The 72,089-nt window shown below is 35.5% G+C and overlaps 3 pseudogenes; all 3 read left to right on the top strand.

Moving 5' to 3' along the window:
- The first annotated feature begins 12,999 nt into the window (after nt 1-12,999).
- On the top strand, nt 13,000-15,442 carry LOC143387544 (tRNA (adenine(58)-N(1))-methyltransferase, mitochondrial pseudogene; annotated as a pseudogene).
- Nucleotides 15,443-22,449: 7,007 nt separating this feature from the next.
- On the top strand, nt 22,450-23,326 carry LOC143387543 (chromatin modification-related protein MEAF6 pseudogene; annotated as a pseudogene).
- A 21,222-nt stretch (nt 23,327-44,548) lies between these two features.
- LOC143387540 (arginine-glutamic acid dipeptide repeats protein pseudogene) lies at nt 44,549-47,343 on the top strand (annotated as a pseudogene).
- The last annotated feature ends 24,746 nt before the right edge of the window (nt 47,344-72,089 follow it).

Genomic DNA, 72,089 nt, shown 5'->3' with positions numbered 1-72,089 from the left:
AGAGGGCAACCATAAGAGCATTTACAGACTTCTGACAGTGCAGAAATTCACAGGTAGAGCAATGAACATAAGGCCTCTTTACATATGTTTATCATAGTTAATAGGAAAAATCGCCATTTGGTCAACAAATTCTAGAATTGATCCTCCAGGCAAAGGAGACAGATACAAAATCTGGCAGTTTTTAGGCAAACACTTATTTTAAATGTCAAAAAGGAATCTGTCTTATGGAAGTAAAACCAGCACACCTCTGGCAAACAAGTTTTATACCACAGGCAGGTGTCATACAGAAACACTTAAAAGAGTCATTTGCTATTTGCATACATTGCATCTACTATAAAAATTATTCATCAAACCCTGATCCTTCTAGAATAACAAACTGATGGCAGAAAATCCATGAGACCCTAAGGGGTAGAATTATTGGTTAAGAAGTGATCCAGTTTCCAGGTCAGAAAAAATTGTTTCTTAGAATTCTTGGACTAACACTCTGGTCCAAAAGAAGATTATAACACAAAATCAATAATTAAAGTACATAAACACACACTATCAGCTAATGACTTTCCCCAGGATATTGTGCACCTACTTGCCTTCATCTGACTTTTTTAAGGGTACCTGCTTTTCAGATATACCATCCAATACTGATTTATGACCCATCTGAAGTTTTTTTTTTTAACTATTATACATGTTGAGTTACAGTATGGACTCAGCACCTGCCCCATATAACCTTCAGGATGCTCTGAGGCTTCTGTGCACCCACACAGGATCCATCCATTTTATTTCTTATATGTGGCAATTTATGACTTTTCATTGGAGAGAGAGAGAGAGAGAGAGAGAGAGAGAGAGAGAGAGAGAGATTGAGTTACACTAAGCATCAAGGTTTATTATAACATCACATTTTCTTCCTGCTATATGTGAATTTCTTGCAACTTTGTGATTGTTTATAAAATACATTATTTTTTTTCCTCTCTGAGAATCCATGGGAAATAATTTTATAGATGGAAAGTCATGCCTTAGCTGGGGAGGTTTATTTTATATAACATTTCTCCTTTATCAGATGAACCTACAAATTCTTCAAATAATAAGAGTAGAAAAATGAACATGTATGAAAAAAAAAGCCAGGAATCTAACAGTACTGACTTCATAGACTATGGAAGAAAATTCAAGGCAATATTTCTGCTTGAGATCTAAAGACAACCACACTCTAGCCATATGATCTCGGAAGAATTTGTAAATAGGGAAATTGAGTAGGTATTTATAAAATTTGGTTTGGAATATGTTTAAAAACTAGGCATATTTCCTATTTTTATATTACTTAATAAATTGGGAAGATGGATAGATAGATGGATGAATGAATGAACAGATGGATAAATTAGATAGATAGATAAATTCACTTTAAGTTGTTTGCCTGAGTTAACCAGTTTGTACTACTTTTTTGGCATTAAGTAAGTAGAGTACATGCCAGAATTTAAGGATTTTTGCATGAAATCTTTGAACAATATTTGAAATTGAACTCTTCAAAAAAACAGAAATCATTTTCTGAGGATTTGGTCTTCCACAAATATGATTTTTAATGTAGAGAAAAAGTTTTTATTGTAGCCAAGTGTATTTGAACATGCAAATTTAGAATTAACATTTAGTTTTGTGAAACACGACTTCATAATGTAACTTTTCACTTATATGAGGAAGATAAAGAGCAATAAGCTGACAGATGTCCAGTGTGGGAAGGAGCAGGAAGAAACCTGGGCAGCTGTAGCAACATTGGGACTACAGGAGGAAGAATGTAGAAGAAGCAAAGAAAAGTAAGGGGATGTGAAGAGCTTTATTTCAATAACAAAGTGCAAGTCGCTTTATTATGTAAAACTTTTGGGTAGTTTTTCTCTCATTATAGTATCATCTTCTTACTTCCTTCTATTTTTTAACAACTCAATATTTATATTTTTTTGATCTTTGGGACTATGTCTAGTCTTATAATTAATTTTGTTAAATATATGAAAATAAACACATCCACCTAATATTTTAGTGTAATGCTTTGGAGAATTTTTGAAGGCTAAAGATATAATATTAAGTTCTGAAGAAAAACAGGAAAAAATGAAATGTATAATAACAGCAGGCTTAGTCTAATTTTAAGTCAGGAAAAAAATTGACATGTGCTTTATGGAATATAAAGAATAATATATCAATAGGTAGCTAAGTTGCCTAAGGTAGAAATTAATCATTAAAAGATGGTGATATTTCAGGAACGCTTTAAACTTTAAATGATCCTTTTAACATAAGTGTCACTTCTCATGATAAAGCATTGTGTTCCAAGCATGTCCTTCACTGAGTTTTAGAGGGATCTAATTCCAGAAGTGGATAAGGCTATTGTGCTTCTTGCTATGAGTCTGAATATTGGTTTTAAATAACAAATCCTTTGCTAAACAAAGGACAGCAGCTGTTTTTGTCAGAAAGATATTTCTCATCCCTAGCAGATTCTATGCCCAATGACAAGTTTTTTCAGAAAAAAACTCCCGATTTCCATTTCTCCAGATCAGTCCTAACTGAGGAGAGAGACAAAATGGAAATCACACTATATTTTTTTCATTTATCCTCCAACATATTCAAATGAGCAAAACATACTTAACATCTTACAAACATCAACAGCACTCCAGTCTCTAGAAAGCAAAGGAAGCAGCAAGAAGAACCTGTTGGCCTTCTGTGCAATATGGAGGGGGTGCAGAAGGAGGCAGCTGATGCACCTTAGGAGAGGGCACCAACACAGGCTGTCCTCACATGTCAGTAATCACAGGACAACCTGGACTATCTTGCACCCTGTCTGCTCTACTTCCTGTGCTCTTGCACCATCTCCCACTGGCCTGTCACACAACAGCAGAGCCTTAGGGATCACACGAGTTGGCTACCATGTGGGAACGTTCTGTCTCTCTACTGGAGTCAAAAGATGAGAGATTTACCCACCAATGATCAATGTGTTCCCTCCTCTTCCCACTATTTCTCATTTCCCACCCAGTCATCTCAAATGCTTACCAACACTTTCTGGATGCCAAAGGAATTTGGATTGCAAAACAGATATGGTAAAGGTATATTAGAAATATCATTTTATTTGTTTCAGATTAGCATAGCTTTATTACCTAAACCATCCCTGTATATTCATCATCTGTTTTTCCTTTATGGATTTTTGGGGCCCATAAATTGGCTGCTTTTTAACAAACTGCATCATTTCCTGTTTTAGTCAGCTTTATTTTCACTGTAACCAAAAGATCAGAAAAGAACAATTATCACAGAAAAGTTGATTTGCGGCTCAGGGTTTCAGGGGTCAAAGTCCATAGATGGCCAACTCCATTACTCTGGGCCCAAAGTAAGCAGAACATCATGGTGGAAGAGAATCAAAGATGAATGCATCTATTCACAATAATCAGGAAGCAGAGAGTTCCACTCATAAGAACAAAGTATAAACCTCAAAAGTCATGCAACCAGTGATCTGCCTTCTATAGTCACACCCTACCTGCATACTTACTGTCCAATTAATCCTGGTTAGTGCATTAATGCACTGATTAGATTAAGGTCCTCATAACCCAATCATTTCACCTACAAACTTTCTTGCATTGTCTCACATATGAGCTCTTGGGAGACACCTCACATCTAAACCATGACTTCTTTTTACTTTGCAAAATTTGCCAAAATAATTAACAGGTTTTCTGGGTTTGCCTACTCTATGACATAATGCACATAGATTACAAAACAAGTTAGTAAAAAACTAATTTAAAATAATCTTATAGAGATGGGTAGGAGAAACTATGGAATGCATTTGTTACTATTCATTTTATCTCTTTGTTTTATATATTTATATTTTTAAAGGTTAACTTGGATCACCTGGACTTTATTGCTTGTCTTCTCTGCCTATGACAAATAAATGGGTTTTATTTACTTTTCTTTTGATAAAGTATTTTGATAAATACTTCCTAAAATTTAATTGGTAGGCATTCAAATCAAATCCCTTCTCTTAAAGTTGGGAGTAGAGTGGGGCACATCTTCTCTAGGGTCTATTACACAGTCAGTGAAAAGAGAAAGTAGATGCTCATGGGCACACAGTATTGTATAAGAAGGAGCTGACCTTCTAAAGCCCACAGACATATCTCCATTGTAAGAATGTCCTCGAATCCTTTTAACTCACTTTCTAGGTTTCTTTATGGCTGAGTAATATTCCACTCTGTAACTATAATTTCCACAAGATTTTGGACAGAGAATGATGGTACTGCTTTAATGATGGTACTGCTATAATAATAATAACTTAAGAACCAGAATATGGGGTCCATATTAAACAAGTTTTTTTTTCTGTATTCTAACTGGGAAGTTATAATAATCTAAAGATTATGTTAATGAGGAAACAGCAAAAGCTTAAAAACAAACAACATTATTCTTGTCCTACTTTTTTTACATCAATTTCATAACCAATCCATGTGCATTATAGTTATGAAGAACAAATAGAGAGGTATCCCCAAAAATCATTTAACTTAAATCAAAAATCTATTTGTAACAGGTGTAAGTGTCTTTCCCATGACTTGAATTGATAGACTTTTTTTCCCCTCTACTTCAGGTATGGTGACATGGTGCCAAAAACCATAGCAGGGAATAATTTTTGTTCCATCTGTTCACTGAGTGGTGTCTTGGTCATTGCTCTACCTGTTCCGGTGATTGTTTCCAACTTCAATCATATCTACCACCAGAATCAATAAGCAGACAAATGAAGGGCACAAAAGGTGTGTATTCAGCTCTGAGAAACCATGAACTGGCATCTCTTGCTATTTCTAATGAGCTTCAGAATTTCCTATTTGCTATTCAGTGCCAAATTGTTCTATGCTAAAGAGAAATTGAACATCAGTGACTCAAAGCAAGGAATATTTCTGAAATGAATATGCTACAGGTTCATTACTGGTTTAGAGATGAAACTTCATCTTGACAATGTACTTCCAGTCGTTCAAGCCTGGTAAAGACTATCATGATCAACCACTGCCTCCCCAAGCCTTTCCTGGAAGTGGCCCATGACTATTGAATTATCCAAAACAAGTCACATAACCATGTCTAACTTCAAAATCAGCAGGAAACAAACCTACTATGGGGCTGGATGCAGAAAGTAAGTAATAATTGATGGAGAGCACCAATTACAGCAGTAAATTCAAAGAAAGATTTTTGGCAAATTTTATTAAAATCGAGTTTCTAGATCTGATTTATTTAATCTCTATGAGGGATAAAGCTGGTTCCACTAGCTTGAATAAAGTGTGTCACAGACATTTTGTTTATTTGACAACACAGAAAGTAGGATATATATTATGATTTGTAACTGATTTTTACTTCGGACCCAGCAGTTTCCTGTTTCTCTGATCTTTTTGCCAGTTACTTAATTCTCCTAAGTACACACCACATACCTATTTGTAAAATGGGAAAACAATAATATTAAGATTATTCCAGGCATTGGACTAACATTTTTAGAAATATAACTAATAGAATCTTCACAGCATCTCTAGAAGTTGGTTACTTTATTCTTTCAACTTTATGGATGGGAATCCTAAGGTATTCAGGAATTGAGCAATTCTAAGGTCACATACCTGATGAGTTGGAGAGCCACCATTCAACCCAAGCCAGGCTGGCTCTCAGTTTCACACAACTTAAACATTACCATCAGTTGTGTCTCAGAAACACTGATTGATTATTAGCATACTCCTCTTCCCCATTCTGTGTAAAAATAGTAACCTGGAAAGGCAGGGCCCTTTCAGCTTGAAAATAATTCTAGGTTTGGGCACAGTGACTCAGGAGGCTGAGGGAGGAGGATCACAAGTTCAAATCCAGCCTCACCAGTTTAGCAAGGCCCTAGATAACTTAGCAATACCCTATCTCAAAATAAAAAAAATAAAAAGAGCTAAGGATGAGACTCAGCAGATAAGCACCCCTGGGTTCAATCCTCAGTACCAAAAATTAAAATAAAGATAGAAGTCTCTTCTGTAGTTTTCTCAATACCAACACTGCTCTATTTCCAGTATCCTTCATGATCACTGTATCTTTGTCCTTCAAAAATATCTTTTAGAAACCGTTTATAAACATTTTCTAAAGCAGATGCACAATTTGGATAATGTGGTATAACTATAAAATATCATGAGTGATTTGGTGCAGTTCATAACTGGCTTTATAGGTAATTACAGAATGAATTTTAAATCTACTTTTGAGCAATTTTTTGTCTCTTTAGTAAAGTATAAAATCTCATATAGTGTGAACTCTTTGTAAAGTTCAGGTTAATCACTATGGTCATACAGTGTGTTGTCCAGAGAATTCGTTTTATGTCTATTGTCAGTGGTCCTCTTCCTTCAGCAAAGATCACTGTTTCAACTTTGGAGTTGATTACTTAATAGATAAATCTCCCACTCTATCCCATTTTTGGACTAATAACTAGTTTTAACTCCTAATGATAAGAATAATAAATATCCCAGATAACATGAATGCAGAGAACTGATCATCCAATAAACAGGGAGAAATTTAAAAGGCACCCTCTGGACGATGGTGACCTTATGCAGGATTCAGGACACACCTTCAGAGCAGCATTAGGAGGACTTAAGGCCACTCTTCCAGGGCACTTTGTGTAGGATTCTTGGTCCTGCCATACTTTGATCCCCTACTGGGAATACATCCTCTGAAATATCACATGTCTCTGAAATATCACATGTCTCCCATGAAAGCTACCTTGCACCACCCACCAATCTCCATTCTAGGAATGTTTTCTTTAAATGTAAGAACCACTGTATGAAAACTATAAGAAGCACAAATGTGATTATCAAATATCCAATTCCCAAAATATCTGTTTTTTTTTTTGTAATTTGTCATGTACAACAATAAAGAAAGTCTTAGAATATTTTAGAAGCCTTTTGGTTAACTAAATTTTAAGAGCCAAAGTAAAAGTGATGTTATAAAGTATACAAATTAAAAGGTGTGTTTTAAGAATGACTTTGGCATTTAAAAAGTATCATCTGTATTTTAAATTTCTGTAACAATACATTGAATTTTACATATGAGCACTAGAAAAATTGGCCTAATAAGCCAAATATAATAACCTAATATAATATATTCAGTTAATAGTCTATGCCCAATAAGCTAAGCATAATCCTCTAAGAACTTAGGTATTCAACAAAATAATTTAACAAGGGACATTTCCTACTTTCCTTCCCAGAAGATAAAAAAAAAGAAAAGAAAAGAAATGAATTCATTAGGTTAAGAAAGTTTGCATTTATCTGGGCTGGAGTGATTTGACAGATATTAAGATTAGGCAAAACTAACCAGTTGATTCAGTCAAGCAAGCAGTCTGCTCAATAGAAACATTATTCAAGCTGACCAATTAACTTAATATGGTAAGATGGTTTCTTAGATCAAATTTTTTGGCATTTAGTCCAATTGCCAGCTCCAAACTCTAGAAAAATCTTGAATGTGCATAATATCAAGCCTTTGAGAAAATTCCACCTTCACTGTCAGGAATACTTTCTTTCTATGCTCTTTCCCCCCAGCATATATTTTCTCTGATTTCACTACACACTGCTGCCTTTTAAAGGGAATGTATTGTTTACCCCCATTTTTATCAATCCTTCATAATCTGAACTGCACATGGACATGTGCATAAATGTAGGTTTTTAATGAGACATCTCCCATGCCCCCACTCTGTGCAATTGTATTTTAATAGATTTATTTTTCCACTCAGCTATTCAATACGTGTTTATTGAATACCTTCCAATAGGTGGTAGGGTTGATATTTTAAAGCAAGTGGTACACCTTACTTTGAAATATGAATGAGGTAATACATAATTTGCAGATTCACCAGGTAACCTTTGTTCATCATGTAATAGAAACAATGGTGATTATAACTGTAATTTACAAATACTAGTAACAACAACAAACTCTTTCTAGGCTGTCTAGTATGTCCCAGGTACTTTATAATATTCACAATCAACTTACAAAGAGGGTGATATTGTTATTTCCATTTTACAGCTAACTTGCACACAAGCACACATTTGTTGATTAAAGTCCAAGACCAGAAAATTCTACATTGTTCATACTGTGAAGTCTCTGTTACCTAAGGGATTTTCCTGTAAGGAACTCAAAATACAGTGAGAAACTTAGAATCAATGAGCTACTGTGCAATATATATGAATATCTTATTCTCACATGGAAAAGATTTTTTACATTCATACAGATAGATGTTACTGATACTCTGTCTTTTATCACATCCTGCTATGGTACTTCTCAGACTTTAAATTAATTTGAATCATCTGGAGAGCATGTTAAAACACAAATTGGATCCTGTTGCTAAAACACAAATTGGATCCTATTGTTAAAAAGCAAATTGAACCCTGTTCCCAAAGCTTCTGATTCTGTAGTTTTCAGTTGCAGCCTAAAAATTTGCATTTCCAACAAGTTCTCAGTGATACGGCTACTGCTATCACACTCTAAGAACCATTGCCAAGTGTACTCAGCAAGGTCCAAATCAGAAAATTTTTTAAACATAATTCTAGATAACACATAGACAAGAAATGAATCCTTGTTGGAGCCTGAGAAAGATCTCATTTATATTATCCACTACTAAAAACAAATTTATTCAATTTCTACCCAAGTTTCTGTGGATAATCTAAGTTTTGTTATTTGTCTATATTTTAATGATCACTCATATAGGAATTTTGGATTACATACTTCTCCCTACCTACTCTAGGTTTAGCCTTGTTGAATCACCTCTGCTCTTAGCTCTTCACTCCTGTCCACACTACCTAATGTAGCCACCTGGCAAATTCCCATTCAGGGTACAACACTTAGGTCACATATCACTGCTTCCATCAGAATTGTTCTGGCTATTGTAGGCAACCTTAATTTCTCCCTTTTTTCTCCCACAATAGTGTGTATAATCTATTATCATGTATTAAACTGTATTGTCCCTCTCTTCCACCATAAAAAGTATAGTGCAGTAAATGTGTGGCACAAAATAGCACTGGTATCTGTGAGAGGTCCTGAGTTCAATACTTGGCACAAAACATAAATAAATAGGAAGCATTATTTTGCTTCTGATGCCTTTCTACATCTTCTTTCAATTCTTACCTTTCCCTACCCAGAGTCCTCTTACCATCCTGTCATTTCTTCAGCTGACCCAATTCCCTGACTGTTTCTGCCCAGCACTGCCATCCCAGGATTCACCAGGCAAAGAATATTCTACTGACTTCCACTGACTTCCTTCCACTCTCACTTTTTTATTATTGTTTGGTACTAAAAATTTGTCTCATTTTTAGGGCAGCTACTTTCCTTAGCAAATGGAAAGATTCCAATAAACTCTTTAAATTTTTAAAAGCTGAGAAAGCTTAATGTGTTAAATTCACATGAAGCGTTTTACTAAACCATAAATGAAAGAAACAACCAAACATTAAATTTCCAGAACACATGTTATGGGAAGTATGGTGGGCTGATATCTGAGGAATAAGTAATTGGCTGAGATTACCAAGTGAAGAGATTTTCTGTTTTTTCTCCCTTAAGCTGCCTGGGATACGTTAATTCTTCAAAATTAATTAAATAGACTAGTTTGTGATTTGATGACAAAATGGTCCAGGAACATCCCTAAATCTGCAGCACATCTTATATAGAAAGTAGCTATTCATTTAAGTGAATTGCTAACTCAAAGGTATTTTTTAGGGATCTTTCTCTGATTGGTGCTTAGCCTCTGTTCCAGAAAATACATTATAAATTTAAATAATATTATTTATCATAACTAGGAATCATCTACTTACTAAAAGCTATTGTGTTACCCTGCATACTAGTTTCTGAATGCTTTGTCTGCATAGAAGTCTGTTCCATGTCAAATTAATTTAAGAAAAATTATACACTGTATCCTCCTTTTACCCTTACATATGTCATGAAGAACCCAGCTTTGAGGAAAACCTGCCTGACATCTCAACATTCCCAAAACTTGTCTTGTCCACAGAACCAGTGATTTGCTTTATTTGTTTCATTTGGATTTTATGCATTACACTTATCATTCCTTGAAACTGACTGAGAAATCCTGCTGAGATTAGAGGATTAGGCAAAACTGAATTTCTGAGAAATTGGGATGAATAGGAGAAATGTGCTTAGGAGATGAACAGCTTTTACCAAACACCATCAGTATTTCTTAAAGCAGATAAATAGTTCAAAAATAACTACTTAGCTTTTATTCTAAAACTGACAATACGAACTCTATTTTTAATTAACACTTTGGAAACCTTCTACTTTCCAATCGACCACAGTTAATTATTTACTGAAACTTCACCCTGATTTCCATTTTTGTTGCTGGCAATTTGCCATGACATGAAGTTCTCATTTCCTTCCAGGGTAGAGAAGAGGATTGGAAGAATTTTTTTTAACCTCTCAATTATACAAACTGGACTTGCCAAGATGGTTGTACTGAAAAGGTCATAAGTAAAATCATTTTCTAAAGTATTTTTATAAAAGAATTTTTCTCAATTACCTGCTGGAACCAAAGTAATTAAGGACCTCAAAGGGGTCTTGAAAACATTCAACAGATATTTGGCATGTACCACCAATGAAACAATATCGTGTCAAAGTAAGACAAAAGAGGCTGAACAAAGATGAGAGATTCTTTTGCTAATGCACTGTATGAATCTGGCAAAAATGACCATGCTGTCTCTAAAACAACTTATTTTTCTCTAAGGTTAGAACCACTTTTATAGTAGTATTGGCTACTGTATGTAGATTTGCAATTATATGAAGAGAACTATATGTCATCTTTTTTTGCTGGGTAACATTTTTGGTTAATGTACATGTCTCATTAATGAAAGAATGAAATAGGTGACTATGATAAAAGTGATATTATATATATATATATATATATATATATATATATATATATATATATATAGTAGTTGCAAAAGGAAGAAAGGGAAGGAAGGAAGGAAGGAAGGAAGGAAGGACGGAAGATGGAGAGGTAGGCAGGAAGGCTGGTAGTCAAAGAAACCAAGGGAATGAAGAAAGAGGAACTTGGCCTGAGGGAAGGCAAAAGAATTTGAGGGTGACTCAAAGAAGCAAGTGTAGCATGGCCCAAGTGGAAGCAGAGACAGTGGCTGGATAATGTCAGTCTTTGGAGTCAAGTGAGCAATTTTGATTTTTGTGTCCTGATAGATGGAAATCAGTTAAGTGTTTTAACAGGGTAATACAAAATTATATTTGAATTTTTAAACAAAGATATGGACAAGTCTATAACCTATTAGTACTTTCTTAGTACTTACTTAGTATTAAGTTTTAAAGACTGATACTTTGTAGCTTATATGATATTAGATGAACTTAAATGATAATGGTAGAATTCATTTTGTCATTTTCCTCTTGTTTCCTTTTTTCAATTACTTTACCAATGAAAACTATTTTTTTAAATCAAAAATTACTTTCAACACCACCTATAAAAATATAGGGTAACCAATAACAGAATGACTTCTTCAATTCTAATTGCTAGGAGATAAATTAAAATCTCATTCAGGATAACTTGCATTATGTGTGTGAAGTGTACATTGTAAAAGAAGAAATCAGATAATGAATCTTTTGTGCACTTTTTTCCTCTAAAATGTAATATTTAACATGAAATTTTGCCTTATCTAATCAAATTATTCTCTGGACTCTAAACAGTAGAATGTTAAATTTCATGTGTTTCAAATGCTTTTCTCAGCAAAGAGATGACCAATGAGTAACTGAAACAATCTATTTCCTATTAGCCAGTGAATTGCTTCAATTGTTTTACTAATATTTTAGGATGAGAGATGGTTAAGTGAAATTCGGTATGTGCAAAGTATTCCATTAGAAGGCCATTTCTGTGCACACAAAGGAAAAACAGTAATTGAAGTTATTCTCTAGCAATCAGACCAAAATGTTTCCCTTCTATTTCTAAGGTAAAATTCTTGCATAGGCATTTTAGGAAGCAATTCTTTGCTAAACATTTTAAAAGTAAAATTGACACTGTGCATCTATAAAATAGGGTGTGTGAAATGATGCCCATTACTGATTGCCTATGGGCTAGAAGGTAGTGGATGGAGAACAGCTGGAGTAGTGTGGTGGAAGCCTGCAATCTCAGCTTATCCCAAAGCTGATGCAGGAGGATTGCAAGTTGGAGGCCAGCAAGGGCAATTTAGCAAGACTCTGTCTCAAAATAAAAAAAATAAGAAGGCTGGAATGTAGCTGAGTGGTAGAGCAGTGCTCTCTACCAAGGTTCAATCCCCAGCACTATGCACATCCATGTGCGCGCGCGCACACACACACATACACACACACACACACACACCCTGAACAAAGACTGAGGTCATGAGTTCTCCCTGTAATATATCACAAAGAAAAGAGGCCATGAAAGTTCAGTGCTCATTCATTCTGAGTCAAGCACAGTGACCCATTTAACAGATAAACATTTTATTTTCTTAGCTAATAAGTTATATTTTCTTATATACCAGAAATTATATAAAGAAATCAGAAGTGTCTTCAATATCTTATTTTCAGATTAAAATTTTTTTCAATCCCAAGTGAAGGTATTTGCTACTATTTAACAGTATTACTGTGGTGTTCTATAAAATAACCTCTTTATGATTTCAATTTGTTTAAAAAATAAAGTCAATGTAAATTTTTAAATTTCCTGTAGATATTATCTATATTCATTTCCAGGGTTTTTCCCTTCTAATTTCTGACTTTCTATTTTATCCTTAAATTTATAAATTATATTCTAAGATAAAGTTAATTTGTCAATGAACACTGGATCCACTGGCACGCATCAATCCCTCAGTCTAACTAGAGAGATTTTATTTCCACACAAGCGTCAAAGAAAAGTGGTTCTAATATTCTAATCTGTTGGAAAATGGTGTTAGTAAAAGAAAGCTATACATTTTGTTTATTTTAATTTCAAATGTGCTTCTCTGCTTTCTTCATGTTTTCTTCCAACTCTGAAATAGAATCATGAATTCGTGGATGAACAAGTCTTTGAAGAAAGCTGCATGGAAGTTACCACCGTTAACCGTCCTTCAAGTCACAGCCCATCTCTCTCTTCACAACAAGGAGTCACCAGCACTTGCTGTTCACGTCAACACACAAAAAAACTTTCTGCATCCCAAATGCCAACGTATCTGGGAGTCATCGAGGCAGCGTGCAGGAGCTCAGCACGATTCTAATCCGGTGTGTGGACAGAACTCCTCTATCTAACAGGTACCTGGATGAACCTACTGGTTCACAGGCTCTGTCCCTGCTGTCACATTGCCACCTATTAGCAGGGAAGTCCCAGCTCCTAGGGCTGAGAAAGGGACAAAACTGTGCAGCAAGTAGGAGAAGGAGTCCACTGGCATATCCCTTGGGGTCAAAAATAGTAATTATGTCAGTATTCACAACAGGAAGAAGAAAAGATGACTAACAATGCTTTTATTGCTTCAACTCTACAATTTTTTGTTTGTTTGAGCAAGGACCTCTATACCCAGGAGCCCCATATGTAAACTCAAAGAGCCTGAAATGACAGTCAAAACTACTAAACAGACAAGTGAAACTGACATTGATATGATTGAAAGTTATTCAATAGTACCTAAAATATACTAACATATTCAATGTAACAGTAAAAATTAAAACTATGCCTACACAAATCTTTTATTAACCTATACTTTTGATCCAAAAGATATTTTTTGGCCACATCAAATACAAAAGTCAATCTGATATCAAAAAGATAAGTTAAATTCTAAAAGATAAGTTAAATTCTAAAATTGTTTACCAGTTAATTTATGGAAAATTTATGTGAAACTTTTACACTGACATTTTCCCTTTACTTTTCATTATTTACTATTTTTTTACCATAAATGTTAATAAAAAGTAATACATTTAAATTATACATTAGAAAGATCAACTTCTGCCAAAATGTTTTTTACTTCATTCTTTTATTTGAAGAGCATATATTCTTAGAGTGACCCTCTATAAGTTCAGTCTTGCTTCTTTGTTGGCATTTAAGAAGCTATGTTGAGTTCTTCGCAGTCAGGGCTTGCTGGAGCTGCGGCGCCTGGGTAGGTTTCTGTGGTTGGGGTCGATTGGACCCTGTGCGGCCTTGGCCAACCGCCTTTCCAAGAAGCGCGGTTACTGTGTTGCGAGTTCTCGCCTAGAGAAGTGCGAGATCAAGACAGAGAGCCAGAGGCGACACGAAGAAAATCCCCTGACGCAGACTCGTCTCCACCTCTCCCTCTCCGCGTCCCGGGCACTGGGAACACATGTCTTTCGTCACTGGAGACACCGAGGGACGAGTCACCCCCTCGAGATCAAGCGAAGAGCGGGCTCAATTTGGTCCCTCATATTCGGAATCCGGGAATCTTCCGCTGACCCCAGTGCTTCAGTCCACTTTTGAGACCGCAGAGCTTCACGACTCCTCTTCCTGCTCAACTTCCAGAGAGGGACCCTTTTGGGCTGGGGAGCTGATTTTAGCTGCGACTGGGAAAAGAGAAACACAATATAGAAAATTATTTAGGTTGAGCAATGTCCGGCACTTAAATAGTAGCTGGGGGTCAGTACCATACAGCGAGATCCTGGGGAAGTTCCCAGGCCAGGTACTGACGAGTTCCTGTGGTAAGAGTTTCATGCTGATGAGGCTGGCATTGGAAGATTATGTATTAATGATGAAAAGAGGGCCTGCCATCACATATCCAAAGGATATGAATATGATACTATCAATGATGGACATCAGCCCAGGTGATACTGTTTTGGAAGCTGGTTCGGGTTCTGGTGGAATGAGCTTGTTTTATCAAAAGCAGTTGGATTACAAGGACAAGTCATAAGTTTTGAGATACGGAAAGACCACCATTATCTAGCCAAGAAGAATTACAAGTACTGGCGTGATTCATGGAAATTAAGTCACATTGAAGAATGGCCAGACAATGTGAATTTTATTCATAAGGATATATCTGGAGCAACTGAAGATATCAAATCTTTAACATTTGATGCCGTAGCTTTGGATATGTTAAACCCTCAAGTTGCTTTGCCTGTTTTATATCCAAATATTAAACAGGGTGGTATATGTGCTGTATATCTAGCAAACATCACACAGGTTATTGAACTTTTAGATGGAATTCGCATCTGTGAACTTTCTCTCTCATGTGAAAAGATAAGTGAAGTCATTGTCAGAGATTGGTTGGTTTGCCTTGCAAAACAGAAAAAATGGAATTTTAGTTAAAAAAGTAGAACCTAAAATCAACAAAGATTTACAATTACATATCCAAAAGGAAACTGGAGTTGAAAGTGAGATTTGTTTTCAAGAGAATGACCATGAAGGATCACATTCTGATTTTCCATATGGATCATTTCCCTATATTGCCAGACCTATACATTGGCAAGCTGGTCATACAGTTTTCTTGTCAAGTTGAGGAAGTTCCAACCACAACTTAACTGAGTATCCCAAACGATGTCAACCTATTTGAAGATGGGAAAATATCAAACTAGAACTTTAAGCTATAAATCACTACTTTCATAGATTAGTATTTTTAGCTGTTACTATGATTTGTATAACTTTTACATATAACTCTGAAAAATAACAAAAGCTAAAAAAAGATGTTAAAGTTTGCAAAACTGCTTAAATGTCCCATTTTGACATATGTCTTGCATTTAGTTTTTGTAGCTAATGATTCCAAGTTGCTTTAGATGAGCCATCTCATTCTTCACTTCCTGTAAACCACTCCATGGATTTGTCTGTCTTCATGAAGTTAGTGTTCTTTCCTTTCTTTGATTGATGGCCTTTGGCTACTGAAATAAAATGCATTTTAAGATAAAAAAAGAAGCTATGTTGAAAACCAAGATGAGATTCTGAATTCAGACTATGTTGATTTATAAAAATTGGACCACAATGTTAAAATTTAGGACAATGAAGAATTTTTGTCTTTAAGATATTTTACATCCATCATAAAACAAAGTAGAAAACGGTGACAGTTTTAAGAAGAAAATATTATGACATAAACATTTTAGCCATTTTCCATGAAAATAGTTTTAATTCCTGTTTATACTCTTCTTGATCCTTCTCCTTCCTCCTTCTCCCAAAGAGTATAACATACTGGTAAAGAATATCTTTTGAGAAAACCTTCAATTACTAAATGGGAACAGCTAACTTTTTTGGCTTCTTAAGATATGATCATCAATAAATTGAGGGCTAATTTGCATTATATACTTCAAAAAGACATAATAATGAAAGGAGATTGTGGACAAAGGAATTGAGAAATCACATGGCCTATCAAACTCTGAGTCTCTATCTTAAAGTTATTTTACTTTGCTCAGTTCAGGTTGTCCAGATCTTACCTGGTCCTTTTTCTTCCTTACATTTATAATGCAGTTTGTATGAGAAAGAGTTGATCTGGCTTTAAGAATTGTCTTTAATGTTAATGAACTGGTTAATGTTCAAGATAATATATATTAAGTTTTGATGTTTCATATTACGTTTTGATGTTTCATTTTTACATGATAATTTTCCTGAACATTTAAAATGCTACTTACAATCATTAAAATGTACATTTTTCAGCTTTATGATAAAAATTAAATAAATATCTTCTTTTCTTAAATCTATTTTTTTTCCTCATCAGCCGATCCAGCTTAAATGTCAAAATGGAAGACTGTGTTAAACTAAACTGTGAACAACCTTACGTGACTACAGCAATAATAAGCATCCCAACACCTCCAGTAACCACACCAGAAGCAGATGACAGGCCAGAGTCTCCCGAGTACTCAGGAGGAAATATTGTCAGGGTGTCTGCCTTATAAGACAATTGTATTCGGTTTAAGAGAATTTGAGCCCTGGCTGTGGAAAGAATCTCAATGTAGATGAAAGAAGAAAAATAAATAAATAAACGTTTTGCAGATTAAGACAGCAAAACAAGAAGGCTGATAGTGAAACAAAAATAATTCTTCCAAACTCGAGGATGTGAATAAAACCACCAATGACATTTCTAGACAGAGTTTGACCTGTTATATAGAGGAATATTCTGTGGCCCTTTGACTTTATGAATGAGCACAAAACAAATAAAATAAATATTTGAACAAAATGTTCCAGTAGAATGCAAAACAAAACAAAAAAAAAACACGGAAAACATTTTGATAAAAATGTTTCCTGTTAAAACCATGAACATTGGCTATAATGAAGATTATTACATATGGGAAAAAACTCATACAACACATTTGTATTGACTGAAGAAAACCATCATAATGCATGCTAGAATTCTTTGGAGCAGTGATCTCTGTTTCCTTATATTGTCTTCAGAATAGGCATGATAAATCATAATTGTATAAAGGGGAATTTCTGTGCACTTACAACAAGCGGATTTTTCCATGGTGGGCTGTGCAAATAAACTCCTTTTAGAACTGCAGCATTTCTCATTGGGATGCTCACTAGTAAATCTGAAGTGTTCAGATAGTTCAGTATTATCATTTAATCTTGCACCGCGTGACTGTTACAACTGCAATAATTCACTGCACACATGTTGTATCAGGAATCAGGTTTTTTTGGTGGTTGTACTTTCCAGATTATAGGTACAGTAAGAGCCACATCCATAGAAAAACTTCTGGTGTTGAAAGGTTTAGGTGACTTTTTAATCCCAAACTACCATGTCATCCATGTTTTTCAGTAGTATTCTTTGGTCCACTGTATTGCTGTGACCCAGTGCATTCTCTATTTCTAGGGTACCTTTGTATTGGGTTCATTATCATCAGAGAAACTAGCATTCACTGTAGTTCAAGTGACTTTCCTACTTTTGTATTCCCCAATAAATTATCTTCTAAGTAGATTGTCATCAATCCCCTTGTCAAAAGCTAGAGAAAAGGAGTTGACTTCTATGAATTATCTCTAATGTCTTTGCTGTTTATGGAAAAGCCCAGATACTAGATATATTGGGATGTGTTTCCTGAAGAGTTGACTGGGACTAATATTACAGGATCGACGATCTCAGAATCTTACTTGATGTATTATTTATTTTGCTTTAGATCTTGAATACATGTTGAGAATATCTAATATGAATTGGAATGCAGAGATAAACGGGAGTGCTTCATGTTGCAGTATTTGATGAAAACATTCGGCCAATGCCATTCATGAAGGTGGCACCAATTTATCTCAGAAAGGTCCTGGCAAGGTGCTGCATTCTCCACGAAATTGGGAGGACAGGAGCTTGATGATGCAAGACTGATTTCTGTGTACATTTAAGTGAAAAGTCTTTATAACTTTACACCCTTAAAATACATCAGCAGACGTGAATGTAAAAAAAGTTTTATGTCAAATAATGTTTTGTTCATTCCAAGCCACCCACCACTGTAAGGAATAAAGCTTAGTTTCTATACATGGAAAGAGTTAATAATTATCCCTCTATTATAGAGATATTCAAATGCTTATCATAACTTATAAAAATTAATTAATCCAATCATTTTTGAGTGAAGTCAGAAATTTTTACTTCCCATTTCTAGAATAGCTTCTAGAACCGTGCTGTGCACACAGTAGCTCTTAATAAACATTTGCTGAGTGAAAGTAAGATAAACTACTGTCTCATGGGAAGAATTGGCCTTATTCCTAGTGTCTTTTAAAAAGCTACTAATCTTCCAGCAGTGTGAATATTAACAATTATATTGACACCTGCCTCTTGTCACTTCATGCTTCTAGAGCAAATATATAGTGAAACTTCTTTGATGGCATTTATTGAGAACCTTTTTAAAAACTAGACAAAGGAATTACAATCAGGAATACTTAATGTCTTTTGATTCCCAACAAGAAGTTCTATTTTCAAGTTCTTGGTGATATATCAAGGAAAATGCAGTTAGGTTATTTTAGTTGACAATTCTGCCTCCTCTTTTCATTTATCACTTATCCAAAATATTAATTTCTTTATATATTTGGAAAAGAAAAAACTTTTTGATGTTTTAGGTGATTTAAAAAATATACTGTGTTGGTGGTGAGTGACTATTGATGGCTGTGTTAAGTGCATCTGTATTGTAAGTGAAATGTAATTATTTCTGTGTACCATATGGAGTAACTAAGGTCATTGTTTTGACAATTTTGTTTGAAGTTCATATATCTTATTTCAAAGGATAGCATAATACCTGCATTATGCTGGAAAAAAATAGACCTTTGGAGCATACTTAAATAAAACATGTGCATGCTTGAACAGGACAATGTGGTTGACTGTTGCCCTTTTTTCTTAGACTTTATTCCTTTACAAAATCTAAGATGCACAGCACTCATACCTGGGGGAAGCCTGTGACACGTATGGACTAGAACTCAACACTTAAACCTAGTCTGAACTGGTGGACACAGCAGCCTTACATCAACAATGGGAATGTAGGAAGAAACTTCAACAGAAAAATTAGGATCATTTAAGTAAGGCCAGTTCCTGAATCTTATAAACTTCTTCATTACTACCACTTGGATTGGGCAAAATAAACTCTGAGATGGGCATGGTGGCACATGCCTGTTATCCCAGTTGCTGAGACATGAGGATCTCAAGTTCAATGCCAGCCTCAGGTAATTTATTGAGGCCCTAAGCAACTTACAGAGACCCTGTCTCAAAATAAAAAATAAAAAAGGGCCTGGGACTGCTAAGTAGTTAAGCACCCCTAGGTTTAATTCCTGCTACCAAAAAAATAATGAAAGAAAATAAGTAAAAATATATGTATATATATAAGCTATGAGATAGTAGTTTTGATCAGAATTCCATTAAGTTTTCAAAAGATTTTTTTCCTATATATGAAAACAGAGATTTGTCTAGCTATATGTGTGAATATTTAATGTATATATATATATATATATATATATATATATATATATATATATATTCTAAAAAAAGAATATAAGCTTATGAATATGTATGAATAATATATATTTATAGGCTTACATTCATTTTAATAATGTGCACATATTATTGATGGTTTCTTTTTAATACCCTGAGGAGAAAAAGAGCAAGAAAATGTTAAGTGTTTATTAGTAAAAGAAGGAAAAATACAAAGTAAATCTAAATCAGTTTAATAGGAACTGATTTAGCTAGTGCTGTGTATGATTTTTTGAGTGAATAGTTTCTGTATTTTCTTCTAAATTATTTTCCTTTATTGCCTTTGATTTATTGAGGTGTCAATCCTGCATTAAAAAGGTCCAACACACCTGCCTGCTCCTTTAACTTAGTTACAACATTGGCTTGGAAATAGCCTCCAGGAGTGATATTAATCAATGCCAGCAACATTTCTCAAAAGAATATAAAGGGTTCTTGATGTCAGAGAGATGATCTGCAGAGTCTTGTTAACAAAAAAAAGCATGTTCTCTTGAATAGGATGTTATTAGGGTATTTGTTTTATTAACACACAAGTACAACATTGTTTATTGCATTGTATAAATATCATCAGAATTTTCAACACAATTTTGTAGGCACACCTAGTTATTTTTAAAATGAGGGTTTAAACTGATTTTACCTCACCTAATTGTGTTTGAGACAGTAAAACTTTATCCAAAGAGTTAATTTTTGAACAAGTTAGCCTAAGACAATTATAAAACTTATTTTGTTGTCAAAGGTTTTCTGTTTGAAATACTGTGGGATCCATGGCTTCTAATGGTTGGTTTGTCACGTGGCCTTTACCCTCTTTTCTCCTCAACACTAATAATTTCTTTGGCAGGCGCCTCTTGTCCCTCATGATTTGTAACTGTGGTTTCTCTGTGGAAGTCCATTAGGTACCCACTGTGTATTCTACATGAAACTCCATTCATTGAATACTTGGGAGGGGCTAGATGTTGTGCTGATGCTAGAGAAACAGAGATTAAGAAACCAGACCAGGCCAGGCACGGTGGCACAAGTCTGTAATCCCAGAGGCTCAGGAGGCCAAGGCAGGGGGATCGAGAGTTCAAAGCCAGCATCAGCAAAAGCGAGGTGCTAAGCAACTCAGTGAAACCTTGTCTCTAAATAAAATACAAAATATTGCTGGGGATGTGCCTCAGTAGTCGAGTGCCCCTGAGTTTAATTCCTGGCACCAAAAAAAGAAAAAAGAAACCAGACCAAACCTCCTCAAGGGATTACATGGAAGAATAGCTCAAAGTCCTCTCTGCTTCACCCTGCTACTCACACTCTTAGAAGGCAGTGTCCTTTCAGCCATAGTGACAGGCAGTCTTCTGCCTCAGTCTCCTGAAGACATCTCTTCAACAGGTGTTATAGGAGGACAGTGTTCTTCAAAGTGTTTTCTCAACTTTTTCCATCGTGCTATTCAAATCCTCTTTCTGGTAGCAATAGTTCTATTATTATGGGGGTGAGGAGACACCAAATGAATCTTGGAGGAAAAATAAGAAAGGAAAAACAAAATAAAACAAAAGATAAGAGAGGCAAAGCTTTACATGTAAGAGTCGAACATGTTTTTAAAAAATGAAAACAAAAACTAACCTTTACCAAGTATGCACTCCACAATTCCTACTGCAATGTGAGAGAAAGTGAAGAAAGCTGTTAAAATAGTTTTGCAGGAGTAACAATGCATCTGTGAATCCTAACATCATAAGCTCTATTGAAATATCTGAAAGAATGAGGCAACAAAATAGTACATCTGAGAAGAAAGGTAAGTTTCTTTCTTATCAGGAGCACTCACCACAAAGTAGGCTTTAGGGGTTTATGTCAATTCCAAAACATGGGAATGGTTGAAGGAGGGTATTGAATGAATGTGCTAAAGATCTACAGAGAGATTTGGAGCAACCCTGGGTGACAATGATAAACCTCTTGACAAGGGATACAAAGTAGGAGATTCTCATTGACAGGTAACCATTTTAAAATATGGTTTAAATCCTTTTAATTGCTTTCTTAGAGCTGTGAATAGCAACTCCAAAAGTAGATTAACCTATTATCAATTTTTAATAATCATTCACTATTAGATTGCTCAGATATCTCTCAGACTCCCTGTACAACAGAGAACAGGACCCTAACACAGCAGAATAAGAAACTAGGGCTAAGAATCGATAAAAAGAAATACAAAGAATTGATGTTGAATGGACTGTGAATTGAATAAATGAACCTGTTTAATTTCCCAATCAGAAATACCTGCTTGGAGAGACAGAAGACTTTATAGACTTTGTATAAGAAGATATAAACAGGGATGGGGTTGTAGCTCAGTGGCAGAGCGCTTGCCTCACATTCGTGAGGCCCTGCGTTTGATCCTTAGCACCACATAAGAATAAATAAATAAAAGTAAAGATATTGTGTCCATCTACAATCAAAAAGGTATTAAGAATTTTTTAAAAAGAAGAAGATATAAACCTTTTAAAAGTAAAAATATCATGTACATCACAATTTTACATAGGACTCAATCTAAATTTATAATAGTGTCATCCTCAGTTAACCTGATAAGAAACCAATGTACAAACCATAGAATTAAAATCCTATTGCAGGCGGCGGCGGCGCGCCTCAGCCCAACATGGCGATGCAAAACATGGCGGCGCCACCACAGATCCCCGACACCCGGCGGGAGCTGGCAGAGCTTGTGAAGTGGAAGCAGGAGCTGGCGGAAACACTGGCAAACTTGGAGAGACAGATCTATGCTTTTGAAGGAAGCTACCTGGAAGAAACTCAGATGTATGCCAATATTATTCGTGGCTGGGATCGGTATCTGACCAACCAAAAAAACTCCAATGGCAAAAATGATAGAAGGAATCGGAAGTTTAAGGAAGCTGAGCGGCTCTTCAGTAAATCCTCAGTTACGTCGTCAGCTGCAGTAAGTGCACTGGCAGGAGTTCAGGACCAGCTCATTGAAAAGAGGGAGCCAGGAAGTGGGACAGAAAGTGATACTTCTCCAGACTTCCACAATCAGGAAAATGAGCCCAGCCAGGAGGACCCTGAGGATCTGGATGGATCTGTGCAGGGAGTGAAACCTCAGAAGGCTGCTTCTTCTACTTCCTCAGGGAGTCATCACAGCAGCCATAAAAAACGGAAGAATAAAAACCGGCACAGGACTATTAGATTCATTAGTGCAGAAGCCTCCAGGCTGTAGAGCTCTGCTTCCCTTCTCCGACTTCATACAGATAAAGATAAACATCCCTCACCTGAGTGCGTGGCCATCCACCTCTGCTCTCCCAGACCCAGTGCCTGTGACTCTGAGTAGTTTGTTCTAAATGTTGTGACAAACATGTCATTTCTGTAAGACATCGCATCATTTGCTTTGTGTCATTTTTAGTAACAGAGCTGCAGGAAGGCCAAGACATGGTTATAATCGCAGCAAGTTGTTAACTGTGCATTTCTCCCTTCTTAGAATGAACATTTTTTCCCAAACTGGCTACTGCCAGCCACATCCGTGATCCCTGATGAGAAATATTCTCTGGTTTTCTTTTATGCTAAGTAGAACACAAATCACAATGATGTAGGCTGTAAATATCTGGCATTCTCTTAATTTGTTGTGTTTTATTTTCTGTTGTTATTTTACCATCTCATTTTCTTTGGGGATTTTTTGTAATGCCTTTGTACAGCTCATACCTTCCTGCCAACATATCTGGTAATCTATTTCATGCAGTTGCCAATATTCCAACTGAAAATAATGTGGCTTACCATAGTAAAATGGGAAACTTGGCTCTTTGTTTTCTTGCAGGAGGAAGGTAAAGAGTGTTTATTTTAAAATTACCTATCTCAAATCTTTGAGTTGAAAGCAGTTTCATGTTCAAGGAACAGGAAAAGCGGAAAAACACAAGTTAAAATCAGTTCTTTTAAAATAGATATTTTTATTCTTTTGTATAAATAAAATTTCACAGGCTTTGACTTCTCATGAAAAAAAAATCCTATTGCATCCTTTTCAGTATGCAGTTTCTTCAATACATTCACAGTGAGCACAAAATAATGATGATTAAAATAACCATGAAAAGGTAAAAACAATAATAATTCCTGCTAACTTTATTGGGTCTTAAATATATGCCAGACACCGTGATAATCACTTTACATGTACCATTCCATTTGTTAATTGTATTTCACATTTTCTTTGGAGAAAACTTGAACACTGAAATATAATGAGTCTGGATTTTCCTAATTTAGATAATAAAACATTTTAAATAAAATCCTGTATTTAGGTGATAGAATTCTATTGTATAAAAATGTTGATGCTATTGCTTCTTGGAGACTAGAACAGAAACTAAAGGAAATGTTGGGAGACCCAGAGGGAGGCTGGTTATAGTCGTAATCTAGTGGTTGCAAAGTTATTACAAAAGACAATCAGTTTGTCTTCCCATCGTGTCCATAATTTCTTTCTTACCTTGAAAAATGTACTAATAATTTCATGGTTAACTATTGGTAAGTTAAAATAAAATGGAAAACAACTAGGAAATATATTGCTGGGCTAATTGACAAAGATTTTTCCAACAACTCCATCTTGGTACAGCATACACATTGAGTTTTTTTTTTTTTTTTACAGCAACAGACAGAATTGTGTGTTAGAGTATCCACCCTGTCTCACTCCCCTATCTAAACAAAGCCTGCCAAAACCTTTCAAAGTTGATGGCCAGGGCTATAGTTTAAGCTTGTATATCTAATTGACTCACAGTTCAACTCCTAGAGGCTAATGATAACAGAACAGAAATGCTTTGGAATTAATGTCAGTAACCATAATTCCCGTCCTTCATTATCTTTTGTATCTATCTAAATTGTTGTAGGCAAACATTTCAGAAAGTGACAGCAAAATGTCTATTGGCATTTAATACCACATGCAAAATAAGGTTCAGAGAGATTCAAATTGGCAAAATAACTGCATAATTCAGTATTTCAAATTAATATGGTACAATTAAAGATATTCCTGGATTTTTTCATCCTCATAAAGAATTCCAAATTTTTTTCTGTCTGTCATTGATATTTTTTATTTGTACCCCCCAAAATAAAAAGCTTCAATAAAGGTGTAAATACCGACATTTGATTTATATGGAACTGTAGAAAATTTAATGTACCATTTAAAATGGTACTTGGGATATAACTACTTGCCATAAAACTTCTTCTTTGGGTTTCATAGTTTGCTTGTTTTATGCTCCAAAATAACTCTGCTTTATTAATAATATCTCTTTACCTTCCACTTCAGTCTTCCCCTTTCTAGGACTTGAATACTATATGTGTTATTCACTGAATTAATGTTATATACAAAAATTCTTTTACATGAAAAATTAAAGTGTAAAACACAAATGTATTACATACAGCTCATTATTGTCAAATCCTGATAATAAATTACAGAAGTTTTATAGTTTATTTAATTTTATATGATAAGTTCTAATTTTTAAGAATTATTATAAAATAATACAACTTCTCCAAATTGCCTCATGGAAGGATTAAAATCTGTTTTTCTGGGTGTTTTTATTCCCTCCCAAGCTAGGACTATATAGCTTGTAAATTAATTTAAAAATCACACCACACTATGAACAAGGAGCATGTTTTTATATAACAGACTGCTCCACTATCTAAAATGAAGTGCGCTTATTCATCCAAATGGGCAAGAGCTAACTAATGAGAGTGAGAAAGCCATGAGTGAGTGGAAGAACTGGAAACCAGATATCATTTGGGAGACATGAAGTTTGGAAGACCAGAAGAATTCAACATCATGTCAGTTTCTATAACTAGTTTACCTAGAATTCACTTTATTCATAAAGACTATGAGAATATAATTATATTTTAATGCAATTATTTTCTGTTAGATATAAACTTGTGAGTTTTGAAGGGTTAACCAAAATTAATTCAGGGCATTCTCCCTATCATATACATCCCCAAATTATAAGTATTTCAACTTAAAATTATCCTGAATGCTAAAATGAGTATAATGAACTAAATTAGAAGAGTAAGAATAAGACCACAATTTTAAAAGTGAGGATATCTTCAGTTTCTGTGGAGTACTCCCCATTCTAATAAAATATTTTTATAATTATTCCTGACTGTAGTAAAAATTTAAACTCAAATGAGCTTTAGAATCACTAGCATTTGTGTTTAATTTGCCACATTTCTCTGTGTCTTCTCATAAATAAGAGGAAAATATATGCAATGCGCAAATGTATCCTAAAATCTCAGCCCTAACAAATGCTTTTTCTTAATATAAGAGAAAACCAAACAAACTAACTTAAACACACAGTGCATTTACAGGTAAAGCAATACAATAAAAACACAGTTCTTGGGTAATTTCTTCTATGTCCATTTGTGTTTGTAATCATAAATTGTCATACAACTTATGTAGATGTTTTGCAATTAAATATCTTTATCATATCTCTGTTATGGTGTGGTTATGTGTTGTCCCCCAAAATCTCATGTATGAGACAACTCAAGGATGGTCCAAGGTGAAATGTTTAGATGATGAGAATTGTGACGTGATGAGGGCATTAATCCACTGATATGAATTAACTGGTAGGCAGGTAGGGTGTGACTAGAGAAGACAGGTCTCAGGGATGTGACTTGGCAGTTTACACTTTGTCCCTGGCAAGCAAAGCACTCTGCTTCTTCATTGCTATGTCCTGAGCTGCTGTCCTCTGCCACAGCCTTCTGCCATAATATCCTGCCTCATCTTGGGCTCAGAGCTATGGAACTGGCTGACCATGGACTTAACTTCTGAAACTATGAGCCCCAAATAAACTTGTCCTTCTCTACCTTGATTTTCTCTGGCTTTTTGGTCATGGTGATGCCAGATCTGACTAAAACCTCTCAAATCAAACTTAGGAGAGAAATTTTGAGATAAGATTGTCCACATGGATGTGCTCATATACACACACCACACACAGGTTTGAAGATAGGCAGAATGTGAAGTTCTATCTATCTTACCCCCTGTTGAAAACAAAGTTTGAAAGAAATCCAGAACAAAAATTTTTCTTTCCCAGTGATCACTAGAATTTCAAGTTGTTTTTTTTCTTTTTGTTGATTGTAGAAAATTATAATGTAGAAATATATAGGTTTTTAAATAAATCTTCCTAAAGAAAATCATCAGAAGTAGCATTCTTGGCATTTCCATACAGCATTATCTGTTTCTAAAGCTTAAATACTATAGAATAACTGAACTCACACTAGCACAAGGAAGAAAAAGGTAAACTATGAGTTGGTGATTTGGGGCACTCACATGGGAAAGAGAAACTCATTGTTAATTCACTTACAAATTTATTGAAAACCTATGCTTCTTTAAGATACCTTAAGAAAAGCAACAGAGGGACTGGCATTGTGGTTCAGTGGCAGAGTGCTTGCCTAGCACATGCAGGTTGCTGGGTTTGATCCTCAGCGTCACATATAAATAGGTAAGTAAAATAAAGTTATTGCATCCAACTACAACTGAAAAAAAACAACAGATAGATTTTTTCTCAAAATGCAATTTGTTTCTTAGGTAAATTTGTTTTAGACCTTAACATAACTGTGTCTGATGGGGATGTTGTGAAAAAACTATCTTCTTTTTTGATCATGACCTTAAAGGGGATACCAAGAATTTTAAATTCTTGTTTTCAATCTATATGTTTGAGCTTCTAATCTATTTTTCTGTTTCTCCAAAGGACTAAGCTGCTGACTTTGGCTTTGTAATTTATAGAGATCTCAGATGTATACAAACCCACATCTTCTGGTTCATACTAATCATTATACCTACCACATGAAGAACTGGGACACTCCAAGAAAAAGGAGGCAAAACTTTCTCACATGATGGCAATGCTCGGTGTACACTGTATATTTAACAGTGAGGTGCAACACAAGAACATTGCACAGCTTCCCCTAAGGGACAGCATAATGCCTGAAGCTTAAAATTACACAAATTCCAAGAGATTTTCTAAAAGCAAAGAGATCCTTTTTAAGGAATGACAATTGCATGGTACTTTGACTATGGTAAAAACAGTACACCAAAAGGTCACAATGAAATGCAAGCTGTGAAATAGGTGTATTCATTCATTTTTTTTTTTTTGTGAGTACATTGTACATTTCTGGCACTGAGCTAAGTGAATGATAGCAAGATCCAGTCTTCTGTGGTATTTGCAGTTCACTTGTTGACATAGACTCTAAACAGGCAGAAATATAATTAAACAACCCAAGTTTAGAGCAAGATGCATTGTTTAGAGCAAGATGCAATTGACAAGAGACCCCTTAAACTTAATGAATCTCCAGAGAAATATTAATATTGAGAAAGAGGATGTCTGTGGTCTCTGAGTATTCTCCAGGGTGCTCTCTATTCTATTCCATGTAAACTGCCAATCAATCAGGATGGCTTGTGTAGACAAGAGCATGCCAGATACACCCCCTGGTGCACACACACACAAACACAATTTACACAGACACATTCCCAGACATACACACTAATACAGTAATACACGCAGCATGCACATAACACACGTATACATGCAAACACCCACCAACACACACACATACACACACACACACACACACACACACAGTATATACTAATGGTGAAGATCAATGTGGGTGGAAAGTTGGCAAAGACAAGGGACAGGTAAAAGATTGTAAGTCTGCCCAAAGAGTTGAGACTTATTGCTCTAAGTGAAATAAAAAGCCACACGGAATTTTAAATGGCAGAGTAACATGAACTGACAACATTTTCACAATACCACCACTGCTGTAATGAAAAATAGTTACAGGAACTAGGAAGAAAGAAGAAAGAAATGGAGGAATAAAGAAGGAAAGGAGGGAGGAAGGGAGAAGAGGAAGGAGAGAAGCAGGAAGAAGGCTCTCTTTAGGCTATTACAGTAGTCCAGGTGAGAAAGAAAGGTAGGTTGGGCCAGAGTGGTGGCAGTGGAGGTGGAGAAAGTTTGGTAGATTTGAGCAAAATATTTATAAAGAAGTGCTGACAAGACTTGCTCAGGGATTAGATACGTAATAAGAAGAGTTTAAACATGTGGGTAGATTTACTAAAAATGAGAAGGCTGGGAAAGAAGTGGAAGGAACTGAGGGTTCTCTGTTAGCCATGGTACATTTTAAATTGATGCAGACTGTGTGGAGATGTCAAGGAGTAGCTGGATATATAAAATGGAAATTGAAAGGAGAGATCAGGGATGAAGATAGAAATATGAGAGTGATGGAGTAGAGATGGTATATAAAGCACAGTTTGGGATGAAGTTGTAAGGTAAGAGTGTCCATAAAGTTGAGGCTGAGCAGCTGGAAACATCCAGCCTTCCAAGGCCCGCAGAGGAGGGGGAGCTGCAAAGAAAATAGAAGGAAGTATCAATGAAATAGCAAGAGAGCTTTTATCTGTTTTTATCAGTTTTACCAGCGTGTGAACCCTCTGAAAAGAAATAAATTCACTTTATGTGCTTTCTCTTGCAAACGCTGAGCATTTGGTCAAAGCAAGGTTGTAAAGCCATGTCCACAAATTCTTGGATATGCTTTCATCCAAGAAATGCAGCCCAATTTCCTTTCCATTGTATGTGGGTTACATTTAATGACTCACTTATAACTCACTGGATATGGCAGTAGAATGAAGCATTACTCTAGATTCCATTATAAAAAGACTGCATCTTTCATCTCAGAAGATCTTCCTTGCTCTGTCTTGCTCTCCAGTATCATTTGCTCTGAGGGGAGCAAGGTACTCTACAGAGAAATATTCTGTGTAGAGAAGAGTTGAGTGTTCTAACAGCCAAGATCAACTTTCTCACCATGTGAGTGAACTAACCCTGAAGGGGATCTGTTAGGCTCTCGATGACCACAGCCCCATTCAAAATGTTCCCTACACCTTCCTTACAATCCTGAGTCAGAGCCTTCCAGTCAAATGGCTGTCAGAAAGTTTGAGATAATGTGTGTTGTTTGATGCTTTTAAGTTTTGGGGGTGATATGTTAGGAAGCAGTAGATGATGAATTTATCAATATAACAAAAACAGAAAATGTCATGTAACTTTGTATGAAAAGCCTTCCCCACTCTACTTATTGCTTTATTCCTAAAAGAAAAAAATCTGGCTATATATTAAGAGAGACTGGTATTGATATGACTATTTTCTATACAAAATGAGAGCTTTTGGTATGGATACATATGTGGTTAATATCTTCCACAATCAGCTACTTTAGTCAAAGCAGACAACCTTTGTTAGTTTTATGGTAATGAAACAACCACCACTAGAAGTCATTTCTAATGATTTATTAAATTGATAAAAAAATTACAAGAGAGGATTACCTTAGATTTTCCCCCTTGCTCCCTGGAATTATAAGGTTAAGACCAAGGGAACATGTAGAGAAAAAGAATAAAGAATCTATGAAGTGTCAAGGAGAGGTACTGGAGGCCAGGCTCTATTACCTGGCTGTGAGACCCTGGAACTGTATCCATCCTGTTAAGCCTTGGCATCTGCACCCGATGATGAAGTTCTACATTGCATGTGAATTAGAGGGTTAAATAAAAACAGGCCTCGTTGAAGCCCTTTGAACTTCCAAAGCTTTAGGACCATCACCCAGGTTGTCTTGGTCCATTTCTTCCCTTATGGAACCTGGAAGGGAAAAGTGGGTGGAGCCCAATAGTTCAGTTTGAGGAGAGAATGCATTTACTCAGGCATTCCTAAATGTCCCCTTTTCAAATTACTGTCATACTGTATGAACTCAGCGCATCTGATTCCAAACCACACAATACTACTTAGGTATCTCCATCTAGCTGATTTGCCTGATCAGTTATTCTTCTATTATTATTAATAATATAAGTGATTATTAAGAGCTGCACCTTTCTCCTCTTTGATGATTCTTGGTTTAAACTCTTTCTGAAGTAAAGATACAGAAAATCCCATAGAATATATGAACCCGAATCAGGATAGCTAGCATTTTTAACTTTAGTAGCTCCTCCTCTCATTTCACTCTATTGCAACCACTGAAAAGGACAATACTAATCACAGCTGCCAGTGTAAGATGATCAAGGTAGAGGTGACTTTTTGACATAGAACTCATGCTTTGAGAAACCCTTTGCAAGTGAAAACTGTTAAACAAAACATATGTGCTTAATATTAGTTATTGAGATAACTTTAATGGTAGACTGTAGTTTTTCCATTCTTGTGCTTCTTCCCCTCCCTACTTTTAGTATATGTTAGGAAGAAGGAAACTCAGGAATCTGCAGGTTTCCAGAAAGAGCTGATTAAAATTATCAGGCTGGCCTACTAGTCATCAAAAAACCCACATAATAAGGATCTATTAATAAATAATTAATTGAGAAACAAATTTTATTTATTTGTTTTCATTTCCCTTTGTTTTTGTCTTCCTAGAAATTTGTGTTTCTGTGTGTGTGTGTGTGTGTGTGTGTGTGTGTGTTTGTGTGTGTGTTTGTTTGTTTTGGTGGAAATCAAACTCAGGGTCTCACTCATTTTACTCAAATGGTGTATCACTGAGCTACACTCAGTGGTAAATCACCTTTTTTAAAAAACAATCTTTGCAAGGGTATTTATTTTTAAAATGACTTTTTCAAATTTCAGCAAATTTTGTAATATGATCCATATTATGAGCATATTTACTTACAACTGTTAGATTCATCAATTGTTTAAGATCATAAAATATTTTAATATGAAATATTTTGAAAACATAGAAAAGTCAAAGAATAAACAAACATTTGTGTTCACACCATCAAGATCCAACAAATGTTACTGCCTTTGTTTCAGATGTCTATTATTTTCAGAAATGAAGAATCATAATTATAACCAAAGCTTTTCTGATCCCAGTTTCCCATTCTCCCTTTTGCACACTTTGTCCTGAAATTTCTATGTTATAATTTTCATGTATGTCTTATTATTTTTTCTATGCACGTATGTATACAAATTGAATAAAGTTGAATTTCAGAACATCTTTGGTATATTATAGATGAAGGGATTTAAAGACTTGGGGAAATAGAAATCTGGAGTGAGATAATCATGTAGACTGAAGAAAAAATATACACTTAAAAATTAAATTCTCACTCCCTGTGGAAGACCTTATCTCTGGGCACTAAATTTGGGGCTTTCAATCCCCACACTTTTTCAAACTACAGAAAATTTGAGAAACCAAACAATTCTTAGTGGGCACTGTCAGGGTACCCTACACTTTACCTCAATGTGGTTGAAGTAAGCATTAGTCTTACAAGTGAGGGCCTCGGTACCACACACCACCCTATTTCAGATGCCAGTCACCAGGCCCAGGATGTGTCACATGCTTATAAATCAGGGTTACCCACAATGCCCTCCTATGGCTTATAGAATTCAGGTAAACACTTTCCTTCTGTTTAATTGTTTATTATAAAGGGTCTCACAAATGACATAGATGTTCAGCTGGATGGAAGACTCGGAGGGCAAGATATGGGAGAAGGGCAGAGCTCCCATGCCTTGTCTCAGTGCACACCCTCCAGGCACCTTAAATATTCAGCAATCCAGAGACTCCCGCAACTCAATACTTGGGCATTTCTATGGAGGCTTTCTTATGTAGGAATAATTGATTAAGTCATCAAGTGATGTTGATGAACTCAGCTTTCAGCCTTGTGCCCTCCCCTGGAGGATACAGAGAGGTAAGACAGAAACTGCCAATTCTGATCACATGGTTACGTTCCCTGACAACCAGCCTCCCATCTAGGTATCCAGGAGCCCTTGGCTCTTAGTCATCTCAATAGCATACAAAAAGAAAACACTCCGACGATGTCAAGGATTTGAGGAGTTATATGCCCGGAACCAGGGCCAAGACCAACTATTAGAACAAAAGATTCTTCTAGTGTCTCTATCTACGAGGGTATTAGGAGCTCTGTCTCAGGAACTAGGGGCCAAGACTAATATATATTTCTTATCAAAGTTACCCACTTACCCACCCTTGTGTATGCCCAGAGAACACTCTTTTCAGCAGTACATTGAGAAATTTACTTGAGAGGAAAGAGCCAACATCTTAGAAAAGCTCAATGTATTTCAGGGCAGTAATGATACTTAGAGATCATTCCTTCAAAATGGGCTCAGTGATTTCCCAATTATCAGGTAGAGCTAGAGGTGATTATCAGAATAGGCAGCATGACTAGAGCACTAACCAAAATAGCTCTATCCACAGATATAACTACTAGCAGTTAATTAATTATGGTATTTCTAGATATTTGGACTATCATATTTTTTAAAAAAGCAAGAAACTTTCTTGTGAGCAGTCTTAACTTATCAATACAGTAGAGAATCACAACTTACTCAGTTCCATGAATTGAGCCACTTCACATACAAGAGATCCTCAATGAAAGGTAGACCAGATAGCCTCAAGAATATCTCCAACACACTACCAAAATAAGGACATTTAAGTCTTATTCTTTGAATTCCAGTGAAAGTCATTATCTCGTGTAGCTGTGTACAGAATATGGAAAATGGATTCTTCACAGATGATTAGACTAACTTGGAGCTTAACACAACTTTCCATAGTTCCCATGGCAGGATGGTTTCAGTATGGTCCTGAGAGTGGGTGTGTGGTCCTGAGAAAGTAATAGCTCTATGTTATAAGGCAGAGGGAGTAAGAGTCACTCTTGCAGTAGACTTAGGGGGTTTATAAACACACCTATGATTAGCTAAGAGGTCTGTGGATGCAAACACTACATTCAACAATGGGAAGCAAACCCACTTTATCTCTTAGATCTATGGAGTAAGGGCAGTTAGGTATGAACTTCCAAGTGAAAGTTTCTATATCAGCCCCTTCATTTAAAAATTACAAAATCAAAATAATACTTCAGAGATCAAATTTGAAAAAGTAGAAATATGTCATCTCTCCATTTAACTATGTAACTATGCCACAAAAGATAAATCTTGACCTGGGGATGTGGCTCAAGTGGTAGTGCGCTCGCCTGGCATGCGTGCGGCCTGGGTTCAATCCTCATCACCACATACAAACAGAGATGTTGTGTCTGCCAAAAATAAATACTAAAAATTTCTCTCTCTCTCTCTCTCTCTCTCTCTCTCTCTCTCTCTCTCTCTTTAAAAAAAGAGATCTTACAGAATTATGCAGATTAATATAAATTTAATCACCTATAAGTAAGTGATGTTGCCTTGCACATTTATTCAAGATATTATCTCCTGCTAAAAGCCTGGTATGCCCACTAGTAAATTTGGCAAATGCCTTTTCTCAAGACCACATAAAAATTTGCTTTATATGTCAGAGAATGTTTTGGGGGTTCCCTCTATCAACTCAGGGATTTTGCCAAGTCTGGTTCTTTGTCATAACCAAATTCCAGGAATGTGGATCATCTAACCAGCCCACAACTGGGATGTTAGGCCACTGTTCTGGTAACATCATTGTAGTTGCATCTGGAGTTAAATGTGTAGGAATATCAGTACACTACAACTGAACCCCTGCAAGTTGTCATTCACCATGATAAATATTATACCTTTCATTCAATGTACATTCTCCTTTTCTCTATTTTGTCCCTTTACTTGAAAAAAATTATCTCTGGCCTCACAGTTTGACTCATTTGCCTTGCTTTACAGGATCTGCTCCTTTTTCCCCTTAAGTTTCTGGTCATTTCTCTTCTATGTCTTTTACTGGTTTAACTTACTCTCCAACACTCTCTCTCTCTCTCTCTCTCTCTCTCTCTCTCTCTCACACACACACACACACACACACACACACACACACACACACTGTCTCAGTCATTATTCATATCATGTTCACATGGAAGATGCTTTAGTCTCAGTATTCAAGAACATTGCACATTAGGAATTTTTTGTAGAATGGGGTTCAGTACAAGAAATTATAAGAGTACATGCCTATAGGACGTCTGGAAGCAAAAGTTAGTCTAGAAGATAGAGTGTAAAAATTAGAGCTCCCAGCAGGGAAGACAGCAGTGAGAACTCAAGACTGTAGCTGCCCAGGGAGAAGTAAGTACTTAGCCTTCTGAACTCCATGAAAGGGCCTCCTGTTAGAACAATATATCCTGAAATCACACAAGGAAAAAATCTGAAAAATTGGATTCCAGCTTTCTTTCCTATGAAACATAACAGAATGAGGTGATAGACAGGAACACTGGTGAGATAACAAAAGACAAACCAATTGTCCCTGAGGATATAAACCCACTACCATAGAAACCTAAGCCTCTATCTTCAAAAACTGAATTATCCTGTCTCGGTCAAAATGTTATCCAATGTTAACCCAAACCAAAATATCCCCTCCCAACTTTTCTTCTGTCAATAGGGCTGTGTTGCCTGAATCTTCATCATACATTTATTCATTTGTTTGTTTGTTTAGGCATAGAAGCAAGAACTTAGAGGGCTTTTCCCCTGAGCTACATCCCTAGCCCTTTTTATTTACTTTTTATTTTGAGACAGCATCTGGCTAAGTTGCTCAGGCTAGCCACAAATTTGTAATACTTCTTCATCGGCCTTTTGAGTCACTGAGATTACAGGGGTGTACCACCAGAGCTGTTGTCTTTGACTTTTAAATCACTGAGTCAAACTTGATTCTTTCTTCTTCATAAACTGCAAGCCTCTGGGTGTCCTACTTTGTTGTTTGGCTTCTTCCTTCTCAATAATACTGCCTCCATAACAGGTCAAGTTATGATTATCAAATTTGGGTTTTCTATATTTAGATGAATAGCTGGGTATGGTGGTACACACCTATAATCTCAGTGACTTAGGAGGCTGAGGAAGGAAAGTTTCAAGTTCAGGGACAGCCTCAGCAAATTAATGAGGCCCTAATCAACTTAGTGAGAAAGTATCCCAAAATACAAAAGGACAGGGTATGTAGCTCATGGTAAAGTGCCACTGGGTTCAATCCCCAGGAACCTCCTTCCCCAACAAAATCTATCCAAAATGTTGAAGTAACTTATACAATGTTATAGAACTGGGTGAGTGGCAGATTAATTGCAGAAGTTAACAGATTCCTCGATCTCGTTCTGAAAATTTTCTTCCCATGTCATATATTTTTTTTGTTTATTTTTCTTCATAGTACTAGGAATTGAAACATAAAGACCTCTACGAGCCCTTTATGTTTTTATTTTGAGAGAGTGTCACTAAATTGTTGAGGCTAGACTCCAACTTGAATCCTCTTGCCTCAGCCTCTGAGTAGCTGAAATTACAGGCATGAAAATTGTGCCTGGCTTCTTCTTACTTTTAACCTCTCTCTATATATATATTTAGGATAAAATCTAGACTAAAAATGATTTTGTGTTTTGGAAAATGATGTCTAGTATGGATGGATAAGGAATTTAGGAATATGATAATTTCACTAAAACAAAAAATAGATTGCTACAGAAAGTTCACTACAGAATGCCTGGTAGATACTTCTCTCATGAACACAAATGGTAATGGTGATCACAATGGTGCTGGGAGATCTCCCATCATGTCCACCATACTCACCTTGGGACCACTCATTCTTCAATTATTGACAAGTCCCATATCCCCAACTTTTTTTTTCTAAAAGTGATTTTATTCCAGGGAACCATTTAAATTCTACTAAGTTGGAATATTTGTCACTGAAGCCTGTATATAAAAACTTTATTTATTTCTTTTATTGATTGTTCAAAACATTACAGAGCTTTTGACATATCATATTTCATATATTAGATTCAAGTGGGTTATGAACTCCCACTTTTATCCCAAATACAGATTGCAGAATTACATCGGTTACACATCCACATTTTACATAATGCCATATTAGTGACTGTTGTATTCTGCTACCTTTCCTATCCTCAACTATCCCCACTCCCCTCCCCTCCCATCTTCTCTCTCTACCCCATCTACTGTAATTTATTTCTCTCCTTCTTTATTTTCCCATTCCCCTCACAACCTCTTATATGTAATTTTGTATAATAATGAGGGTCTCCTTCCATTTCCATGCAATTTCCCTTCTCTCTCCCTTTCCCTCCCACCTCATGTCTCTGTTTAATGTTAATCTTTTCTTCCTGCTCTTCCTCCCTGCTCTGTTCTTAGTTGCTCTCATTATATCAAAGAAGACATTTGGCATTTGTTTTTTAGAGATTGGCTAGCTTCACTTAGCATAATCTGCTCTAGTGTCATCCATTTCCCTGCAAATTCCATGATTTTGTCATTTTTTAGTGCTGCGTAATACTCCATGGTGTATAAATGCCACATTTTTTTTGTCCATTCATCTATTGAAGGGCATCTGGGTTGGTTCCACAGTCTAGCTATTGTGAATTGTGCTGCTATGAACAATGATGTGGCAGTATCCCTGTAGTATGCTCTTTTAAGGTCTTCAGGGATAGTCTGAGAAGGGCAATAGGTGGGTCAAATGGTGGTTCCATTCCCAGCTTTCCCAGGAATCCCCATACTGATTTCCAAATTGGCTGCACCAATTTGTAGTCCCACCAGCAATGTACAAGAGTAGCCTTTTCCCCACATCCTCACCAGCACTTGTTGTTGTCTGACTTCAGAATGACTGCCAATCTTACTGGAGTGAGATGGTATCTTAGCGTGGTTTTGATTTTCATTTCTCTGACTGCTAGAGAGGGTGAGCATTTTTTCATGTACTTCTTGATTGATTGTATGTCCTCCTCTGAGAAGTGTCTGTTCAGGTCCTTGGCCCATTTGTTGATTGGATTATTTGTTAATTTATTGTCTAATTTTTTGAGTTCTTTGTATACTCTGGATATTAGGGCTCTATCTGAAGTGTGAGGAGTAAAAATTTGTTCCCATGATGTAGGCTCCCTATTTACCTCTCTTATTGTTTCTCTTCCTGAGAAAAAACTTTTTAGTTTAAGTAAGTCCCATTTGTTGATTCTTGTTATTAACTCTTGTGCTATGGGTGTCCTATTAAGGAATTTGGAGCCCAACCCCACAATATGTAGATCGGAGCCAACTATTTCTTCTATCAGATGCAGAGTCTCTGATTTGATATCAAGCTCCTTGATCTATTTGAGTTAACTTTTGTGCATGGCAAGAGGAGGGACTTCAGTTTCATTTTGTTGCATATGGATTTCCAGTTTTCCCAACACCATTTGTTGAAGATACTATCCTTCCTCCATTGCATGCTTTTAGCCCCTTTATCAAATATAAGATAGTTGTAACTTTGTGGATTAGTCTCTGTGTCCTCTATTCTGTACCATGGGTCAACCTGCCTGTTTTGGTACCAGTACCATGCTCTTTTTGTTACTATTGCTCTGTAATATAGTTTGAAATCCGTATCGCTATACCACCTGATTCACACTTCCTGCTTAGAATTGTTTTTGCTCTTCTGGGTCTTTTATTTTTCCATATGAATTTTATGATTGCTTTATCTATTTCTACAAGAAATTCCATTGGAATTTTGATTGGCATTGCATTAAACCTATAGAGAACTTTTGGTAATATCACCATTTTGATGATGCTAGTTCTGCCTATCCATTAACAAGGTATATTTTTCCATCTTCTAAGATCTTCTTCTACTTCTCTTTTTAGGGTTCTGTAGTTTCAATTGTATAAATCTTTCACCTCTTTTGTTAGGTTGATTCCCAAGTATTTCATTTTTTTGAGGATATTGTAATTGGAGTGTTTTTTCTCATTTCCATTTCAGAAGTTTTGTCGCTGATATACAGAAATGCCTTTGATTCATGCGTGTTGATTTTATATCCTGTCACTTTGCTGAATTCATTTATTAGTTCTAGTAATTTTTTTGTAGACCCTTTTTGGTCTTCTAGGTATAGAATCATGTCATCTGCAAATAGTGATAATTTAAGTTCTTCTTTTACTATTTTTATGCCTTTAATTTCTTTTGTCTGTCTAATTGCTCTGGCCAGTGTTTCGAGAACTATATTGAATAGAAGTGGTGATAGAGGTCATCCCTGTCTTGTTCCAGATTTTAGAGGGAATGCTTTCAATTTTTCTCCATTCAGAATGACGCTAGCCTGAGGCTTAGCACAGATAGCTTTTACAATGTTGAGGTTAGTTCCTGTTATCCCTAGTTTTTCTAATGTTTTGAACATAAAGGGATGCTGTAGTTTGTCAAATCCTTTTTCTGTGTCTATCGAGATGATCATATGGTTCTTATCTTTAAGTCTATTGATGTGGTAAATAACACTTATTGATTTCCGCATATTGATCCATCCTTGTATGCCAGCGATGAATCCTACTTGATCATGGTGCACATTTTTTTTGATGTGATTTGTATCCGATTCACCAGAATTTTATTGAGGATTTTTGCATCTAGGTTCATTAGAGATATTGGTCTATAGTTTTCTTTCTTTGAGGTGTCTTTTTCTGGTTTCAGAATCAGGATGATGTTGGCCTCATAGAATGAATTTGGAAGAGCTCCCTCTTTTTCTATTTCCTGAAATAAATTGAAAAGTATTGGTATTAATTCTTCATTAAAGGTTTTGTAAAACTCTGCTGTATACCCATCTGGTCACGGGCTTTTCTTGGTTGGTAGTCTTTTGATTGCTTCTTCTATTTCATCCATTGATATTGGTCAGTTCAAATTGTGTGTATCCTCCTGACTCAGTCTGGGCAAATCATATGACTTAAGAAATTTATCAATGTCTTCACTATCTTCTATTTTATTGGAATATAGGTTTTCAAAATAATTTCTAATTGTCTTCTGTATTTCTGTAGCATCTGTTGTGATATTGTATTTTTCATCCCATATGTTAGTAATTTGAGTTTTCTCTCTTCTTCTCTTCATTAGCTTGGCTAAGGTTCTGTTGATCTTTTTATTTAATTATTAATTATTTCATTCAACAGGTTGTTCATTCCCTTGGTTTGAACCTCTATACCAGGTGACCAATGCAATGGGGGGTCCTGACTGGCTCTCTCAAGCCCCATTTCAATCCTGTGGCCACTGCCTATGAAGGCTCGGTTGGCGTTTACCTCCGTGGGTGCAGAAGGGCCAACCAGTTGTTTCAGCGGGGTTGTTTAGTGCTGAGTCACAGCAGTTTGTCTGTGAGAAGCAGGTGAACAGGAGCTTGAATTCAGCGGATCCGGGCTCGGTGTGTGTTCTGAGAGGCCCAGACTGTTTGCCCCAGATCCACGTCAGCTCAGCAATGCCTAGTGATGTTGAACAAACAGCATTTAGATGGTTTATGACTCCCTATGCCCGCACAGCTGAAGAAGTCAGAGACTTGATCTCTCCGCGCCTGCCGCCATGTTGGATCTCCCTATAAAAACTTTAAATAAGACATTATGTGCGTCAAATGGAAAATAAGACATAAGGACTATTAACTTGGGGTTATTATAAATAATAACAAGAGACAAAATGGATGAAAGGACAAGACAAAAGAGTGTTCCATTTTAAGATTATCCTTCTGGTATGTCTATTTGACAGAGCAGATAGTGAAGAGATCATAAGGATTTTGTATCTGCTGGGGGAGGAAGGATTATTGATATAAGACAAAAATTGCCAATTGTTGCTATACATACAAATCAAAGATTCATTAAAAAACTCCTTAAAATCTAACCAAGACTCCACACAAAGATACCGGCATACTATTAGCTTTTGAAAAATCTTTTCTATCATTCCAAACATATGAAATAAAAGTAACAGCAGAAAAAAATGTGGCAATCTAAATTATATGAATATTAAAAAATACAGTGAAGTAAATGTGAAACTAAATTAATATGAAGTTTATATTACTTGGTAGAGATCATGATTTATAAATATTATGTATTATCAGATGATGGCTTAAGGAAGAAAGTATTCACTGAAATGTTTAGATTTATACCAATCCATTTAACTGGAAAATTGCATGAGTCATATCTATATTTGATAGGAATGTTATGCTACTATAGAGTAATAAAGATATAAAATTATTTTTTTCAAAAACACGCAAACTCACTGAACTAACATTATAATAGATATTTAATATTCTAATAATTTAAATAGAGATAAATTAGAATTTTAACCAAACTTACAAATCAGATAAAAATTTATGGGATATCCTATTATGAACAACATTAGAAATGTTGACTAGGAAGTTGTCATCTGGTAGACACATCTAATTAAACAAATGTGCAACAATCCACATTTATATCTCTTCTTTCAGTTCTATCTCAATAATGACAGCATGAAGTTTACTAGCCAGTTTCCATCTGAAATGATGGAGACATTAAGTTTGGGAATTCTTTAGAAGCATCCATCCCAATTGTGCTACATAAGATTATTGTACAATTTTGTAGGTGGAGCTGTGAGGTAATAATGTCTGCCTTCCCAGGCCTTCCCAGCTGTGTTCAAGAACTAGTCTGCTAAGCATGGTAAAATATGTTTAGAGAAAAAAAGTATGTTCATTCTATTTTGTAAAACTGTATTAAACAAATTTATTAGGAGTTTTCAAGGAAATTTCTTGAGCAAACGAAGCATTAAGTGAATAGATATATATTAATATGGCTTTGTGGAAATTATCCTTCTAAGAGTTTTGTTTTTCTAGTTTCACCATGAATTCCTTCCAAGTGACAACTATTCAGTCCCCATAATACCTAGTAATGAGTTTCATAAGTCATTTTTAAAGGGTCATTAATATATTATCAAGCATTTATCAAATCATACAAACATTCCAGATGTCTATGTGTTTAAAACCACAACAATAAGAGAATGTCATAGAGGTGTTTTGTGAGCCTACTAGACAAATAGGACTCATTTATGTTAACTAATAAATGTAACTGTCCAGTTCCAAAAAATTGGACCTGCTCCAGACCATTTTTCTCTCCATATCTGAGGGTTTCACTGAGGGCTTTTTGAATGATTGCAGGTGTTAAATTTTGATAGGCACATACATCTCTGGATTTTTCAAGATTGTAAAAGAATAGAAGCCCATCTTTCCTGTTTTTCCATTTACAAATAAAAAATTTTAAACAATTATTTGAAAATCATGTATAGATTGTAAAGATATTAATTTTTACCCATTGCACAATTTTCTTTCTTCTAAACAATCTCCATTAAGAAGGCTAAATGTACATTTAGAAGGGGATGTACATTAAAAACATTTGTTCATGAATATCCCCACTACCTTCTTTCAATAGTCAACAACTAGTTGCAAGCATTCTAGATAACACATTTGAAAAAGCAGTTAATATGGCATTCCGACCTTGCATAACTTAGTATAATCTTATTATTTAGATATATTTGTGAGCAAACGTATGCATTTCATCAAAGGTTCTGAAAATCAAACTATAACCCCTAGAAGTCAGTGATTGCATGCAAAATACAAATTTCAAAATAATATTTTTGATCAATATTTTTTTGACTAATTTGCCCTTGCTTCAAATTTCTCAATCTTAGCTTAAAAATTACCCTGATTTTAAAGAAAATTCAATGAACTGATTGACCTATGATTTGTAAGAAAATTTCCTTTAAAGTGTTTGATTTTTCTTCCTGGTACATTTTTCTTGCAATAAACCATAGGAATACTTATTTCTATCATCTCCTATTTCTACTTTATACATGCAGGTATGTGGTTATGTGTGTATATATGTATGCACAGACATAAATCATAAATATATAAAATAGTTGGCAAACAGAAAGAGATTAATTTAGGGCCATGACAGAAAAATACTACTAGTCAAACTTAGGCTTTAACTCACTGCTTTAAACTCATTAAAATTCTTTCTTATGTAATTATTATTGCTAGTTATTATCTATAATCTTCAGATTATGCTAATCATTAGAAAAAACTTAGTTGTGAATATATATATATATATACTCCCTACCCCCCCACACACATATAATTTATTTCTTTGTTTCCTATTGAAATTCAATGAGAAAATATAAGCCTACTCTAATTTTCTTGCATTTCTACATTGCATCAACTTAGGTGAGAAGTCTGAGTAAATGCGGGACTCTATTTTAACAAACTTGGAAGACATCAAATTTGCTTCATTGTATTTTAATTTCATTGTAAATAGAAATCCATTATGCAGTGTACAAATGGGGATAGCACTAAGAGATTCATCTCAAGACTGCCCTAGGAGCACCTCTCCTCCCACCTAATTTTCCTAATTACTTTGCCTTCAATCTTTTACCCATCAGCCATCCTGCAGTAAAGCACTCCTTCCTACCCTCCCCAGTCATCCACTCCTCTCCCAGAACACTTAGGCTACCTAAGTTAACAAACACTTCCTGGAAAACTTGTCAAATTTTAAAAATAATAACACCTTCGTCTTCATAGAAATAGAACTTAGTGGGGGTAGGACTTAATGCAATAGTTGATGTGCAGAATTTTTCATTTAATAGAGTTTGTAATCACCATATGAGTAATGCTTTGGGATAAGTGCATAGAAACATTATTTATAGAAATAAAAAAATGAAATCTTTTCTAAATGTGAGTCTATGATTTCCCTTTCATCAGTAAGTCACTAAACTCACATGACATGTTTTTATTCCTTTAATTGCTAATGTAATATTAAATAAATTATGTTTATATTTGAGTTATCATCAAATGTAACCATCCAAGTGAAGATATACTGCCTACAAGTCTAAACCTTCACCTGAGATCTAGCTTCTTATGAGATGATGGAAGTATGTTTAAGTCAGCACCTATGATTTCATAGTCACCGCTATACTGGTACAGTGTTGAGATCTATATAACAACAATACTGGACCTGTGAGTTTTCTCTGGGAAAATTTGGGAACATAATAAAGTCTAACACATAAAGTAAGGAGAAGTTAGACAAGGAAGAGGACAGCATATTTGGAAAAAGTCTGGTGATTTTTTTACACATAGTTCACATGAAACAGGAAAATAAATCTTGACATAACTGTAGATTTCAAGAAAGAAAATAATGGGGTGAATTTGAAGCATAAAGGAAACATTGGAATACAGACTATGTTATAAAGTATAGATTAGTTTTAAAGGCAAAATGAAGACAATAGGAATTTTAAATAATGAGTGACATAATATATACTGCACCTATGTGTTGAATCACTCTTGAGTGGCATTGGTAGAAAAGGAAGACATGGAATTAAGGAGATCAAACTGTTAAAATAATCTGTAAAGAGTGAGAGAACATGTTTAATAAAAAAAGAAGGGTGGTGGTGGCGGCGTCAGCGGCAGCGGCAGCGGCAGCGGCCCCAGACCCGCGCCCCCCGCGCCCCCCGCGCCGCGCGCCGCCCGGCCCCTCCACGGTCACACGCCGAGCAGGCCGCAGCCGCCTCTGCCCTGCGCTTTGTGGAGCCTTGCGGAGTGACAGGCAGCGGCCCCTCGCCGCCCCCGGCCCCTGCGCTTACCTGTGGCTGCCGGGGTCGGCGGCGCAGGACCGGCTCTGAGCCCTGAGAAGCACTTCCTTAAGGGACTCAGGCAGTAAGGCAAGAACTTCTTCAGAATTAGAAAGGAGCTGCTTCCCAATAAGGAAACAGGGGAGCTGATCACCTTCTACTATTACTGGAAGAAAACCCCTGAAGCAGCCAGCTCCCGAGCCCATCGTCGGCACTGTAGGCAGGCTGTGTTCAGGAGGATCAAGACTCGCACTGCATCCACCCCAGTCAACACACCCTCCAGACCCCCGTCCAGTGAATTCTTGGACCTAAGCTCAGCCAGTGAGGATGACTTTGACAGTGAGGACAGTGAACAGGAGCTGAAGGGATACGCCTGCCGCCACTGCTTCACCACCACATCCAAAGATTGGCACCACGGGGGCCGGGAGAACATCCTGCTCTGCACTGAGTGCCACATCCACTTCAAGAAATACGGTGAGTTACCACCCATTGAGAAGCCCGTGGAACCCCCACCATTCATGTTCAAACCCGTCAAGGAGGAGGACGATGGGCTCAGCAGGAAGCATAGCATGAGGACGCGACGGAGTCGGGGCTCGATGTCTACACTATGCAGTGGTCGGAAGAAGCAGCCAGCCAGCCCTGATGGTCGTGCCTCGCCCATCAATGAAGACATTCGCTCCAGTGGCCCGAACTCTCCCAGCGCTGCCAGCACCTCCAGCAATGACAGCAAAGCAGAAACAGTGAAGAAGTCAGCCAAGAAGGTAAAGGAAGAAGCATCGTCCCCTCTGAAGAGTGCCAAGCGCCAGCGGGAAAAGGTGGCCTCTGACACGGAGGAGGCCGAGAGGACCAGCTCCAAGAAGACAAAAACACAGGAGATCAGCCGGCCTAATTCGCTCTCTGAGGGTGAGGGAGAGAGTTCAGACAGCCGCAGCGTCAATGATGAGGGCAGCAGTGACCCCAAAGACATCGACCAGGACAATCGCAGCACGTCCCCCAGCATCCCCAGCCCTCAGGACAATGATAGTGACTCGGACTCATCAGCCCAGCAGCAGATGCTGCAGGCTCAGCCTCCAGCCTTGCAGGCGCCTGGTGGGGCCACCCCCACAGCCCCTCCAGGAGCACCCCAGCTTCCTGCCACAGGACCCACACCCTCTGCCACTGCGCTTCCTCCACAGGGCTCCCCTGCAGCCTCGCAGCCTCCTAACCAGCCACAGGCTCCAGCAGCACCTGTGGCCCATGCCCACATCCAGCAGGCAACTTCCCTGCACCCGCCATGGCTGCCCTCACCACATCCCACACTGCAGCCTCTGATGGGCCGGCCGGCCAGGCCTCTGCACCACCTCATACCGAGCCCCCCCTGCACAGTCAGGGTCCGCCTGGCCCTCACAGCCTGCAGGCTGGATCCCTATTACAGCACCCAGGCCCTCCTCAGCTTTTTGGCCTCCCTCCTCAGGCCTCCCAAGGACAAACGCCTCTGGGGACCTCCCCAGCAGCAGCTCACCCTCACACCACCCTGCAGCTCCCAGCCTCTCAGTCAGCACTGCAACCTCAGCAGCCCCCAAGGGAACAGCCTCTGCCATCAGCACCCTTGGCCATGCCTCACATCAAGCCCCCACCTACCACACCCATCCCCTAGCTTCCAGCCCCACAGGCCCACAAGCACCCACCTCACCTGTCAGGGCCCTCACCCTTCTCTTTGAATGCCAACATGCCACCACCACCGGCTCTGAAGCCCCTCAGCTCCTTGTCCACACACCACCCAACCTCAGCCCACCCCCCCCACCCCTGCAGCTCATGCCTCAGAGCCAGCCCTTGCCCTCTTCTCCTGCCCAGCCCCCTGGGCTGACCCAGAGCCAGAGCTTGCCCCCTCCTGCTGCTGCTCACCCCCCTGCCAGCCTCCACCAGGTGGCCACCCAGCCCCCTTTGCTCAGCATCCCTTTTTCCCTGGAGGCCCTCCTCCCATTACCCCACCTACCTGCCCCACCACCTCAACCCCACCTGCAGGACCCAGTACGTCCACCCAGCCACCCTGCCCTGCTACAGTTTCTTCAGGAGGCAGTGTGCCAGGAGGGGCGCCCTGCTCACTTCCCACTGTCCAGATCAAAGAGGAGGCTCTCAATGATGCTGAGGAGCCTGAGAGCCCCCCACCTCCCCCAAGAAGTCCGTCCCCTGAGCCCACTGTGGTGGACACCCCCAGCCATGCCAGCCAGTCTGCCAGGTTCTACAAACACCTGGACCGAGGTTACAATTCATGTGCATGGACAGACTTGTACTTCATGCCCCTGGCTGGGTCCAAACTGGCCAAGAAGAGGGAGGAGGCCATCGAGAAGGCCAAGAGGGAGGCTGAACAGAAAGCCCGGGAGGAGCGTGAGCGGGAGAAGGAGAAAGAGAAGGAGCGAGAGCGCGAGCGGGAATGGGAGCGGGAGGCGGAGCGAGCTGCTAAGGCACCCAACTCAGCACATGAAAGCCGCCTTGGTGACCCCCAGCTCAGCCGTCCTGGCCACATGCGGCCCTCCTTTGAACCACCACCGACTACCATAGCTGCGGACCCCCATACATTGGTCCCCGACACACCTGCTCTCCGGACACTGAGCGAGTATGCTCGCCCCCACTTGATGTCACCCACCAACCGCAACCACCCCTTCTACATGCCCCTCAACCCTACTGACCCGCTGCTGGCCTACCACATGCCCGGCCTCTACAATGTGGACCCCACCATCCGGGAGCGCGAGCTCCGGGAGCGGGAAATCCGGGAGCGCGAGTTGTGTGAGAGAATGAAGCCAGGCTTTGAGGTGAAGCCCGCAGAGCTGGACCCCTTGCACCCTGCCACCAACCCCATGGAGCACGTCCCCCGGCACAGTGCCCTCACCATCCCCCCTGCTGCCTGTCCCCACCCTTTTGCCTGTTTCCACCCCGGCCTGAACCCGTTGGAGCCGGAGAGACTGGCCCTGGCAGGCCCCCAGCTGCGGCCCGAGATGAGCTACCCTGACAGATTGGCAGCCGAGAGCATCCATGCTGAGCGCATGGCATCACTGACCAGCGACCCCCTGGCACGACTTCAGATGTTCAATGTGACTCCACACCATCACCAGCACTCACACATCCACTCCCACCTCCACCTCCACCAGCAGGACCCCCTCCACCAAGTTTCGGCAGGTCCAGTTCACCCCCTGGTTGACCCCCTGACTGCTGGCCCTCACCTGGCTGGTTTCCCCTACCGCCCCCCCCCCCCCGCACCCTCCCCAACCCCCTGCTGGGACAGTCTCCCCATGAGCATGAGATGCTGTGCCATCTAGTGTTTGGCACCCCCTAACTTACTGAGTCCTGGACTGGACTGAGCGTCCAGAGAGCTTCCCTGCAGTCCTGGGGTTTGGCTTTAGTTTTCTTCCCTTGATTTCTCAGTAGGTGCTAGAATCCGTTCACACCATTCACTGTGTGCAGACACGATGGACACGTGGGTGCCAGAACCCATGGAGCTTGCAGACAGGTGGCATATGAGTTTGGAATCCAAGAGCTATAATTTTTAAAAAATCTTTTATTTTAATACATTGTAGGAAATTTTCATAATTTGAGAAAGCTCTGCAGCATGGCTTTTTATGTCTGTAAATAAATAATTTTAGAACAGCCTTTTTTTCCTTCCACAAACTACTATTCTGATCTATTTTTTTCCAGCCATGTCACTAATTGTGAATTCCTACCAGCAATTGACAGAATACAGAGTTGATTTTTTAAAAAAAGTTATATATAATTATCCCTTTAATTAATGGGAGCAGATGGGTGTTAACTAATTACAAACAGGCAGAAGCTTGGACTAGGTTTGGTCACAGCAGTGAGCGTCCAGGGGTTTGCAGGGACAATGTTACAGACTATTTTGCTGCTTTGATTTTCACTTCCGTCTTTTTCCCGCAGGTGCTTTGCCAGCGGCGCAGATGTCTGACAGCGAGCCTCTTTCATTGTGTACAGGAGTGTGGGAGTTCTGTGTTGGCTTTCTGTTCCCTGGTGTCATCATTGTCCAGTCTCTGTGGGATAGAAAGCACATGTTTACATGTGTCCGATGGTAGATTTCCTTACAGAGTTCTATGCACACACATTTGTTTTGGATAAATTGCCTTTTTAATACTTTGAAGATTACAAAAACATTCTAGAAAAATCCAAGAAAATGATTCCATATAACTTAGCACATGAAAGAGCCAGGACATATGCCTCCCAATGGGATCTATTCAAAATCTGCCCTTTTGTGACATCACCATTTGGATGTCCTTGCAAGGACCCAGTCAAGTCGTCATTACTGCAAACTGAGGCTGCTTGAGTGAGGAACACTGGGGGCCCTTAACATGATTATGAGTGGCAGCCTGCCTCTTTTGGCCCCATGCAGGGTGACTCACATATGACTGGGAAAGTAGGCTTCTGCCTGGAGGTACCACTGGTAGGAGGTTGGCCCCTTCCAAAGCAGAGCCATCCCTGCAAGACAGAGGGTGGGAGACCTGCATCTGTGGACCACACCTCTGCCAGGACAGGACCCCTTCCCATCCTCTCAAACTCTGGAGGCCCATTGTGTGGTGCACATCTCAGAATTGCCGGTGGGTCAGTGGACAATGTGCACCCAGAACCCAGGCCACAAGGGACAAGTCAGGGGCTTGACTGAGACTTGCAGCAAGGCCCTCTCCAGTTTCTATCAAAAACCCTGTTGGGTGTTGAGTCGGGACAGATAGGATTGTTTTAACTGATAAATATTTGTAGTTTTTTTGTTTCATATTCTCTCATTCCATTTCTGCCTCAATTTTAGTTCCTTAGGGGGAGGCAAACTCAAATTAACCCTTTGCCATCAAACGACTGGCTGCTATGCAGGCATTATTCCTTCTTGGGTGGGTGACACACCACCCAGGCGCTCTGCCTTGCGGGCTTCCTCTGGCTCTGAGAGGCCTCTTCCTGCTGGGTGCCCTCTCCTTCCCTTGACACTCCTCTTTTGCTCTTGTCTCCCCCACCCCCTCCTTTCTTTGGTAGAACCTAACTCCTACCATTCGGTTTAACTTGTTTATCTCCTTTATTTCCCATTTTTCCAAAGAAGAGAAAGAGTGAAGTACTTTGAAGTCTGTACTTGAAAACTGTCTGAAGGTGTTTTCTTGTTATGTTTCGGGTTTCTCCCCATATCCCAAGGTGGAGCACTGCGATTCTTCCATTAAAACCCACAATCTGAAGCCCTTGCCCGATCACCTAGAGTTTGTTTAGGAGGCCCCAGACCTGTGTGGTGTCTTTGAAGCCCGACCACTTGGTTTTCTTTTGGATTTTCCTTCCTTTCATTTGAAGTTCGGTTTTGCTTTTTGTGTTTTGTATGTGTCTTATTCAATGTCGTCAAGGTTGAGCTTCACATTTCACTGCAGCAGAAGCAGAACAGAGTGTATATTCTGATTTGCTATGATTATATATATCTTGAAGCTAAATGTATATATGAGTAGTTTGCCATGAGATAACACAGTGTATACAGAGTAGACACCCAGAAATCGTGACTTCTGTGTTCTCTCCATTTGAGTATTTTGTAATTTTTTTGAAATATTTGTGGACATAAATAAAACCAAGCTACACTACAAAAAAAAAAAAAAGAAAGAAAAAGTAAAAACATTGAGTCAAAAGACTAAAATGCCAAACTGATAAGGTTAAACTTATATGCTATCTATAGCTCTGCACCTGTATATCTAAAGTAATAATTCTTACATTCATTCACACATAGACAGTCACCATGCTTTAATAGCAATGCTAAATGCTGAGAATATGGTTGTGAACATAAAATATAGATAGAAAGATGATAGACAGAGATAGATATTTACATTCGTGCATACAAGAAAGATGCTCCTCAACTTATGATAGAGCTAAATCCCAATGAAGCTATTATAATCTGAAAATATGTCAAAATGCATATTAACATACCAAATCTACCAAACACCATAGCTTTGTCTAATCTACCTTGAATATTCTAAGAACATTTACATTAGCCTGCAGTTGGAAATAATCATCTAATGGAAGCCTATTTTATATCAAAGTATTGCATACCTGTATCCAAAACACACTGGCAGCACAGCCCCTGTGCAGTACCTGTTGTTTACCTTATGATTGTATAGCTTACTGGAGGTGAAGCTTCCTGCCACACATAGTATCACAAGTTCATCCTGATGCACATTATTGGAAAAATATCAATATTCAAAATTTGTGGTGTAGTTTCTACTGAATTCATATTTTTTAACTCTATTAAAAAGTTAAAAAAACAACTGTATATATTTATGTGTATATGTATATATTTTTGTTCATATTTGTACATATTTATATATAGTTAAAAATGTACATATCAAAAGAGATAGTCTTTTGAAAAATGTAAAAGTTATAAATTTGGAAGAATACCATAATAAAAAATAACAATTTTAATCAATAAAATACAATGTGATCTGTTTTACAAGATTTTTGTCTTTTGTGTGTTTAAGATCATTGCACTGTATAGAAAAGATGGGGAGAGCAAAAATGTAGGCACACAATAATAAAAGTAGAGGGGGACTAGGTGCTTATAACCAACATGATTGCAGTGAAGACAGACACAGGGAAAACTTTTTCCACATATATTTCCAAAATTCATTTTTAAGTAAGTAACTTAGTTCAGAACAGTTCATAATAAATCTATTTTAATACATAAGCTCAAAAGCAATTTAGCATGTGTATTTTAGAGAGTATGGTTTAAAATTTTATTTCACATAAATTTCTTTAAATTAGTAAGAATATTTTTATCTTCAAAATAGCACCCAATATTTGAAATATTTGAAATCTTTTAAAAGTCTTCTGCATAATAATTCTTAGACATAACTTTCAGTTATTATGCTGTCTATATTTTATTTAATATATAATAAAACATGTTACATTTGATATGTGGTATAGGTTTAAAAACTACAGATATGTTTCCTATAATGCCATAGGTTTTCTTCACAAATTACATATAACTACATCACTTAATTTCCATTAAATATTTTTACAGGTTTGCATGTGAAGGATATTTGACTTCAAATATTCATGGTGCCCTTTTTAAAAGTCATTGAATTTTTGACTGTTGCTCAACTTCTTTGTTATCCCAGTAACAAATCTCTCCCTCATCCTTTTGATGCCTAAAGACTGGTATTTTAAATCTTTATATATGTAAGAGTAACCTATAGATTTAAAAGAATTGTAGGTTGATTAAGTCTGTGTTTATCCCTGAAACCTGCATTTTAACAAGCTGCCCAGGTTAATTAGCTGGTAGTGGTGTAAATCCTTATTTTAGAAATACTGCTTCCCTAGGCTGAGTGTGGAGTCCTCTAAGATCAAATGTAAGGAGAGCACATGGTTGGAGAGCAGAGAAATGACCAGAAATGAAGGCAGATGTTAGTAAAATCAAATATGCCCACCAGCTAACAAAAGTTATTTTGCTTTTCTTTGTTAGTATACAAAAGCTCACTATTAATTTATGACTTAAGCATCCCCCAATAAAGCAAATGCAAGGACAAACAAAACCAAAAACAAGAAACATTGAACTGTATTTTTCAATACAAAATCACTTCTAAATGATCATTGTCAATTTTGACTCATCTGAAATCAGCATTTAAAAGATTGCAATGTATTAGCATATAAAGAACCAAGTTTGGAAAATATACTTATGTAATTTATGCATCCAGCAATTTGTTCACATTAATTGAATACGTGCACTGTGACTTTTTAAGTATCCACATATATTATTTGGCAAACTAAAAAAAAATGAAAAATTTTTTGAGGTTATTTTTAAAAAATATGAACTAAAAATATAAAAATATAAACTCATATATCCAGCCACTTTTTACATAAATCTACTTAAATATCAACTCAAAATATATATGGAATAAACTTGGAAATAAACAAAAAAAATGTTAAAATATTAGCATTTAGCAATGTTAAATAATTCCCTCAAGTCAAAAATGTACTTATAAACAACAGGAACACAGAAATTAGGAGAAACCTCTAGTCCCAAGCAATAGGGACGTGGAAGAAAGAGAAATTCAATTTGTTTCGCACATCAACATTTCAATGCAGGAAAGGGAACAGTTTCAATATATGAAGATAAACATAGTACAAACAGAAAAGAACTGTGGGCAAGAACAACCCATGCTATCCTATTTTACTCTGTTTTCTTTAGGGGATTAAAAATTCAAACCTGAAGCTGTTTTCAGTACAGATAGTCTGGAAGCCTAAAAGTAAATTGATGTACTCCAATTAAGACCAAAAAATGTTCTAGTTAAAAGGTGGAAATATTTTTTCAATCATTAGACCCAAATATTATTTTCTATTAATTGAAATGGAAATGTCTCTGACCTGGTTTAATCTGCTAATATAAATTTAATTACATTTACTGAAAATCATTTATGTGAGTCAAAAGTTCAGTTGACCAACTGAACTTTTGGACTAAACTGCTAAACTTGGACACAATCTGGTGAGAAACAGGCACTGAGGAAGGAATTTAAATGACTTGGATATGAGGAATGAGGCATTGTATCAAGTTCTTAAATGCTCAAAATACTTCATTGTTGTTCTGTTGCAAAATATTCAAGAGAGGAGAAAAATGGAGTGATTTACCAGAGAACCATGCCTAGTCTTTAATTGTAGGAGGAGAGAATTTAATGCCAAATTTACTTAAACTTCTTTCTTACTATGAAAATCATCCTAGAAGAACTAACCACATTTTCAAAATCTAACATTCTGCATCATCAGATTTCTTCAGAGTATAGAGAAACTCCACAGGATTAATTGATCAGATTAGGCAGAAGACTGTTCAACTGGTGCTGTCTAAAACTTCAATAAATAATTATTAAATGTAATTATGAAGAAAATATTCAGCTTTAAGACTGGTGTTTCGGATAGTTTAGGACTGTGTATTATAAGTCTTCATTTAAATTCAACATCAAGTCTTCATTTAAATTCTATCTCACACCAAGTTTTCCTTGTTGTCTTATACATCTCTCATGCTTACTAAATATATCTGACAATAATGACTTTGGGATTAAGATGCTATGGAAGCACACATTTTTAACCCATCTGAGAAGACAACTGAAATATATCTTAATCACAAAATCATCAATACAGAGAATAATTATCTGTCAATTTTATCTTTTAATAGATCCATAATTATAATATAATACAGGGCTATGTTTATTATTAAGGAAATTTTAAATCAAATCAGTTTGTCTCAGTTTTGTTTACCATTGTATACTCTATCTTCTTCAGGTTATCTGACATGCTCCTTATCTATAATCACAAAACCTCTTTTTTACCTTTTCTATTCATTTGATACAAATACAGACATATTTGCTGTTATTTCAGGAGCCTACTCCACAATAAAGATTAATTATTCCGTTTCTACTCTTCTGACTCTAAGGATATTATCTTATGTAACAATAAAAATAAATGATTTCAGACAACACCAAAAAAGAAGTTATTTGGATTCTTAAAAATTTTTAAATTTGGCTAATTACAAATACTATGTTTAACAGTTTATCACACTAGAATGTTGTGAATAGTAACCCACAGTGTTGAAATTTGTATAGTTGGTTTTTTGGTATCCTAAAGAATTTTATAATTAAAGGTTTCCAAATGAATCCATTTCTTATATACATGTGTCCCAGCCTGTTTTAGGGGTTGGGTCATTCTTTTGTGTGTAAGGAAAGTAGCAAGAATCAATATGAATTAACACTTGGATCAGGAAGCAGAGTTCATCAAATTGAAAAAGTATTCAGCATTTATAGACAAAACTGTCAGAATAGACTACTAGATACAAAGAACCTTACTCAGAGGTAGACAAAATTTCTCTACTCAGTCTTCAGTATTCTGTTTTATTATGGAGTAATTATTGTTCAATTTACAAATATTTACTGAGCACCATGGTGTGCAATGAAGATATAAAATGGAATAAGACACATTTTTCACAGTTAAACAGGCATTAACAGTAAATAAAATTATGTAACAAATGCCATGGCAGAAATATGTAGAGAATAGTAAGGAAATTTGGGGAAAATATACAGAAGGCCTAGTTGCTATTTGTACTTGACTATCTTTTAGGAATTATAAGAATATAAGAGGAGTCATCAAAATTTTCCCTTTGATATTGGTGAATAATTCTATCATGAATATGTGTACATTGAACAAATATTCACAAAATATGTAAATATTTTTGTAAATACTTTTTAAATATCGGAGAGATATAAAGATGTTTATCAAAAAAATGCAAGTTAATTAGATTGGGGGATCCAAATAATGTCTTCAAGAAGATGACTTGACATCATTTGCTTTATTTAGAAAAAAAAAAAACTCTTAGTAATCAATGTCTAAAAGGAACTTAATTGGGGCAAAAATAAACTTCTAGCTCTATTGTGCATTTAGAATGGTGTTCTGGGAAGATAAGCTAAAATTAATAACCTTCACTCAACTAACTTTATTTGAAACAGAATAATTTTACTTTCTTGCAAAGATATGAGTACAAAAACTCATGGTGGAAGTATGTCTGTTATATAATATTTGTTTTCATGATGCCACAGTTATCCAGATGGAAAGAGAAATAATCTATAATTAATTTGGAAGTTTTTTCTATCCTATACCAATTCTAAAAATATCTTGAAACGTGGATGTCTGCCATCATGTAGCTAAAACCCTTGAGACAGTCGTAAACTACCCACTGACCTTTCTGTTAACTGAGATTCATGGACGCAAGGATCATCTTTTAGATCTTACAAAAAGGATTGCCTTTTTCTGGTGTCATCAGAAGTTTTTGACCTTTCTGTTTCCCCCCTCAAGAAACTGGTCTAGAATTCCAATTTTATCTTTATATTTTAAGTATATAATTCACGAACTCTTTTTTCCCTTTAACTGAAGCACCTTTCCTTTCCTGGTTTGCAAATTTTGTATATTTTTGAATCTTAGGAAGTTGGAAAAACATTTACAATGCTTTCAAACACAGACCAAAATTTGCTATAAAAGCAAATATCTACACCAGATGTAATGTCTTTAATATAGATCTGACTTTGGATATGATCTGAGAAAATGAAGATTTGGCATATATTTTTATAAAGTTTTCCTTCCTGTGTTGATATTTTATTAATAATTGCATGTTTCTCCAAAAAATACCACTTAACACATCATATAATAATACTACCCTGGATATCATACTCCTAGTCATGTTTTCCAATTATGTAATGACAGGGTGGTACACAGAGAGTCATGGAATTTATTCTGTGAGAGACTCTAACTTCCTTTTATACTCTTGATCAGAGTCTGTGTGGAAATACAGAATACATTTGTCTGCTAGAGAAAATAATGAACATAGACATTTAACTGATTATTTGTCCTCTTTGAGCTATTTCTAACATATCAGGCCCAGTCTTGGGAATTTTAAAGATAAATGACTAGTATCCCTTCTTAATACTTTCCTATTTGGTATTGTCTATTTGCTATTTTTTAAGTTAAAACTTTCATTAAAATTTGGCTACAGACAGATAGTATATTCATCTAAGTGTTCTCTGTAGAAAGAAGAAAAGTTTTCTGTGCACATTTTTGATTGAAAAAAAAAGATACAAATCTAGACTATTAGCACTACAATGATGTTCCAGTCACCAGGCTCATCCTGACACCTGACCTGGGAATAACTTTGCATTAATCTTTCCAAGTAATTGTTATGTTCTGCCCACAGGCATGTGGACAAAAAGCAGGAAACAGCAGATAAATAGGATTATACAGTTTAGGGATTTAATTGCTGGAACATTGAATATGCCTGGGAATCTGCTTTTGATACTTACTATGCTTAAACTATTATATAGTTTTTTTGTTTTAAGACCATACAGCATATGGATATGAAGATATGGAAAAATCTAAGGAAGGATGAAGAAGTTAATGAGAGAAAAGAAATATTATTAAAGAAAAATTAATTAAAAATTCTATGTAGCAAAATAGTATCTCTCCTGGCCTATTAGTTCCCTATTAGTCATTATTCTCAAAATAGTTTTTCAAATGTCCCAAGAATAAATGAAGTGAGATTAATGCAAATGTTCATCACAAGGACAAATAGCTACAGAAAATATGGCATAAACAGATCAATAGCTATAAAGATACATACACACTATGGAATATTATTTGACCTCAAAAAATAAACTAACCCTTTCCTTTTGTGACAACAAAATGGAGGACATTACATTACGTGAAATTAAAAAAAAAAGATAAATACAGCATGATCTCATTTGTATGTGGAATATAAAATAATAAGAGTCATGGAAGCAAAGAATAGGATGGTTGTTTCTAGAAGGTAGGAGGTGGGGGAAATGGGAGTGATATTGTCAAAAGAAGAAAGTTTTTATTAGAATATAAGTTCTGGAATCTATTGTACAGCATGCAGACTATAGTTGATAATGCGATGTATAGCTGAAAATTGCTATGTAGATCTTAATTATTTTATCAAAAGAGTGAGCTAAATAATGTGTTAAGTATCTTCACTTAGTCATCTTATAATGTATACACACATCAAAATACTGTTTTACACCATAAAAATTTACAATTTTATATGTCATTTCAACTTTAATACAGCTGGAGTGGTACATATTTTAAAAAGCTAGAAATTATTCCAAGAGTTTTTCATAATTAAAAATATAAAGAATAAATAGCATCATTCTAAAAAAATCTAAAATAAACATAATATCAGATGATATATGTAAAAGATATCATAGGTTGATCTATTGTCAAAACACAACTATCTAATCAAAGTAGAATGGAGACCACATACATCATTTTCTAGTAGCCACATTTTAAAAAAATAAAAAGAAAAAGATAAACTTACTTTCAGTAAAATATTTCAGTTAAGCCAACATGTTCAAAATAGTGAATTTCCATCATATAATCAATATACAAGTTAAGAAAAAAAACTATACATCCTTCATTTCATATTAAGTCTTCAATTTCCCAGTATGGAATAGCAACAGCTGAATCATTCATTTGGCTAGTGGCTGATATACTGGACAGCATCCATTTAATATGTTCCTATCCTGAAGTTTGTTTGCTCTTTTAGAAACAAATCCTTTAAGATGATAGTTGGATATTGAATCAAAATGAAATCAGGTGCCATTCATATCCTATTGTGAAGAAAGGCAGTTCTCTTTTTAAAACAAAACAAAAACAAAATTTTCTCTGGGCTAAAAGCAAATGTTAGTGTAAGCACATTAGAAATCCTTTATGGAAAATAGAAAATAAATAAACTGGCATACATAAAGAAACACTTGAAAGAATCCTTTTGCTCTGTAAATGGTTTTTAAAAGCAAAAGCATGGATCATGCTATTAGCATTGAGTTGCAACAGAAGAAAAGCCTAAGTAAGTCAGGAAGCATATCAGTTTAGCAGACCAGTCACAGGAAGAGCCTTTCACATCATGCAGCTTATTTCAAAACTGCGAAGTGACAATCTGCAAAAGTTGAAAACAGCAGTACACATAATAATTGGGTAATTCATTATATGCTAATGACTCAGTATATCTGTAAAATTATGAAAGGTAGGCAGAGATATGATCGATCATTAGAGTTTTATTTTTAGTATGCTATTTTTTTTTCACTGAAATTTCTATTTAATGCCAACAGCACTCTGTTTCTATAGTATGCATATCTTACCACTCTATGATCAATAGATTTCTGGAAGTTTGTGTTTACATGTCTTCATTTTACTTGCTCAATATTTTAGTCATAATATTTAAGGATCAACATGAAATACAAAAGGAAAAAAAGGAGAAGGGAGTTTTTTTTTTTTAAGTCTAAATTTTTGGAGGGCCAGAAAAACATTTTAATTATTTTGTTGTTAGCTTTAATTTCCCCCAAAACAGTATGCCATACGGTACCTGATGAGTAATTCTAGAGTAAAACATCCTTAGTCAGATATTCAGAAGCAAAGAAATGAAGCATTTGATGAAGAATGATCTCTTTTAAAGATAAATACCCTTTACTTTCAGGATCATATATGTAAGAGGAGAAGACAGAATTTTAAAAGCAATTATAGTATCCCAATTCTTAGTCACAACTAGGTGAAAGAGATAGGAAGGGGAAATTTGAGGTTTGTTACATGGAATAAGTCTATTCTGAATGTTATGTTCTTGATTGAAATCAAATCAGAGGTTCCCTGAAGGCAGAAAGAAAATTGAAGGATGGAGATTTCCTTCTCATTCTTTGGCCAATACCATTTCGCCTGTGATGGTAATTTTAGCCATTTTGTCCTTATTGAGTTTGAGAATTGACACATATTTTCCAAGTGTCTGACAAATAAGCTTTGATAATCTTAAGAAAGACTTGATATGTATATATGTGTCTATAATAAATCATGTATATATATATGAATTTATGATATGGAAACACAGATGGCCAAAATCTACCAAATATGGCATTTTCAAAGTTATAAAATTATATTTTAAACCAAACAACTGAAACTTGAAAATTTTTGTGTAAACAGCTTTTAAAAAATATTATTTCGAACATATGCAGTTAGTTGGATTCCACTGAATAGCTAACATGAGTTTCAGTAAGGGGTAGGTAAGCACGCTTGCTGGCAACATTGCTACACACACAGCCCCACCATCAAACATGCCTTTTTTCTTTATGAATATGTTTTTTCCTGACCACTTGTAATGTAATGTGCCCTGTTCAGGCTTTTGCTGAAAAATTAAACATTGCACCTGTGCAGAAAGATTTCTACGCATGTGCCCTAAAGTCTGCACCTCTATAAGAACATTGTTATGTATTCAAGCCTCCAGATACCTTGTTTTCGAGTCACTTCTATGTCATAGGTCAAGAAATGGGTTGAGTTTCAGAAAAGTTCAGCAATTTATGCCATTAACTGAGAGGAAAAATAACTATGAAGAGCAAAGTCTTTGCATTTTTCAATCTGTAGTCACTGTTCTAAAGAAAGAGTGTGGCCTTTGGAACTGTGAAATAACTTTGTCCTTCATAAAGAGCTACATTATGTCCATGTATTGCAAAGTAATATGCCTTGTGCACTGGAGTGCAAACAAGAATTTCTCAAGCTCTTCGGAAAGCGTATGTACAGTTTAATTGATCTTGCCAAAATATATGACATGATACTGAATAAGACCCTAAGCAAAGTACATGTTAAGTTATTGAATGTGACTATTTTTTCTTTTTCCTCTATACAACATTTCCCTTCTGCTTTGGATTCTCAAGAGAGTAAACTAGTTTCACTGACAATATAAACATGAGCTAAACATCTATCAGATGACAAAAACCTAACTGTGATCTTAATTTATCCTTTACTAACTGCACAAATTTTAGCAAAGCATCTAAATTTTCTGTACCTCCTTTCCTTGTCTATTAAATGTGGACAATATATGCATCCCAATAACATCTCAGAAATGTTTGTGAGAAAAAATGAGGTGATATTTAGGAAAGTTTGCATGTGATATTATGACAAATCTTTCACAACCATTCTACATGGAGCTGACAAATACTTTACAATGATATAAAGAGAAAAGGAAGTATTTTTGCCACATGCTCAAGCTTCCTTTTGAGTTTTTTTTTAAATATTTGAAAAGATTCCTTTTTTTGTAACAAGACATATCTGCATTTTAGACAGTGATATCTACTCTGATAATGATCATCTCACATGCCAGCTATGTAAGCACAGGGAAGAGACATGGGCTTCTTTATTGCCTGGAGAGGAGCTAGTAGACTGATGCTGAGGAACTGGAGGAAGGTCAGGAGCAGATGAGTCTTCCTTTGTGCCCACAGTGGGACACACTTATCTTCCCCAAAACAAAAGGGATCATTGAGATATTTAAACTTGGAAGAGTCGCTTCATAATCCTTCATTTTTCTAGAAAATAGTTAGCTGCAAAAAATGTAGAAAATTTGTATTTTATGCTTTTTGAAAAAGGCAAATTTGATAAATCTTATACCTGGTATTCACTAGGAGTATTTTAGAGAATATTTTAAATATTCAAAATGAAATCATAATGTAAAGGACATACCACAAACTATGTCCTTACTGGGTGATATATACTGTGAATAGGCCTGTGCATGTGGTAGCCAATTTTAGTTTTAGACATAAAGAAACTAGGCCCAGGGAATTTTGAAACTTTCCCATGACCTCATTGTGTGTTTATGACTTGGTGATTCCACTTACATTTGTTTGAGGGAATGGATACAAACTTAATGAAAAAGCAAATGGTTAGATGTAAAATAAACCTAAAATAAAATGCAATCCAATAAATGTTACAAACACTTTCATTCATCATAATATACATTGCATTGTGTTTTTGTTTTTTGTAGTGCTAGGGATTTGAACCAAGACACACCCACACACACACACACACACACACACACACACAGACACACACACACACACAAAGTCAAACAAGTCCTCTACCACTGAGATACACTCCCAGTCACACACTGACCTTTTTTTGGCAGTATTGGAATTGAAGACAGGTGTGCTTTACCACTGCAGTATATCCCTAGCCATTTTTATTTTTTTTATTTGGAGTAGAGGTTTTGTTAATTTTCTGAGGCTGCTCTTTAATCTGCAATCCTTCTATCTCAGTCTCCCAAATAGCTGGGACTTTAGGTAGGGGCCACAGCCTTCAACCTGCATTGAAACTTTTAAAAGAAAGTAAAAACTCGATATTGTACTTGGGATGACCATCATGTTGGTCAGCTTTTCACTGCTGTTTCCAAAATACTGATAAGAACAACTTCGAGGAAGAAAAGTTTATTTTGAACTCACAGTTTCAGATATCTCAATTCCTGGTAGGATTACTTGAGGTCTGTGGTGAGGCAAAAATCTTATGACAGAAAGATGAAACAGAGGAAGACTGTTCACTTCACAGCAGCCAGGAAATAGAGGGAGAATGAAAGAAGTCAGGAGAAAATATAAGTACACTTGGGCCACACTCACCATGACCTATTTCCTCAAGCCAGGCCCGAACTGCTTTCACTTATCATCCAGCAGCCTGTTCAAATTACAATGATTAATCCATCAAATGGACTAATCCAGTGATGGGATCACAGTCCTAAGGGACTAATCATTTTATCTCTCAGGATTGCTGCAGTTCCTAATACACGAGCTTTGGGTGGGAAAAGTCCAGATCCAAACATAACAAGAATTTTAATGAGATGTGTCATATATAAGATAAAGTGTGGATTATGACTCAAAGTCCTTAAGAAATTTTCTACTTTTCCTCATTATTAGGAAATATTCTAATTTATTTGTCACACACATATAATGCAATCTCTCAATTTTTGTCATAACAGTTTTAATTTCACTATGTGAAGAACATAAAATATAAATTTTGACACACAAGTATTATTTTTAAATATTTTAAATTTTTTAAAATAGAATGTAATTTAAACTACTTAAAGATTTTTAAACTATAAGATGAAAACATCTGGAATAAGAGTCATAATAAAAGGTTAGGTGTACCTGAATTTAAGTGAACAAGTGAGAGGTTATCTGAAAAATATTAATACCCAAATGTATGATGAAAATTTTATTTAATGTATCATCAATATAAAGAAAGTCCAATGACAATTTATCATATTACAAACATTTATTATATTCATTGAGAAAGAAAATGGAAGTAACTTTGAATTAAGATTATGATTTTGATCTTGCTACTGACAATACTGAACTTTGTTGTTAATCTCTTTGATTATATGATGTATAATTTCACAGATGGGTATGAAAATTTATGTGATGTCCTCACAATTATCTGGCATGAGATATTATTCAACTTTTATTGAATTCTACTCCTCTTTTAGCTCTTAACTCTGAAAGCTCAGCTAAACAAAAAAGATGTATTTGCTAGGATGTTGAACAAGCATGAATCCATGGTCTGCTAAAGTGACTTCACAGAGAAATGCTCACACGAAATAGGAGTTAAGAGGCATGTAATGAAATTTCTAAAGGAAGCTAACTTCCTGTCTTTGTATAAGACTGTCATAATTGGTTTGAACAGCTCTAGGACACATCAAGCATGAGTAAGGGCATTGAGGAAGTTAATTGATGTACTTGATTTCACATTCCATTTTCAAGCATCTACAAAGCCCATCCAAGATTTGACAAAAAATAGTATTATGATTTTTTTGGAATGTTAAACATTTTCTTTTCTTCAGTATTTACAATTACCTCTAAAATTTTGTATATTGCTTCTCAATTACTTTTCAGTGAAGAGTAGAAACAAGAGATATGTACACTCTTCATCACGCTTCCTTCCCAGGTGCAAAGTCTGAATGGCTTGCATGATAGTAATATGGTCATTCTATTTCATGGTTTTTACATTTGCTGAAAGACTACTATTTGAAACACTAATCCTTTATATGGCAGATATGGATAAAATTCATAGATACTTTTGTTAAATATGATGGTCTATTGTTTGCCAAGTTGATGTTGCATTTTGGACCCAAAATTTAAAAAATGAAAGGAAAAGGAACTGCTGAAATTGAAATTAGGTACCCTGGGAAGAACAATCATATTGAAATCAGCATTGTCTTTAGATATTTTTTACATGTATATTTTTAAGTAGCACTACATTCCTTTAATTTTTCATCTTTATATTTGTAACCTTATTTTTAACTACAAAGATGGATGTGTACAGTGTCTCTTTTCAATAACCCTAGAAATGAAAATATATACTACAGGTTTTTATATTTTAAGCAATCATTATGCAAATAATAGAATTAAGAAATATTTCTTTCTCAGTATAGATTGTGTCTATATGACCATGTAAACATCATAAGACCACAAGTAAAATCTTATGTAAACATAAGACTTATCTGTGACAAGGAGGGGCAATCCAGGAAACACCTTAGCCTTTCTATGTGAATGTCTGATGAATATAAAATAGTATTATGTATTCATTAAATTGCTTTAGTTTATTAAATTATGGATGTTTTAATATAAACTTCTGTAATTTCATGGTAACAGATTAACAAAAGATTAATTATCATTAATAGCAATTTTTTTTATTTTGGATTATAAAAATTAAATTATACCTAAATATCAAATTTAAACTAAGCCTATTCACAATCACTGCACTTTCTCAGTTTAGTAACACAATATAACCATTAAACAGAAATCTATTGTGGTAAAATCAGAACACTTAAAACATTCTACTTTTATATAGGTGTTTATAACAGTGATAATGCCAAAATACATTGTTACCATTTCTGTGTTATGTTAGACACTCTAGAAGTGCAGACTAGAGTAAGTTTATTTTTAAAGCCCTATGGCAAAAGTGAAAATGAAAGAAATTCTTTGGACAGGAAAAAAAAACATGGGGTTACATTAGGTTATGACCTGCATACACTTCAACATGCCCAAGGGGGAAAAATGGCTGTAACTTCCCCTGATAGATAGCAGAAGGCTCATTTTAAGAAAGAAAGAAAGAATGGGGCATTTCAGGGAACATCTATTTACTCTTGTGAATTAAAGGTATGAATGTAAATCAGAAGACAGTTTCTGGGCTTTCTGAAGATAAGATATCTGCATATGAATGCTTTGTGTTTAAATGATTCATTGCTGTAAAACTTTACATTGATGATGTAATGGTACTAAAGTGTCTTCACCATGGTATTATATATAACTATATACAAATTTATTCTTTATGATGCCATGTTAACCTAAAATTGAACATCTTTCCTTTGTTCTTAGCTCTGAAAATCTATGGGATGATCTTAAATCACAATCACAGCCTCCTAGGTGTAGAAGGAGTTATTTATTTGTATTAATGCTGTGTAGTTCAATAAGATTTATTTTCTGAGATATCCAAAAACACAAAGAAAATATTATGGGTTAACTACTAAATATGGATTTTCTACTCTTTCCCTTCCTGCAAGGCAACTTTTTAAAATAGGATCATTTAAAGAAATACAGTGATGTAAAGAGCTAAAAATGCTTAGAGAATAGCTATCGGGCATTTATCCCTTGCTAAGTGGCTTTCTCCCTCTAAGATCACTGACAATGTTATTTTGAATGATATTTCCATACATATTCCATATAAATTTTAATGCACATAAATCTGCATTGAAAATTAAACATTGAAAACTGTCAATGGATCCAAAAGTTGTAAAGGTAATTTTATTTTTTTCTTGGTAGGGTTTGTGTGCATCAAACAAGAAGCCAAGGTTTTACTTCAATACAATAGTGAGAAACAGACCATGTAATATTAAATAGCTTAGTGGTGCTTTACTGAACATGTTATTTTGAATGTAATGTTTTTTACTCTTAACTTTTATTAGATATTAAATTACTATTATCAGATAAGTTGTATTTTATAAATAAAAATATAGCAATTAACCAAAAATTTCTTCTCTACATGATTTATTGAGTAAATATTCAGGAGATTAGTTCCAGGACTCCCTGTGGATACCAAAATCTCCAAATGCTTAAGTCCCATATATAAAATCAAGTAAAATTTGCATATAATTATATATATATATATACTTTAAAATATCTCCATTTATTTATATAATACCTAATTCAATGCAAATGTTATGCGAATAACTGTAATGCTGCATTGTTTATGGTATAGTGACAAGAAAAATATTTCTACATGTTCAGACAGACATAATTTGTTTTTCAAATATTTTCTATGTATGGTTGGTTGAATACCTGGGTGTGGAACCCATGGATATAAATATGAAGGGTCCACTGTAACCTCATTTACTTTTGTTTGGAAAAAGCATTTTTCAGTGTTAAACAAAGTATATTTTTTCATAATTATATTATGAAATTGCTTGATCATTTTATATTAGATATCTGATTGTACTCTAAAAAGGAATAATAATTAATATATACCTGTTAAATATATCAATGAACATATTCATATTGTAACTTAAATTTATAAAATATTCTTCATCATCTCCAAATAAATGAGCCATGATTGTAAGGGCAATATTGCACATGTAAGATGAAATACACTAAGCAACTCAGTCTTTCATTTTAAAAGCCATGGTAGGGCTATGTGGGAAAAGAAAAATAAGCTCTCTGGACACAATTTTATTCTCCAAAGACAAAATTTTTGTCAAATAAGAAAAATAAAAAGCACCATCTTTTAAGAATTTCTAACTATAAAAACCTTAATAACCCTTCCCAATAACAGTTTCTGGAAAAATGAAATGCTTTCTAATACGGAAATATTACAAACAAACTTTAACTAGTAAGCACTAACCATGCCAATCAATTTTAATCCCTTTTGACCTTGACCAGATACCATGAATAAACTCAGGTAAAGAACTTTGATTCTGAAATGTCCTCTGGTATACAAAAATAGAGGCAATATTAGGAGGCTTATATATGTTTTCCTAAGGTGTTTAGAATGCAATGTTTTCATTAAAACATAAAGAATATCTTATAAAATTGTTGGTAAATTTAAAATCTACTTTTATTGAACTTTTCTTACTTGTTTCCTTTTCTTTTTTTTTCTTTTTTGTAGTGTGATGGTTAATAACTCAGTGGCAAGAATCAAATTTCTTAAGTTAAAACCTGGCCACATCACTTGCATAAACATTCCGTTAGAATTCTAAGTACCTCAATTTTCTGTTAAGTTACTTGGGAAGCATAATAATAGAATGTGTTCCAGATGATTTATGTAATGATAAAATGAAGTAATGTATGGTGAACATCACAAAAGTACTTGGCACACAGTAACACTTCAATATTTTTCTGAAGGCAAGAGAATCTTGACTTTTTCTTCTAAATAATGTCAGGGGTCATATTTTTTTTTCTTTGTACACTAATTAAACAATATATTCTGCCTTCATTGTTAAGCATTGCAACTATTATTGTGGTAATTAAAGTTAATCCTAATGTGTTTTTATATGAAACTGCATTTTAAAATATATCTGTTATTATCTAATTAGGTATGTGGAAAAGTACTGCTGGTATATAATAAGCTCTCAAGAATTTAATAAATTTTAATTCAATAGTTGAGTTATATTTTGACAGAATTAGCCTATTATGTTATAATACAACATTTTGTCCTAAGAAATATTTTTACTTTTGGTAAGATTAAATTCCACCATTGCTTAAAATTCCTGATTCAACGTATATTTTAAAGTTCATTACAAGTCATACTTGCCTAAGTAATGATAGTTTTTCCTTCAAATAATCTTTCTACTTTTTCCATAATGAATACTATTATGCTTTCCTAAAGGAATTCATTTACAAAATTAGGACCCAGAACAAAACAACAGCAAGCATAACAACAGCAAATACACAGTTGCCATGAGAATAACTCCTATATACTGGAAAATATTTTTTTTCCATAAGTTCTTATCTTGTCTTCCTACAGAGGCAAGATGGATTAGAAAGTCTTTCTACAGATGCTCTATTACTTGAGGTTACCTTTCCCCTCAAAAATCATAATTTGAAAATACTTTACATAAATAAAAAGAAGTAAGTCTAAATGGCACTCAATAACCTAGCCTACAATACATTGTAACTCATCAAAATGCTTCACTGCAAAGTAATGGCTATTTATTATTTTGATTGTGTGGTTGGTCTGGTGCTACTTTCAGCTGCTGCTCACTGTTATTACTCAGCACCTCCAAAGAATATGTGATAGACATCATTATCCAAAGTACATGTATGAAGACATGAATTGGTGTGAACATACTTTATATACAGAGATATGAAAAATTGTGCTCTGTAAGTATAATAAGAATTGTAATGCATTCCACTGTCATGTATTTGCAAAATAGAATCAATTGAATATTTTTTAAAAAGAATATTGTATACCACAAATCACTACTCAAAGAAAAGATCAAAATTTAAAATTTGAAGTATGAACTGTATGGAATATTTAGTACTTTTACCGTATCATAAAGTCACCTTCAACCAGATAATCATGCTTCCCTAAAATACTTTTTAAATTTACCTAATAATTGATTAGCTTTATAATAAAAAAGCACTGTTAAAGCACTTTGATTAATCAATCAATGTTTTTATCCCTTCAAGAAAAGAACTATCACCCTCTGTTTAACAAAAGATCAGAGATATCACTTATTATTAGTTTCCAATATATAGTTTGTAATATGAATACAAATGACAATTAAAGACATATAATGCACACAATTATAACATTGTTATATTTAGTATTAAATATGAGAAATAGTAAAACAACATTAAGAATCAAAGAAAGTGGGAATAGAAAGTTAACAGATACAAGATAAAATGCCCTTTCAACATCTCTCAAGTGAGGCTTTACTGGATGTGTTGTGTTTGCATAGTCTCTCCTATCTCTGCCATCCTGAAAAAAACTGTATGTTCATTTAAAAATTTTTCACTATATGTGTTATATTGCCACTTAAAATGTTCCCCTCCCAGTTAAAAGCACCCTAATTTCAGATAAATATTTTCATATTTTCCATGACATATAGATGTCAATTATTTAAAGAAGAAAATTAAATATAGCAGGTTATATCATTCCAAGGCTTGTATTTCTACTTGTTCAAATTATTTTATAACCTCTTATGATATTAAAAAAAAACTGCTTAAGCCTGGTCAGTAAATTAGAACTACTATAAAATATTTCACCACCATCTCTCTCAGTACAGGAGCTCTTTACCACCTAAGTTCTCTATTTATTATCTCAAATATTGGCTATGCCAATTTCCTCTCATTTATTTGTTCATTGTTTCCCCATCATGTGCTCTGCTTTTATGGTGCTCACTGGAGTGCAGAACCTTGCAAATTTGTGTAGCATCAGATTGTTTACTGAGCTATGCCAAATTGCATTTTGATCCCAGTGGATGGATTTTTTCAAACTTTTTTGTAAGTTTTTTGTTGCTGTTTAGAGAAGACTTGCTCAAAGAGGGAATTGTAGAAATGGAGGAAAGTCATTGATGTTCATTCCATCTTCTTCATAATACAGAGTTCAAAATATTTCAAACCTGAATATGTGACTTTGTTTATCTTAGGTTAGTGACAGAGCTGAGAACAGAATTTTGCTTTCCTAGCTCCCTCTCCATTTTTCTGTGACAGTTTTTTTTTTCTTTTTCCAATGGACACAGTGTAGGAGATAGCCAGTGGATGTAAACAAAATTATGGTTAAATAAGTTATTATATTAATACATAATGAATAACTTTCATTACCAAAAGCTTTTAAAAAGTATTTTGTAAATGATAATTATATGACATTTCTTTTAGGAAGTTTATGCTACTGACTCTACAATATATTTTAAGTGCCTTAAAATATTTTTAAAAACAAAAACTTAATGAGGATGATACTAACATTGTCTCTATTTACACTCATCACTGAGACACAGAGATCTTAAGTAACTTGTTAAACAGAAGGGTGAAGATTAGACCCCAATATACTATGACTCCAACCCATGTTATTATCATGCTATGATGCTATCACAAACTGTAGAAGGCATCCTGAAACAAAAACTTTTTCTCCTGAAAACTGATAATGAAAAAACTATGAAAGTGTTAATTAGTAAGTAAGATTTTTATATTAAGTCAGGTGCATGCTCATTCCATCTAGGAATCTGAGAACAATCTAATACAATCTGTTTTTAAAACCATATCTCATGCTGTGATTTATAAACTTTTTAAAAACTTCATGAATAAAATTATATTTTTGTTAATAAACAACATCTTGGGAATCTATATCTTTGGCATTTAATATCAATAAGAGGGAATGGTATACTTCCTGTATTTTTCCCCCTTAACATTGCTTCATTTTATAGCTCAAAATAGAATGAGAAAAAATAAAGATCTTTTATTTATTTATTTATTTTGTGGTGGCATAGAAGTAACTTTTTATTTGAAAACTGTCACTCTTAAAATAGTAATCTAAACTTTGCTTTTTCTTATGGTACAGTCTTTAGAAGATAAGAAATAAAACTATTTTTTCCATTTAATGATGTTTAAAGGAAAGTCCTAGACCACCTAGAGGAATTGAATTTAATATTTCCATGTGAACAATGTGACTTGAATTACAGTCATGCTACACATTTTGGAAGATGTCTTGAATGAATCCAAGAGAATTTCACACTGATTTTTCTAGTTTGTTTACATTTCACATTCAAGCTTTTCGGCTTATGTTGAAAAATCAATGATTTTAGATCACATAATCACCACATTTCTAAATAAATGGCATTGTTTAGTGGGGAGAGGAAGGAAAAGAGTACCAGGTGATGAAATAATATAGGATGCATAATTTAAAAGATAGTTAAAATGTCACTATTTAATATTTTGTGAACATTTATGTCTGTAAAATACTTTTAGAAAAAAAATGATTATTGCAAAAATGGAAATACAATAATTTTGAGAAGTTTAAAGGGAAAACACTGGAATGTGAAGGTATGAGAACACTGTTATCAAAAAAATATGAAACTGTTAAATTTGGGAGAAAATACAGATGATTAAACCAAACATCTGGGAAGAAATAGCAACCCGCAGCTCAGGTTACAGCAGCCATCATCAGATTCAGGAGAATCACATCAACTGATTCAGATGTGCTCACAGTCAAAAACGTAAAATAGTGCTAATGATTGTGTCATGTCTGATCATTAAGAAAAATGGTACATAGGTCACACACTCATGTACAGTTTTACTTCCTGGCTTTTACAGAGGAGTATTTTATGGAAGTATCATTGATATCTATTTCCTTGGTACTGCTCCTATCTGTAGATGAAACGTATAGAGTGAAAATTGTAAATAGCTATGACAACTAAACATTTTAATTCAGGATTTATTTTCTAGTTCTTTCATAAAAAATTATTACCAAAGGAAACATTTTATGCTTAGTAGAAAGCTTAAAACAGCAAAAAGAGAAAACACCTCATATTTAACTCATGCTTAAAAGGTTGTTTTATCTCTTGCACAAAAATTTCATGTTGATTATTGTTATTTAATGTATTGTTTTTTATAATTACATGATGTATATTCTGCAAAAGTGTGTGAGATTTTTAACAAAAAACTTAGGCTTTTAGCACAAACAAATTTTTTTGATGCACACACAAAAAATACATTGTCCTAAAATTGTAAGTAAGTAACAAATAAATAACACAATGATTCCATATATGTAGTCAAGGGAATAAGGATTAAATCTAAAATACTGAACTCTAAATCTTGAGTATCAGATCTCTTTTTTCCCCTCTTCCATTATTCTCACCCACCCCAGGGAATTTTCAAGTTTTGTCCACAGTAATTTAGAAGCACTGGTCCTGAAATAGAGGGGAAAGACATCAACGGCCATAATTACACCATTCACTCAGCTTTTCTTTGAGAGCATATTTGATTGGCATAATATAAAAATAGAATGCAGAATGCACATTTAGAAAGAGACTTAAAACTGCTCTTGGAATGAGGACTAAATTGTTCATGAGATTGATGAGACAAAGATTCTATTACTCCAAATCACTGGCTTGAGTCCAGCTTACATGAAAATGACTAATTCATTACCATCGAACAATCTTCATAAAATGATATGGTATTCTAAGTTAATGTCTGTCTCAATATTAAGAGATCTTTCAACAAATGCTGGTTACAAAAAAATAAGTCCAGCTTACCAAAGAAACTCAAAAACAAACAAACAACAAAAAACACCACTTATTTGAAGTATGTATCCTGTATCTTATAGGTGTTGGCCAAACATTTTAAATACTTGTAATTATAAAATGAGATTATTGAACAAATGGTTCTTGAACCATTATATCAGGATGTGTGTACAAGAGATTACAAATATGATGAAGAGATTATTCAGTTCATTAGAAACATTTGAGGAATATTATTTTTCATTTGTTTTTTTTTCACTAAATGTTCCACTGGAATTATATTTTATTTCCTTAGAGTTCTGAATTCTTACTTTTCTTTCCCTGTTAAAATTCAGCCTCCAGGTCTAACCCAACATATGGAACCCTCCAAGTGACATGGACAGTTCCTATACCTTATAAAGTCCCAGGTTTGTGTTCTGGAGGATACCATTTTTGTGGTCCTCTCCCAGTTCCTCCAACTTCAATAGTGTGCATTTCCTGACCCTTGGGTGGAGACAGGATAGATAGATGAAAGTTGGGATTCATGGACAGGTTAATAAATATTAACCTATTTTTAGTTTAGAGAGGTAGTCAGTGTATAAGTAGACTTATTTCAGTTAATGTGTAAGAACATATTTTACTAAAATTTCACCAGTTAAACTGAAATTTAAAACAATATTATAATTGAATTGGGAACAGTGGCACAAAACAGTAATCCCTTTTTGGGAAGTTGAGGCAGGAATATGGTGAGTTCAAAGCCAGCCTCAGCAACAGTGAGGCACAAAGCAATTAAGTGAGACCCTGTTTCTAAATAGAATACAAAATAGGGATGGGGTGTGGCTCAGTGGTTAAGTTCCCCAGGTTCAAACCACAATACACATACACACACACACACACAGACACACACACACACACCTCAATATCTAGCCATAAAGACAATTCTTTAAAATCTAATTAAAAATTTATTTTTAAAAGCAAATAAAATATCCTTTTTCCTTGAGCTTCAGTGATTTACTTTGGGAATATACCATTCTGAATTAATTCTCCTACTTCCAATTCCACTCCTCAGAAAAAAAGTAAAAGGAAAGAAAAATGAAAAATGAAAAGAAAAGGAATACACATAATCCTCAAGAAAGTATTTTGTTGTAAACATGACTAAATAAATAGTCCCTGACCATGAATATTACATTGCCTTATGCCCAGAGATGGCTCACGTGTACCTTATTTACTTCTAAATTTAATGAAAATTATAGTAACTAATTTTTTTTGAGAAAGTAATCATGTAAATAAGTATTTAAAAATAAAAGGCAATGGAGAATGATGCAGTCCACAGGGCAGAAGATGGTTTCCTTAGATAAAAAATAATCTATTGATACAAACATCTGAAAATGATAGAAAATTCAAAAGGAAATCGATCGACAGATTTGCAGAAGGAAAACAAAAGAAAGATTCTCTGGTGATTGGGTAGTAATGTTGCTTCTGTAGAGGTAACAATAGCTTCCTAAAAA

The sequence above is a fragment of the Callospermophilus lateralis genome, unplaced genomic scaffold, assembly GCF_048772815.1.
Source record: "Callospermophilus lateralis isolate mCalLat2 unplaced genomic scaffold, mCalLat2.hap1 Scaffold_1036, whole genome shotgun sequence".
Classification (NCBI taxonomy): Eukaryota; Metazoa; Chordata; class Mammalia; order Rodentia; family Sciuridae; genus Callospermophilus; species Callospermophilus lateralis.
Note: the sequence above shows the minus strand (reverse complement) of the source record. Positions and strands in the feature narration are given on the sequence as shown.